The 67344-nt window shown below is 53.2% G+C and overlaps 1 protein-coding gene across 2 annotated transcripts; it reads right to left on the reverse strand.

Moving 5' to 3' along the window:
- Positions 1-2918: 2918 nt before the first annotated feature.
- ITGA11 (integrin subunit alpha 11) lies at positions 2919-46554 on the reverse strand. Of its 2 annotated transcripts, XM_057430530.1 has the most exons (30): positions 46378-46554; positions 39319-39430; positions 28790-28899; positions 26424-26515; positions 26084-26198; positions 24474-24601; positions 23687-23835; positions 22717-22861; positions 22190-22355; positions 21616-21686; positions 20653-20797; positions 18810-18958; positions 18416-18556; positions 17301-17504; positions 16285-16415; positions 15484-15650; positions 13357-13499; positions 12415-12525; positions 12120-12205; positions 10584-10791; positions 8967-9065; positions 7671-7747; positions 6597-6686; positions 5409-5499; positions 5191-5304; positions 4402-4488; positions 4106-4216; positions 3623-3718; positions 3349-3462; positions 2919-3142 (listed from the first exon to the last, which is right to left on the reverse strand). In XM_057430530.1, the coding sequence occupies exons 1-30, from the start codon at positions 46427-46429 to the stop codon at positions 3071-3073; spliced, it is 3576 nt and encodes a 1191-aa protein (XP_057286513.1). In that variant the 5' UTR covers positions 46430-46554; the 3' UTR covers positions 2919-3070. The 2 variants fall into 2 exon arrangements, with proteins under 2 accessions (XP_057286513.1, XP_057286514.1); XM_057430531.1 differs by lacking the exons at positions 26084-26198; positions 26424-26515.
- Positions 46555-67344: the final 20790 nt, after the last annotated feature.

Below are 67344 nucleotides of genomic sequence, written 5' to 3' on the forward strand. Positions count from 1 at the left end.
TCTGGGTAAAATGCCCTACAAACCCCACAGGTGCTCCTTTCACTGGGAAAAGGGGTCAGAGCATCCCCTCTGCCAGGGATGATGTGTGTATGTGCCTATAGGGGCCGGTCTGTTACTTATAGAGCTGGCTTGGTGCAGGGAGATGATGTTGGAGAGCAAACAGGCTTTATAAATACCCCTTGCCGAGGTCAGCCTGTGCTTGAGGGAATGCTGAGCAAATCCTCATCCCTGCTTGCCAGTATCTCGGTCCCTCTGTCCAGAGGGATGCAAAAAGGGCAGCGCCACCGCACACAGAGGGAGCTGCAGCTGACATTAAAAATGCTCATATCATTGGGTCAGCTCTGCTTAAACTGTGGTCCTTCAGTAGTGGAGAGAGCCCTCGGATGTCCTGGCATCGTGCAGCTGCATGAAGAGCTGAGTTTTTCACTTATTCCATAGACTTCTGCCTCTCCGTGGAGGGAAATGCTGCTTGGCCCTACCATAGAGCCTCAGGGTCAGCAAGCAGGGTTAGCAAAGAAAACCACTGGTTGAAAACAGATCACTTGTTGAGTCTGTGAACTGAAATAAAGCTCAGCTGCTTTGCCTGTGCTGATTGGAGTTAAATTGGTGCAAGCTGCTGGTGTGAGTGGCTTTAACCAAGTTCTCAGTAATTACAAACCCTCTTTATGTTTTTGGAGCAGCACTGATGCTTTGACACCCGTCAGCCCACAGCAGGGGACAGGCACTGGGCAAAACCACTGCTGCAGGCCCTGGATGCTGCTGGGCAGGAGGTATGTGGATATGGACAGTATAGACCTATATGTGTGTGTGTATATATATGTATATATAGAGACACAAACACACATATACCTGTCTTATATACAGCTATGCTTTATATACACACAAATATGTAAGAATATGCACACACATATATTTTTTTATACATATATATGTGTGCATATATATATATATACACACACACACATATATTTTTATATATATGTGTGTGTGTGCACACATATGCAGAGAGATCTTGGCTGGTGCAGGGTCCTCTCTGACCACAGCTTCCTATATTTAGAGGCTGGAGATGCTCTCTTATATACACACACACTTACTGATACACATTTGCCACAGACCTATATACACGTACACATATACGTAGCTACATGTTCACACACAAACACATATATGTGAACACACACACGCTGTTGCACTGTCTTGCCTGTAAGCCTGGTTTCCCCAAACTGAAGCGTGTATATATATATATATATATATATATATATATATATGTGTGTGTGTGTGTATATATATGTGTGTGTGTATATATATATATATATATATATACATACACACATAGGCATCTATGTCTATATATATAGAGAGAGAATACATAATAAATACATACACACAGGCATGTATTTAAGCCCTCACATGTGGCTTTGGTTCTGGAAGGCAGCAGGAGGCCACCCAGCACCCCCATGTCCTTGGAGGCTGACGGATCCTGCCCAGACCTTGCTGATCATCAGCTCTTTTCCTTGCTGAAGGTCAGCCCCAAGGGCTGAGATGCTTCTGGCCAAAGCCTTGAAGCAAACACACACACACACACACACGCAGTTGTTTGTTTCCTGGCAATAGAAGGTTGGAAGGACGCCACTGTTATCCTTGTGCATCCTTCTCTGTGCTTCCAACAGTGGTCAGGGAATTGGGTGAGCGTGAAGAGAGGGAAGAAATACACTGGGGAAATGTGGTCTCTTTAGGGCCATGGGAGCCCTGGCAGTGTCAGCACTGCCCTGGATTCATGGAGCACCAAGCACCCACCCTGGTACCCAGCCTGGGATTTCAGCTCTCCGGCATAGCCCTGCACCCCGGCCGGGCCCCCTGGGCAGCCGAGATCCAAATCAGCTGGAAACTCCAACATGAACAATTCCCATTGAAGGTGAGGATCCAGCAAGGAAAAATCAGAGGGTTTTTAGTTCCCCCCTGTGTATACACTGCCTGGGGCTGATGCGGGAGCACACCTTCCTCCTCGCTTATCCCACCTGACAGCATCCCTTTATAGGCTGGAAAAACCTTGCATCCCACAGAGGACAAGTGAAGGAGCAAGCCTGAGCTCCATCCTGATCCACTGCATCCCAGAGGGGTGTAAGCATCCTAATTCCCAGCCATAGAACTGGACAAGCACAGAAGGGAAGCAGAGACTCTCCACTCATTAAAATACTGTATTTGAATCCTTACAAAAGACTGGGTCAGGATTTAACACAGTTCATTACCCTCCGCTGGCCCATACGCTGCTTTCTGGGCACCCATAAAATTAACGTTAGCATAAATAATCCTGTTTGTTAGGCAAAAAGACAGATTTTTGTCAATCCATCAGCACCGATCCTCCCGTGACCCCCCGCTATGTACAGCTATAATACACGAGTGGGCCCGTGCTGGCCACGAGCTCTCCCAAACTGCTCCCTTGGAGGGGTTTGCTACAAACTGCTCTTTGGGTTTAGTTACAAAAGAACTGGATTTGGGTTTTCTCCTTTGTTTAAGCAGGTAAATGGGTCTGGAATGAGTATGTACAGCTGGGCACGGGAGATCTGCGTTAAGGTGCTTTAATTTGCTATCATTTGTATTCAGTGCATTAAGAAGGCAAATTAAAATCTCCGCCTAATCGCTCTGGTTAAGGAACGCAGCGCAGTTTGGGAGCTGTGGCCAGCAAAGCCCAGGGCTCTTACTACAGCCCAGCCATGAGGATGAGCAATCCCCATTATTTAAGGCTATTAAAGGTATTTGCAGCCCCGAGGTTTGCCCCAAGTGATGGGCACGGTCGTTTCAGTGGCCCCTCGGTCCCCACGCCGCTGCCACCTCGTTGCAAACCCAGCTTGAAGCTCCTCTCGCGTCGGGGTTTTGGTCTGTGTCAGGCTTTGGTTTGGCTTCGATTCGGGGCTGTTTGGGTGGTTTCACACCAAGGGCTGTGCTCGCAGCTCGATGCAAACCCAAGTTCAGCACCCGAATCCCTCGGCATCGAGGTGAACCTCTGCTCCAGAACCAGCGAGGGGCTGGGAAGGGGCATGGAGGGGATGAGCTGGTGGCCCTGGCAGCATCATTCCAGCCCCTGGGTGCTGCGCTCCCGCTCTGCCGCCCGCCTGCGGCTCCCGCTTTTAAAGAATCCAAGCTGCAGGAATCAAAGAGAAACAGAGGGAAACCCCCCCATTACTTCAGCTCTTCTCTTTCAGTGGGATATTGACGGGAGGTTTAGACCCTGACTATAAATACTATGGAGGCAGGAAGAGGGTCGGTTTTGGCTCATGGACACAGAGCTGTGGGGCCAGGGGGTCCCTCCGCACATGGGGGTCTCCGCTGAGCTTAAGGGCTGCTCACCTTCCAGAGCGCGAGGACAAGCAGGGCCAGGAGCAGGAGCCCTCCGAAGGTGCTCCCCAGGATGATCCAGATGGGGATCTGTGATTCCTCAGGCTTGGAGATCTCAAACGTTATCTGCAGGGAGGAGAACATCACACTACACTGCTGCTGGGTGCAAGAGCAGGAATGGAGAGGGTCGGGGATGGTACAGAATGATGATGGGGATGCTGAACATCAGAACAGGGCGTTGCAGCATTCCCAGTGCTCCCAATGGATCCCTATGTGACCGTCCTACCTGGCGGCTGGGATCCTCCTCCCGGAAGATGAAGGGGCTCCCGAAGCGTCGCTGGAGAGCAGCATTCATGGTGAGCTTCAGTGACTTGAACTTCAGCTGTGCAAAGAGATGCTGGATGTGAGCATGAGACACGGGAGAGGACCCAGCGCCCCACCTGGGTGTCACATCCGTGCTGGGATGCTGCGTGCTGCATCAGTGCGAAGGATGACGTGGGTCAAGGAGCGTGGTTAAATTACAGCAAAGAGGACTGATTGGGATTAAACACCACACATGGAGGTGCTGTGCGGGGTGATGGATGCACATCCCCATAGAATAAGTGGTCGTGGAGGACACAAAACACCCCACACATGGCTGGGCTCCTGGAGAGGGGGGGAAGGCAATCACAGGAGGGGAAAAAGCCCAACCAAAACATGGGGTTTTGTGGTGCAAGGGCTCCTTTGGGGGTTTCTCCTCAAAAGCCACATCTGCCTGGGGAGGGCTTACTGCTTTCAGAGACTTCATCCACAGGTTGCCACGCAAGTGCAAGCTCAGCTCCTCGTTGGGGGCTAATTTCACATTGCAGTCGATGGAGACGATGTCGGAGTTGCTGTGGTTCTGCAAGGGGAGAAGGTTGGGATGTGGGAGAAGGGGATGAAAACCCTTTGGGCTACCCCCCGGCACTCACTGAGGGGAGCGGGAGCTGAATCCCATGGGATGTCCCTGTCCTGGGCGATTTCTCTGTGGTTTGGGGGCATCAGGGCTCAGCCCAGGGCTGGGATCAGGGCCATTGAGGTACGCACCAAGTGAGGGGTGCGGGACAGGTCCTCCATGCCCGGTGTCCTCTGGTAGTCAGTGGTGTTTCCCCACGTGTTGCAGGTCGTGTTTTCCTGTAGGAAAAGCCAATGGGTTCCAAGCATGGGGATGGGGACCACAGCAGCCACCTCCCTGCATCCTGCTCCATGCACCCATCCTGGGCTTTGCTGGTGGTGGGCTCACTGCACCATGCAGTCCCAGCACAAAAGGAGCCCATCCAGCATCCTACTGCAAGTAATTCCCATGCTTTGTGCCTGGTACTGATCCCCATTCTGGATGCCAGCCTGTGAGCTGGGCTGACATTGGGGGCTCTGGCAGTGCTGCAATACAAAACATCCCCACTGAGGCCAAATCCATCCATAAACACAGCATCTCTATTCCAGGCTCTTTGCATCACCAGCAGGTGAATCCCACATGGTGGCAGGAGGCTTGGGATGCCCCAGGGTCTGCTCCTAGCCCTCTGTTAGGTTGCTCAAGCCTGCAGTCCATCCCAGGCACGGCTGATGCTTTCAAGACCCTCAAGAATTCATTGCACTGGATGCAGATCTAGCTCAGGGAAATACTTGGATTCAATCCTTTGGCTGCTACCATTTTCCATGTTTCCAGCCAAACGCATGCAAACGGAGAAGCCCAAGCAGGAGCCAAGGCTGCCTGTGCGAGGTGTGAGCATGGGGAGGAGGGTTGCAGAAGGATGAGGTGACCCATGGGGTGTCCCCATTGCCACCTGGAGCAGAAGGGACCTACATGGGCTTAAATGGGGTGAAGCCCCCTCCTACCTGGTCCACCAGGAATTCAGTCAGGAGCAGGAGGCGGTTGCCCGCCCGGGTGGCCACGGGGATGGTGAGCTTGATGGTCACCCCCTCCACAGGGAAGAAGCCCAGGTTCTGCAGCTGCGAGGACAGGGATGTGATGGGGTGCCAGCATCCCATGGGATTGGGATGAGCAGGGGGACCAGGGCACGTCCAGCGCTTGGGGCTGAAACCCTCCGCCTTACCTTGAAGGTGCAATGGAAGGGGGGACCGATGCTGTCGTACCTCTCCAGGGAGCTGTTGGACCTGATTTCGTAGTAGTCCAGGCTCGATGCTCTGTCGTGACAAAGGACCACGAGTCGTGAGGTGAGCTCGGAACAAAGCAGCCCTGCCCCAGCTGCCCCCAGCCCCTCTGCAGGGAGATTCCCTAAGGAAGGGGTCTTGTGGCCCCTTTTTGGATGGAAACCATGGTCTGGCTCCACTGTGAGCAGAAAACATGCGTTTTCCTGCTGGTTCTGCAGGATTTCCCCTCTCTTGGTAGATCTTTTCTCTCCTTTTTAATAGAACAGAGATGCCCAAGGGCCTGGTCGGAGGTGTGAATGTTGTGTAAATCAGAGGAGGTAAAACACCTCTCTGTTTAGCAGCTGGAAAGCAGGGAAAGGAGCCAGGAGCATCGTCGGATGGGTGCCCATCTGGAGCCCGTGTGATGAGATGCTGCTCACCAGTGTCCTGACAAGGTGCACAAATCCCCCCAGACTGTTTTCTCCCCAAATTTGATTTGATTTTATCCTCCCATGAGGGTGATGCTGATATTTATTAAATTGACCCCCCCCACTCCCCATAAATCTTAACTATTAAAGTGGTTTTATTCTCAGTGCCCCATTGCCTCTAGTGTAAAAAATAACTAACAGCAGGTCTCCCAAATCTGCTCAGATTTACAGAAAGCAGTGCCAGGAATGTGCTTCTGGGATCCGTGAGTCTTACTTATAATCAGGCTAATAAATCTGTGCCTTAGCTCCTGCTCTCCTTGGACCGAGGATGCTCTGCTTTAGTTACTGATGCCCAAACCCTTCCCCACATATCCCTAAAGCGGGATGGCTCCTGGCCCAGACACTGGTTCCTAACACATGTTATGAACATTATTACCTACAATAAGTACTTTTTCCCCCTTAAATTAATTGCCCTCACACCTATTTAATAACGCTTGTGCATTTAAAAGTTATGGCAGCACAGCACCGCATTGCTCACGGATGGTGAGCCACTGAGCAGGATGCCCCTGGTTTTCTGGTTCCTTCAGCCCCTTTTCTAAACAAATCCCCCCAAATTAAAGCTCTGCTTGCACTGGGCTCTGGTTGAACACAGCTCCCACGGGCCCCACACTGGTTTTCCCAAAGGATGCCCCCATGAGCTCCGTTCCCATTCCAAACACGCACCTGGTGAAGAGCAGGTCGGCTTCGTACTTCAGGTGGAAATTCAGGTGGGCAAAGTTGTCCTCCTTGGTGCTCTCCTTCTCCTCACTGTCACTGAAACAGCAGCAGAGCAAAGGGGGGTGAGGCAGGAGCTGGCTCCACTCTGATGGATTTTGGGGGGATCATAGGAAGCAGGTGGGGAAGGGCTGAACTTTGCTTTGTGGCTGAAGCGTATCCTAGAACCATGGCATGGTTTGGGTTAGAAGGGACCTTAAAGCTCATCCAGTTCCAACCCCTTCCACTGGAGCAGCTTGCTCCAAGCCCCTGTGTCCAGCCTGGCCTTGAACACTGCCAGGGATGGGGCAGCCACAGCTTCTCTGGGAAGAAATAATATATAGCATGCAACTATAGACATATAATAGAATATAGAATACATAATATATAATAGATAATAGTATATGATATTTTGTATATATACACACACATATATATGTATATATACATACATATATATACACACATGCACATCCATGTATATATATGTATCATGGCTTAGATATATAATATATAATATATAATATATAGTAGATGATATAATAGATCATTATATATGATATTTTATATATATACCCATATATATGTATATATAAATACATACATATACACACACATGCACATCCATGTATATATATGTATCATGGCTTAGATATATAATATATATGATAGATGATAATATATAGTAGATTATAGATAATAGATGATAATTATAAATGATATTTTATATATATACCCATATATATGTATATATACATACATATACACACACATGCACATCCATGTATATATATGTATCATGGCTTAGATATATAATAGATGATAGATGATAGATCATATATAGTAGATGATAGATAATTATATATGGTATTTTTAATATATATATATATATATATGTGTGTGTGTGTGTGTGTGTATCATGGCTATTTCCTGAATAAAGCCCCCAGCATCACCTCTGGCTATGGAAGAAGGAAACCCAGTGCCGGCATGCAACATCCTGCGATGACCTTGCAAGCACATGCAAGAGAGAAAGCAACCATGAACCTGTTGGCCACCAAGTAGATCTCCAAGCTTTGAAGGAAAACGGACTTGCTGAACTCAAAATCCAGGCGAAAAGCGACCTGTGGAGATTGGGGAAAACATGAGGGAAGGGAAGAAACACCCAAGGACCAGCTAGGAGCGGTGTGGGAGCTCTGTGGATGGGAGCATCCCCCCGATCCCGCCGGGAGGAAAGAAGAGGGCTTGCAGGCTTTGCTCTCAGCTGCACACACTGCAGTGTGTCCCCCTGAGACTGGAGGAGCGAGCATCCCCCTCTTTGGATGCGAAACACTGCGGCGAGAGGCCGCTCGCTCCCACCCGCATGGGGAAAGGCCAAGCACAATAAAACGTGATGGATGTCCCATCTGCGAGGGCTGCGGCGCTGACCTCACGCTGTCTGGGGCTGTGCAGCTGAGCGCAGTATTAAAGCTCCCGCTGCTCTTTAGGCCAGGTTTCCATTTCCAGCTTGTCTTTGTTTTGGCAGGACCTGGGCCACCTGGTGCCACGCAGATGCATTCTCAGCCCCCGTAGGTCACGGGGAGTCGGGGCTGCTGGGCTCTTTGGACAGCCACAGGCATCTGAGAGGGATTTTTGGGGAGCTTGAGGTGCCTGGAACTCATCCGGGTTATCAGGCTTCTGACAAGGAAAGGCTTCACACAGACATGGGGCGGGGGGGGGAGATTTTCCCTTCATATTCCACTTGCATTGGCTGCTTTTCCCAAGGGGGTGCAGGACCAGATGGGATTTCACACAAAGCCCCTGTGACTGACTGGCATCTTCCCCTTTCCCTTGCCCACCTTAACGCTGCGTGTAATGCTTGCAAAGGGGTTTATGGCACATAAAAGTGATGCTCACTGGACCTGGGCTTACTCTAAGTGTTAGCAATTACTGTAAGGAGGATGCTACCAACCCGAGGGGCCTTGGAGAAGGGTCCAGAAGGACCCTGAGGAAAACCTCTCATGCAGGGAATAGTGCCTCATCCTGTGAGGAAGGAGCTCTGGGAAGTCACCATCAGTGGTCTGAAACCAGCATTACATTGCTCCAAAGGACTGAGTCAAATCATTTGACTTGGAGGAACTGGGTTGGATTTTGGAGCTCTCCTACCATCAAGGCAGCATCCTACCCATCCTGGCTTCCCTAATGTGCCTTTCCCACACCCACAATGGACAGAGAAAGGGCAGAAACCAACCGTTTATCCTTAAAAATCCTATTCAAAGTCCCCCACCAGCCCAAAGGTGGATGGATACAGCCCTGCAGCCATGCCAGGGCTCTTGTTCCATGGGCAGGAGGGAAGAGCTTTACCTTGGCCTTGGCTCGGAAGAAGGGGTAGCTCACGTTGCACATTTTCTTGTTGGGGTTCTTGTCCTCAGTCATGCAGTCGATGTTGATGTCTGTGTCATCCTAAATGGGACATGAAGTGTCAACGATACCGGCCCATGACCGTAAAGAAGCAGCGAACACGCACCCATGGGGCCCAAAACAGGCTTTAGTATTTGGAAAAAGCAACAAAACCAACCAACCCCATGGGATCCTCCCCCCCAGCTGCATTTCTAGGGCCATTCCTGGAGAGGGGCACTTCTAGCAGGCAACTTCCATCTTTCCCATTTAAAGCCTCTTTAGACATTTAACAACAGCAGCGAATGAATGAACCTGATTCTTCTGGGCACTGTCATTGGGAAGAAGAGTATTTTCTGTGAGAGAGACGAGTCCCAGGGAAGCATCAAGGACAACAAGAGCCATTGTTCTGCATGGCCACCAGCTGAGCACTAATACTGACAGCTATGTTCCTGCTGCTTGAACACCTCCCAGCCAGGCTGGGGGAGCTCCTGCCCCTCACAAAGCCCAAGCACAGGCTGGGGTGGGATGGGAAAACAACCGGGCTCTGTCTCAAGCTGTCACAACCCTACAAGAGGCTGGAACCTGGTTGTATGCAGAGTCCCATCCCCATTGAGAGATGAGCAGACCCTCCAAGGGTCTTAGTGTAAGCTGCTGCCACCAGACAACTCAACCCAGGAGCTGAAGCACCAGCCTCAGGGAAATGCCTTGGCGATCACCAGTGACAGCCCGGAACTTTCTGCCTCATCTGCTGACATTATGGGCTGCTTCACTGGGTCTCTGTAGAGCCTCTGACACAAACACCCATCCCTTCCAGCTGGCAACTCCCTTATTTATAAGGGGCCGCAGCCAGGACCCCGTGAGCAGCGATGCTTCCATTGGCAGCTACAGCGATTTCCTGCAACCACTTCTGCACGGAGCTTTCTGTTCCGGAGCATCACCGGAACGTTCCCCCCTCCCGTCACTTGGAATCATCTTCCCAAAAATGCATTCTGTGGCAACGTGCCCCACAGTTTTCCCTTGGCACTGCTCGCAATAACAACAAAGGCAGGCGATGGGATGTGCGGGCGGGAGTGAAGTCATTGGGGGATGAGGGAAGGCTCAGCAGCATCAGCATATTTCCCAAACCTAGCTGGGAAAAGGGAGGGGGAATCTTGGTTAGGGTGAGAACGGGACGTGATGGGCTTATGCAGGTGACACCCATAGAGAAGCGGCATCACCCACTCGATGCTGAGCTGTGGCCGTACTGCCGTTATCATCCCATCCTTCCAGCAGTTCTATCGCAGCTGCAGAACTTCCCCCCGACAGGAACTTGGCCACGTGCAGGGAGCATTTTTAATGTATTGGAGTAGAAAAACGAAGAGGGAATCATCCCATGGGGGTCTGACCTTCTCACAGAAAACCCAAGCGCTTTTGAAGGTCCAAACCAAAGGGCTGCAGCGTGCTCAGGACCGAAGCCCATAAACAGGTCTGATTTACGAGGGATGGAGGCAGTTCTGGGCTCTGGTTTGGGACACAGCTTTCTCATCCGGCCGGGATGAGGAGCGCCTCTGGAAAGCCCTGGCTCTGCCCCCGCAGCCTCACCTTGGGGATCAAGCTGGCGAACTGGAGGTTCCTGGAGAAGGAGATGTTGAGGACCGTGCTGTAGGCGTTCTCCCCTCGGTTCTCCAGCGCCGCCTCCACCGCCACCCTCCTCCTGCTGCTCTCGATGACGAAGACGGAGGTGTCGAAGGAGAGGGTGAAGGCCGAGCAGTCCGGCGGTGCCCTCCGCAGGGCGCGCCTGCAGTATTCCCTGCGGGAGGAGGGAGGCAAATCCCAGCCCCAGGGTGCTGATGGGCACGGCTGGGTAGGATGCTGCAAGGAAATCCCTGCTCTCCCTCCGTTATTCCATGGAAAGAGGAATCCACAAGCTCCTCCCTTGGACCATCGCTTTGGCTTATCTCAGAGCCGGTGAGGAGCTCTGAATGCAGCTGGGGTGTCAGGAAAAGAGATCCCGTGCCATCAGCAAAAGGTTTCAGAGATCGCTCTCCCACCGAGGTTGCCATCACAGACTCTGCAATGGCAGCAGCAGCTGCTTTTGCAGGCCGGAGGGGTGTTTGGGTATTGGTTTTTTATATATATATATTTATGGGTTTTATATATATCTATTTTTATATATATATACACACATATATGTGTATATATGTTCATATATATTTTTATGATATATGTATTTATTATATACATATATTTATCTATAAAAATTAAGAGGGAAAGCATAGGTTGGTGTCATTGTCAGAGACACTTTCTGCCTCTCATCGCAGAGCAACCAGGATGCCCGTTTGAAGGAAGAGCTCTGTTGCTACAAGTCACCCCCAAAGTGGTTTTCTTGGCAGAAATCACCCCTGTGCTGGCTGCTCTTGAAGGACATGATCCAGTTCCTATTGATGCTGTGGGGAAAATTCCATGGGCTTCAGGAGGAGCCAAATTAAAGGTCTGGCACTCTGGTAAGCTACAGAATCTGCCCATGGTCGTCTGTAGGATTCCAGCCACTAAGATACATGCATAATCCCTACCTGCAACTCCTGCAGAGCAGCCCAACAAGGGCTGGACACCCTCCTGGTTGAGCCCTGTGGGTCATAGCCTCAGGACCTCCTATAAAGCTCAGCCAAGGCTTTACAGGAGACACAGAGCAACAAATGCTGAATTATGGGGTACAAGTAACCCCCAGGCAGCAGCACTGGTCATGAGCTTGGTGCAGAGCCCAGTGCTGTCAATAGGAGGTGGATGTTCAGGCTCCTGTGCTGCTCGATAACCTTTAAGAGCTCTTTAAGCAATGAGATGTAGTGTGTAATTATTTCTGCTGTGTGAGTCAAGCCTGTAATTGCCAAGTGGGCAATGGCAGCCTTGCGTTTATCCCCCTGTTATTTACTGACTTGTCTCCATGGGGCTCATCACCGTGGCATCAAATATCAGTTTTGTGGATTCCTTGGAAAACCACCAATTCCTTCCAGGCAGCGAGCAGGCAGAGGAATACCTCGTGGTGGTGTTGGAAGAAGGACCAGTTGTGGTGCCCAAGTCTATGGAGCATGGGTTGTGTGTGATAACGCGTTGGGAGGATGCTATGAGCGACCTACTCACATGGCACTGGGCACATCGCTTTTGGCATCCAGGACCAGGTCAGGGACACAGTGCTCATCCTCATTGCACCCGTTCCAGAAAGGGACCTGAATGGGACAACAAGGGCCGGTCAGTGATGATTTGAGCTCCAGTTTGTACTCCAAGGGCCATGGGTTGTGATCCCAGGCTGGAGTGAACGTCCAACACTTGTTATCACAAGGGGGATAAATCTGAGATATTAAAGATGAATCAGAGATAAAACTTCTGACCAACTGCCTGATAAAAGGCACCCTGGGAGCTCAGTGCTGCTACCCACCAAGACCCTGAGCGAGGTGGGCCAGCCATCATCCAGCATGGGGCCATTTTCAAGCTGCTCAAGCTCATAATCAATGGAGAAGGTCACCGGCTTCACGTAGTCAGCTGTGTCCTGCAACAGACAGAAAGCATCACTGAGAAGGACAGGGCTCCTGCAGCTCTCTGAGCCCTCCCCATGCATTGCCGCAGCTGCACGGGGTGCAGTTGGATGCTCTGAAGTGAGACGTTTCTTGGGATAAATCACAAGCTCCATCCCGAGCTCCAGACTTGAATTCCCCAGGAGTTCACGGCAGTTCAGGCCGGGGCTTGGGGCTGGGCCAGTCTGGCAGCTCAGCCTTCCCTGGCCAAGGAATATTCTCATCATTCACTGGGAATGTCAGATTTTGGCCAGGTTTGTGCATCAGCTGCTCCTTGCGAGTGATGCAGAGGTTTTGCCGGCTCCGGCACCCAGGGAAAGGGACCCTGGTGGTTAGAGGACTGCAGGGAGCGAGAACACTGAGGACTTGCATGCAGGCATTTGTTTCCCAATGGAATAAGAACAAGTTTTCATTGATTCTGGGGCTGGAGAACCAGCCTGCCTCGGGAGTCAGGAGTTCATGGCCTCCCCGAGGGCACGGCTAGTTGCTTACGGCAAGGAGCACAGCACAAGCTGGGTCTGCAATGAAATCAGCGCTTGGGGACCCGGCGGCTCCATCCCTGACCACATCAAATGGTTGGACTTGATGATATTGTAGGTCTTTTCCAACCTTGTTAATTCTATGATTCTATGAAACCCAGTGTGAAGGAATCCAGGCTGGGAGATGATGCTCATTTCCAGCCCCATGAAGCCAAAGGCTCCTCTAACCATCTCCCAGTGCATCGCTGCTTTGCACAAGCTGAAGAGCATCCTTGCTCGGTCGGTTGCAGAGGAGGAGACCCTGTCCTTGTCCTCCATCGCACTCACCAGGACGTGGAACCGGAGCCTGTCACAGTGCTCCTGCCCCGCGAGCAGCACCAGCTCCTTCTGCGTGTGCCGCTCCCCGCTCTCGTCCAGGTGAGCCCGCGGTGTGTACCTGCGCTCGTCGATGGTGGTGTTGTACTGCAGTGCTGCGAGGAAGGAGAGCAGCGCCATCAGCACCTCTCGGTGCCACCAGCACCTCACAGTGCCACCAGCACCTCACAGTGCCATCAGTACCTCGCAGTGCCATCAGCACCTCGCAGTGCCACCAGCACCACACGGTGCCACCAGCACCACACGGTGCCACCAGCACCTCACAGTGCCACCAGCACCACATGGTGCCATCAGCACCTCACAGTGCCACCAGCACCACATGGTGCCATCAGCACCTCGCAGTGCCATCAGCACCTCGCAGTGCCACCAGCACCACACGGTGCCACCAGCACCTCACGGTGCCACCAGCACCACACGGTGCCATCAGCACCTCTCGGTGCCACCAGCGCCACACGGTGCCATCAGCGCCTCGCGGTGCCATCAGCACCACACGGTGCCATCAGCGCCACACGGTGCCATCAGCGCCTCACGGTGCCATCAGCGCCGCACGGTGCCACCAGCGCCACACCGTGCCATCAGCACCTCACAGTGCCATCAGCACCACAGGGTGCCATCAGCACCTCACAGTGCCATCAGCGCCACAGGGTGCCATCAGCACCACACAGTGCCATCACAGTGCCATCAGCACAACACGGTGCCATCAGCAGTGCCATCAGCACCACACAGTGCCATCAGCACAACACGGTGCCATCAGCACCACACAGTGCCATCACAGTGCCATCAGCACAACACGGTGCCATCAGCAGTGCCATCAGCACCACACAGTGCCACCAGCACCACATGGTGCCATCAGCACCACACCGTGCCATCACTACATAGCAACACCGGGTCAGAGAAACAGGCTTTTGCTCACTCAAACCCCTATTGCTGGGAGCAGTGTGGCAGGGAGCAACTATAGGAAAATGAGGGAAGTCGGGTTAGTATTGATTGTTTCTAACATGCATTTCTTTTAGGCAAAGAAAATAGCCCAAGAGAAATACCTGTTTCACTCCAAGTCAAATGAGGAGCTTTAAAAATACATTATTACAAGAGACTGTGCAAAATCTGTGCGGGATATCATACATTCACATGCTGGAGGGATCGCACCCTGGAGCTTTCCCCTGGAGGTATCGTACCCTGAGGCACTTCCCTTGATGCTTTACTGGAGATCATTTGCCACCTGCAGTGCTTTGGAAAAGAAACCAAAGGTTCCCAACCCAGTGCCAAGCAGGGTGGGATTCGCACCCGCTACCCCAGTGTGATGCAGAACGTGCATCAGCAAAGAGCACATTGTCCATGGGGTGGCTCTTCTGGGCAGGAGTAAGCGTGGAATTAAACAGATAAAAAGCTGAGTGGGGTTTCCTTTATCCTGCAAGCTCGGCAAAGGCAGCAGCTGGGAGGAAAACTCTGGATTTCCTAGGGCAAACCAGGATTCTTGCCCTAGGGATCTGATTTTCCTATGGCAGTGTTTGCTATCTGCCAGGCACTATCGCTTTCCCCCGCTCCAGCTGAGTCACGGGCACCCACTGGGTACGCTTGGGGTCACAGCAACATGCAAGGGTTTAACAGCAGAGCTGGCCAATGGCTTTAATGAGATTCCCTGGGTTATTAGGAAAGCAGGCACATATGGTGGGCAGATGTGTCCTGCTGGCGCAGCGGGGAGGATGGATGAGCTCTGCAGGACGTGGTCCAGGCACATCCCCTCCTGTGCCGCTGGCTGGCAAGGTGATGGTGACATCCCTGTCACACGTACCATGGCGAGGCAAGCCGCAGCAGAGCTTGGGCCAAGGGAATAGCGGAGGGAAGAGGTCACACACGGGTAAGTTTGCATCCTTGGGGTGTTCCCCAACAATGCTTAATGGCAGAGCCATTGCCCCTGCTACATGAGCCAGGATAGGGACGCATTTGTGGGTAAAAAGGGATGTGGCAGGTGGGAACGTGCACTCCTGCAGGCATGGCGAGCTATGGGATGCACACGGCAGAAGCCAAGTGCTCCCCCAGGGCTTGGGGTTTTTGTTGTGTGAGCAGCCGTGCACTCACCCACACTGGACGTCTGGAAGTGAGCTGAGAGGAAGACAGCAGTGAAGCAGATGAAGGCCGACATGCAGGTGGCATCCTTCCCGTTCCGCTTGCAGTCCTTGGTGAAGATGTTGATTTTGGGGGGCTCGAAGCGGATGCTGGCGTTGATCTGGACCACGCTGCGGGACCTGCGGGGCAAGCAAGGGTCAGGAGAAGGGCTGTGGCATGGCAGGCACAACACAGCTAAAGCATCCTCCAAAGGTGTCCCAGAAGCCTCCAGATTCACCCTTTTCCCAACATCAGGAAGGTGCTGAGGAAGACCAAAGGCTACCACAGCATCCCGCTCTACTCTCAGATCATCTATATAGCAGTGAAGAATATCTTGCACGTATTTGCCTCCTGTTTATGCCAGTGAAGCAGCACCAAGAGCAGGATTTGTGGCCCCTTCCATGCATGTAGCAGACCCCAGGGTGGCCCATCTCTGCTGGCCGCAGCTACCCTCCATCCTAACAGCTTCAAGGCTCTTTCCAAACCATTATTCAACGTTTGAAAATACTAAATCAATAAAGAGCAGGGGGAGCCTGGGCCGATCACCACAAATCAATGAGCTGGACTCAGACTCCTGGGGAGCTAATGATGAAGTTCAATGCAAAACCAACTCTGACATCCTTCTAGGGCCCAATGGCATGGAAATCCCACTGCCCAGCCGAACAGGGGGTTGTTACTGCGGAAAGGTGGGAGATCAGTTTTCCCTCTAAAGATTGCAGCGTATTGCAGTGAGCATTGGAAGAGGAAGGTGCCAAGCGAGAGGGTCCAGCTAACCACAGCAGCACGGCATTCCCCAGGGAGCCCACGGCCAAGTCCACGAGCCTGTCCTCGTTCAGGTCCAGCTGTCCATGGATGCTGCATCCGAAATACATCAGCCCCGGTGCGAGGTCCGCAGCTGCTATCCGCTGGAAGGAAAAGGGAGAATCCAGCCTGGTTTCCAGCGGGAGCATCCCCGCCTGTGCAGGAGGGGATTCACCTCCTGGCCTCTGAAGATGCCCCTTCCCAAGTGATTTTCCCGGGAATGAGAGCAGTTTTACTTTGGAGGCACCATCCAGAGATTCCTGCTGAATTTACCCTGTGTATTTACTATTCCTTACATGTGGCAGGGGGTTGGAACCGGATGAGCTTTAAGTTCCTTCCAACCCAAACCAGTCTGGGATTCATCTCTAGCAATTCATTGCATTAAGTGCTGAGCATTGCCCCTGATTTCCAACATGTTTTCATAGGATCATAGAATAGTTAGGGTTGGAAAGGACCTTAAGATCATCCAGTTCCAACCCCCCTGCCATGGGCAGGGACACCTCACACTAAACCAGGTCACCCAAGGCCTTGTCCAACCCAGCCTTGAACACTGCCAGGGATGGAGCATTCACAACCTCCCTGGGCAACCCATTCCAGTGCCTCACCACCCTAACAGGAAAGAATTTCCTCCTTAGATCCAATCTAAACTTCCCCTGTTTCAGTTTTAACCCGTTACCCCTTGTCCCATCACTACAGTCCCTAATGAAGAGTCCCTCCCCAGCATCCCTGTAGGCCCCCTTCACATACTGGGAGCTGCTCTGAGGTCTCCACGCAGCCTTCTCTTCTCCAGGCTGAACAGCCCCAACTTTCTCAGCCTTCCATACCTCACGTCTGCTTTCTCTTGCATCCCTCACAAGAGGAGACGTCCGGCAATAACAACTAACAGTGCAATACTGAATGTGAATTTATCGTGCTCTGTCAGCCCTTAAATGACACTTACTGTGAGGGAGGATGAGGACAACTGAAGCACACCCAGGAACCACCCGTACCTGCTTGTACTTCTTCAGGATGGTCTCTTCGAAGCCAAGGAAGATGTAGATCGCTCCTTGGTGCTCGTCCTCCAGAGGAGCCCCGACAACCAGGTCGTTGTAGGAGTCCTGGTTGAGGTCAGGCACGGCAGCGATGCAGGAGCCGAAGCGGGAATTCTGGTAGCTCTGCAGGTCCAGGAGGGCTCCGCTGGGAATGAAGCGGTTCTGCAGGGCCAGCCGAAGGGAAAAGGTGAGACCCCAACCCCAAACCATCAGCAGCGAGCCTGGCAAGAGGAGAAACCCCCCAAAGGCAAGCGAATGGTGTGGTGTGCGTGAGCAGCTTCCATAGGGAAGGAGGCGACTCTCCTGGGGCTGCAGGACTTCCTGCTGAGCCTGCTCAACCCTGCATCAGCTTTGCCTTCCCTCTGTAACAACCTATGTGAATAACGGCATGGAAAGCTGTGCTTTGCTTATGGGGACTCCTGCTGCCGCAGGCGGGATCTGCAGCCTTCGATACAGAGCGCGGATGCTCATTGCCGGCGTGATTTGGTTCAGAAACGCCAGTTTGAGCCAGGTCTGGGGGCTGCAGCGAAGCTGGTCCTGCCCCAGAGCACTGGAAGGGGATGGGGATGGTGCATGTCCTGTCTATGCCCTGCGGTGAGGGTGGAGGGACCAACCTGGCTGCTCTCCACAGCCCCGTGCCCAGCTCAGCCTCTGGGCAGGAGGGTGCCCGTGGAGGAAACCCTTTTGGGGAGGCAAAATGAATGGAGACTTTCCCCATAGAGACATCCCCGCGTTGCAAAGCCCCCCCTTGCACCCCGGGTATCACCTCCTTGGTACCGGGGAGCTCATCCAACCGGGAGCAGCAAAGCCTTGAGATGATGCAGCTCTGCTCCAGCGCGGGCTGGATTCCCTTTGGCAGCGAGCAAACCCCCCTGGGATTGCTTATAAACAAGGAAACCAGACAGATCCTACTCCAAACCAAGCTCAGCTGCCTTTGGGCAGCGCTGCCATGCCCCGCGGTGTCTGATGGAAGCTGGTCGGTGAACGCAGCCTGGAGCCACCCCGGGGAGGTGACACAAGGGGAGAGATGCAGTTTCTGTGCTAGCACCCAGCCCCGTGGTGCTGCCGCGTACCTCCTGCAGGGTGTAGACATAGACCTTGCCCCTCTCCCTGCCCTCGCTGAAGTACATGGGCGCTCCCACCAGCAAAACATCCGTGATGCCATCGCCGTTGACGTCCAGGGAGTTGATCTCGCTGCCGTAGTAGGAGCCGATCTGGAGGAGACAGAGGAAGGGATGGGAGCAATGCTCCTGGCACGCAGGGGTACTGCCCCAGTGGGGACATTTCAACCCCTGCTGCAGCCACGGGGTTCGGAGCTGTGGATGCAGCAGCAGCCAGGGCATCGCATGGATGTGCTGCAGTGCTGAGCTATTTGAACAAGACAGTTTGTGAGCAAAGGGTGAGGACTGATGGAGAAGCGTGTGTGCCACATGGGTTAACCCATGCAGCATCCTCAGCAGGCATTACCTGCTCTCCCTTTAGCGCCTGGTGGATGGTGAGGTTCCTGTTGTTGTGCATGCTGAAAAGGATGACCTTCCCGGTGTGGTTGAACCTGGGAGCTCCTGCGACGTAGATCCGCTCGTGCTTGGTGGAGATGACGGAGGAGACGGTGTAACCTGGAAGGGGGCAGGCGTGGGGTGAGCATGGCTGAGCATTCCCTGCTCCCAGCGCTGCCCGGGGTCTGCTTTCCATTCACCCCCAGCTGCTGACACAGCTCTGGCCATTTCCCAGGTCAGGAAGCAAGAAACCCGGCTTTCCTCACAGATAAAGCCATTCACATCAAGCCCAGAGCCCCGAGCTTGGGCTCTGAGCCGCCTGCTCAGGTCCTACCCACACCCTGAGCCCAGAGTTCTGGCGCTGCCTAACGCAGCCGTGCAAAACCCTTCTTTCACCGAGGTGAGCCCAGTCCCTGGCTGGATGAGTGCTTTAGTGCATGGCTCACATCAAGTCAAACCAGCAAGGTCGAGCACACCGGGAGGCTGCGGTACCTGCCCCTTCGAGACCCCTCCAACCCCACATCCCAAACCAGGCATGAAAGACTTTGCTGATGCTTGATGTTAACACTCACAGTCTGATAAGAGCCGTGAATCCATCAGGACTATTCCTTATGAGTCCTTATGGAAATAACCCCATGTAAGTGAACGATTCTGAGCAATCCCCGGGATCACCAGCACACGTTGCACGCTGGGCTGCAGCGCTTGCCCGTGGTTGCAGATGGGATTACGGAGGAATATAACACTGGAGCTGCAAAATCCTGGTTTTCAAACGCAGCTCCAGGCTCCTCCACGTTCACAGTCAGTGAAAATTATTAGAAATTATTACAAATAAATAATAAGGAATTATTAGAAATTATTTGGATAATTAAGTATTAGAAATGAATTAGGAAATCATGGCCAATCATGAAGCTGGATCAGATCCCTTGGGATCACATCCAGTTGAATTTTGAGCATCTCTAGGGATTATCAGGGTTTATGGACCTCTTTCCCTGGGCATTGCCTCTATATGGGATCTCTGTTTCCCTAAACATTCCCTTCGTCAAGGGATATTCCTAAAGCAAGCATCGGCCTTGAAAACCCCATTTCCCAGCACTGGGAGAGCTGGGATTCTCCACTTTTATATATTAAATAGTAAGGAAATCAAGCATTCCCTTAATATCTCTGGATTTCTTACTCCAGACAATGGGAACGAGAGTCCAGCTGAGCTCCCACACACCCTCATGGATTTCCCTTGCACAGCCACAGCCATCCCCACTCCAGGCTGTCACCCTAAGGGATGACCCCCGTGTCCGGGGGCTGTTCATATTCCCAGCACAGGGAGCAGCCCTGACACGCTGGCAGTCAATCCCACAGCATCCCAACCCCGGGGCAGCTCATCCTGGCACGCACATCTCCGGAGGTTTTAGAACCAGGCTGTTATTTCTGCTCCGGAGCCTCAGCAGCCGCACATGGAACGGATTAACCCAGCAGGTATTTCCTCCCTAGGCATGGAATTTCATCACTGCTTTTTAAACCATTCCAGTAAGTGCTGCAGATGACCTGGGCTGAGCGGTGTCTGAGCTACTTCTGCATTGAAAGCACTTCTGTGCTGCTCACCATGGTCGACACCGGGCTCTTCCCAGGTGAGGATGCTCACAACCGCTGCATCCCTGAGCAACACGGGTCCAGTGGGAGCTCGCAAAGAGCCAGGCACGGTCTCCAACACTGGGAGCACTCCTGCTAGGAGTCACTTGAGAAATAGGTTGTGTTTCCTACTATTGAGCATAGAATCCTGAGCTGAGCCCTGGCAGCAGAGCCTCCTTCAGCTTTCTTACCTAAATACGCTCCATGGTTTTTCAGCTCCTCCGGGAACTCCTGGAGATAAGATTCCCGCAGGGGAATGACCTTCCCACTGCTGGTTTCCTTCAGGACGGCCCCGTTCCAGTCATAGGCACCCACTGCTCCCAGCAAGATCCCATCCTATGGGAGAGCAGGAGGAGTTTGAAGGGATTTCTGGCCAAGGGGAGGCAATTCTCCCCCATGCCTCCCCTATGGGTAAGGTCGATTCATGCTGAGATGGATGAGAGGACCCATCCAGAGTGGGATGCTTTTGTGTGTGAACACACATCGGGGTCCCTAACAGCTCAACTTCTAGACTATATGGAATCAAGGGATGGTTTGGGCTGGAAGGGACCTTAAAGCTCCTCCAGCTCCAGCCCCTGCCACGGGCAGGGACCCCTTCCACTGGAGCAGCTTGCTCCAAGCCCCTGTGTCCAGCCTGGCCTTGAACACTGCCAGGGATGGGGCAGGCACAGCTTCTCTGAGAAGACATATATAACGATAACATATAACGCTATATATAATATTTATATATAATAATAATGATATCTATAGAAAGCAACCTCCAAAGCACACCTGAAAAGATGGAGATTTTTAACTATGCTGGAGTGACATTTCCATCCCATTCATATATTTCCAGCATGCTTTTCCTCCCCTGGAAAACCCCAAGCAGAAATCCCTGCTGGCTTTTCCCTTGGACCTGCCAGCCTCCAGAGCCCATGGGTGAAAGGGACCGACCTAATGCATCCCACCATCAACAAGCGTTTTCCTCCATGGCACATCCCAGCATGTCCTTTCCAAGATGCATCAGGTGGAGCTGCTGGAGGCTGGTCCCAAGGAAGGCACTGGTCTCCCTTCCTCATGGGATAAGCCAGCGGCATTATGGTGATGATAAAAGGAACGGGGGTGCCCTCTTGCATGGGATGGGTTAAAAAACCCCACCACATTTACTCTCTTACTTCCACAACATGCGATGAAAATCCAGTCTGGGACATTTCCAGTCCAAAGGAGATTTCATTCTTGTTGGTTCCTTAAAAACAAAGAAAAAGCAGGAATTTGTATGTAACGGAGAGCTTTGCTTTCCTGGAGGGGCTGAGCATCCACCTCTAGGGCACCTGGAGCGCAAAGGACCCCAGCTGCCACAAATGAGCCTGTGTCTCCCCAGATCACCACAATTCCACAAAATCCTACTGCTAACAGGTACTGGCAGCTCTGCCCTGGTGCTGTTCTCAGCCAGATGGCACAAAAATGTGGATTCAGAGCATTCTGCTTCCCAATTGCAACCAGGTGAAGCCACCACAGCTCTGCCAAGAGCAGTGGCCAGGGTGAGGGGTGTTCTTTGCATAGAGGGGATCGGTGCTCCTGGTGCTTGGGGGATGCACTCAAACTAAAGACGTTTCCTTCTATATGAAGTTATTTGAAGCATGATTTTAGGTTCTGTATCAAGCAGGTATTGGGGAAAGCCTTGGTGTGAACCATGCAAATTCTGACTGACAGCCCACCCGAAGCCAGGACATGTCAGGCATCACTCACCTTCCAAGCTAAATATCCTTTCCCCCAGAGCATCCACAATGTCCTTAAGTGCTGCTTCGTCTGTGACATTAAAGAAATGCTTGTCATCCGGGTCGCTCGCTATGAACTTTATCTCATTCAAAAAGGCTTCGGGATTGATTCCTCTTCGGTTATAATAACCCAACACCTAGGTTTGAAGGAGAAACGCAAGACTCAGGGGTGTTTGTGTGATGGAGAAAGCCGTCCCAAAGCACCTGAGGGGTGTCCATGTGGAATGAACCTGACAGCCTTGGCATCTGACATCTCACTGTGGGAGCAATCAGAGGAGCACATCTCATTCAATTCAGCTGCCTGATGTAATGCAGGGTCCTGCCTGTCCCTGCCCATGGCGCCTGCTGCAGAGCCAAGCATCCCACTAAAAGCAGGACCAGCAGCAAGGACCCCTGTTGATGCGCTGGGAGAGGTGGAGATGGGCTGCGTTGCCAGCCCCATTGCATCGGGGCGCACGGGACATCAGTGAGCTCTGTCTGGCTTTTGCTATCACTTACGGCCACGGCGTATCTGGTGACGTTGTCCTTCTCGCTGTCCTCGATCACCTTCTCCAGGTCTGGGCTGTCGTGCGACTCTCCATCTGTGATTACAATCATTACTCTCTTTGCCCCTTTCCGGCCACCTTTCTGAAACGCTTCCGAGCTGCAATTGAAGAGATGCCCTGGGCTGCTCAGGCCTCGCCAGGCCACGGCTCCCACCGCCACACGCGCCCACAGCTGCCCAGATGTGCGCCCCGTCACCCGCATCAGAGCACCTCGAGGGGTGCTGGGGCTAGTAGCCCTCAGGGAGGTGCAATTGGGGCCCTCAGGAAACTGCAGGGCTTTAAAACAGGATTTTTATCCACCTGGAGATAAGGATAGGAAGGAGAGGAGCCTTTAATGAGGAAAATGCCCTAAATCTGCATCAGGAATACCGGGGTTGTTTGGGGGCTGAGGGCTCAGCTCTGGGTGCTTTCAGAGAGAGGAAGCATTTTCAGTCTGCTCTTCAACTTCCAAGGGGAATGGCTTTAACCTGCTCGAGGGGAGACTGAGCTGAGCTCTTAGGCAGAAGCTCTTCCCTGTGAGGGTGCTGAGGCGCTGGCACAGGGTGCCCAGAGAAGCTGTGGCTGCCCCATCCCTGGCAGTGCTCAAGGCCAGGTTGGACACAGGGGCTTGGAGCAAGCTGCTCCAGTGGAAGGGGTCCCTGCCCGTGGCAGGGGTTGGAGCTGGATGGGCTTTAAGGTCCCTTCCAACACAAAGCATTCTAGGATTGCTATGATTCCTTCTGGTCCAGCTGCAACTGAGGATGGAGCAGTTTTGCAAGGCATCATTGGTAAAGCACTCATTGAGGACAGAGCCTTTTCGCAGAAACGTTTTTAGCCTGGTGCTTTCTAAGCAGCGAGAAACAGCAAAGGGGAGAGAGGGAAGAAGAATAAACGGTGATTTAAAACTTGCTCTCAGAACGAACAGGAAGGTGAGTGGTTTTTACCGAGCAAACTCTATCCCGTAGGCAGTCCTGGTCTCTGTACCTCCTCTTTGCTCTATGTGACTGGCAGCTGCAACCACATCCTTTACAGACCTGTAGTCATTTAAATGAAACTCATGGACGACGTCCTCCCCGTACTGAACAACTCCGACCTGGGGATTAAAGGAATGGCACAAAGGATGCAACCACCTGCTGCATAGCCGGGGGCTGCACACTTGGTCAACCCCATGGAATAGCAGCCACTGGCACAGTCAGTCTCTCTGTCCCCGTTTGCTCCAGTTTTCCCTCCAGGGATCATAGGTAATGCTCAAATGTATTTCTATTCTCTGCCAGCTCTCAGCCATGCACAGCCCCCTCCTCCCCTGCTATAAAGGTTTGGGGTGATGCAGATGTGCTGTGCCCCATTGCAGCCCCCAGCATCTCAAGGGGGGACTGAAGATGGGGTTATTTGTGTTGACCTATGCACAGATCCCTGCCCACACCAGCCCATGATCACTTATAGGAAGAGGAGGGAAATCAATTCCCAGCTGCCTTGCTACAGGGACATACTTCTATATTTCCATGGGATTTCACCCTCCTGTGGGGGGCTGCTCCCTCCATAGCTCATTAACGTGAGCGGTGTTTCCTTGGGCTCAGCTTTAAAGCCCATACATTGAGAGGTCATTTTGAGAAGCAACAGCACCAATAGCATCACATTGGCAGAAAACAGACATTGGAAAGGGCCCCATGAGTGTGGCCAAGGGACTCTGAGTGACACGGGGGGGCACACAGGAGTTGTGCAGGGTCTTACTTGTATCTGGCCGGGGCCAATGTAGAACTTTTTCAAGATGTTGATGAGGAAGTGCTGAACCTCAACCCAAGGATAGATGCTGTTCGACCCATCCAGGACTATGATTATGTCCATGTACGTCTGGCATCCTGCGGAAAACACATGGTGTGTGATTGAGAGCTTTTGGCAAGGCTCGCCAAGGGGAGGTTTAGGGCTTCATGCCTCGCTGTCAGGTGCTTGCTCTTATGATTTGTTGGGGGAAAAGTCTTATTTCAGTCCTTATAATGACTTTTGGGCTTCAGCAAGGTAGAGAGAAGCCACAAGCATCCTCCCTGCTGAGAAAGGACTAGGGAACTTGCTAAGAATAACACTCAGCTGCATCTTTTCTGATTCAGATTTAAGCTTTTATCCGGTCTAATATCATTGCAGACTTCAAAGGGTGGCCCCTGCAGGCAGGATCCGGCCTCCGCTCCTCCCGCAGAGCAATGCTTTCCCCCTGAGTCACTCCTCAGCCCTGCCTGAACTCGCCATAGAACACCAGTCGGGCATTTCCTCCCCTTCCCATTAAATCCTCTGCGAAAGGCAGCCAAAAACCCCAGTGAGGACCCCAGGGCTCGCCTCTGGATTGAGGCAGTCAATTGGTTTTCAGTGGGGAAAACTGCTCAGCATCATCTGCCTTCTTTATACTTTATAGTATTAGTGAGGAAAGTTGCAGAAAACCTGGAGATGCTGGATTTTCCAGGGCCAGATTTATCGGCCCTTCCCATCTCCTGCAGGCATCCATGGGTTAGCGCATCCGTGGACTGGAATCACACGGGGACCACTCCATCCTTGTGGTCCTCAGCTGGGTGCTACCACCTTGATCCCCTGCTCACCCCAGGAGCCTCTGCATCCCACTTACTGAATGATAACGCCATGCTCGCCCACAAGCTTCCCTCTAAAACACCGCTTGCCCTTTAGAGCAAGGGCTAAAAGCATGTCCTGGCCATAAAGAGGGCAGGGACACTGAGAACTTCACGGTGGGCTTTGCCTTTACTGCCTCTGCCACCCAAAAGTCCCCTTTTCCCATGCCCTGCTTTATGCCACGAGAATGAATCAACACCAAAAGGGTGATGGAGCTGGGATATCGCACGCTGTGCCCAACTGAACAAGGAGCTTCCAGGAGCCCTGATGCTGCAGGACAGGCTTCTGCAATCTATTACCTGTTACAGGAAAGCCAGGAAGCTTATTTAATACCTCAGAATGAAATCACGTACCCACATCACAGATTTGGGCCAAGCTATTCAGCTTTCAGTCAATGAGCACTTTGTTTTGTGTGGCCCAGGTCCGAATTCTTTCCCTATTTTGCCTTCCTAACTGCGCTGATAAAATATTCGGGATTCTTTCATTTCCAGCTTTGGAAGAAGAAGGTGGGTTTTGTCTTCCCCCGGTGTGAGTCAAAAGGAAAATGTTTACCAGATGTCTGTGTCCAGTAACCCCCTTTGAATCACTTCCCTGCAATCACTTCCTCCGATCTCCCCAGCACTGACATCTCTTTGTTTTCTCAATGGGGCTGAAGGGATTAGGGAACAGGAATCCCCTCGGGCTTCAAAGGCAGGGTTAGAGCTGCAGGGCACCACTGATTGCCGTACTCTGCAGAGCCGGAGCTACTGTCTTGGAGAACCTGAAGTTGGAGTTGACCCGGGAGCACATCCCTGTGGTGTAGTAGGAGCTCCCGCACTCGTGGGACCAGAGAGGGCTGCAGGCCTGCGGAGGGAAACAAAGCATCAGGGGTGGGTTGAAGACAGCCGCGTTTTAATCGCTGCTGTCCTCTCCTTTGGCATCCTTTTCCCCATGGAAAGTGAGGTTTCTGAGCCCTGCAGTGCATGCAGCACGTGTATAAACGCACGGAGAGGTGTAGTTGCATGCATTCACATGCCGTTGTACATGCATCTGGTTTTACAGACTGTTGTGAAAGCCCCCTTTCCTCACCAGGAAGCTGTTGTCCTTGGGGTTGGTGGCCAGGCTGAGGCCAAGGCGCATGTTGTCCTTCCGCTCGGAGACATTGGAGAGCGTTACCCGTCCTTCGGAGAGAGGATGAGGTTAGGGACCACTGCTGAGCAGGGATGCTGAGCAGGGATGCTGAGCAGGGATGCTGAGCAGGGATGCTGAGCAGGGATGCTGAGCAGGGATGCTGAGCAGGGATGCTGAGCAGGGATGCTGAGCAGGGATGCTGAGCAGGGATGCTGAGCAGGGATGCTGAGCAGGGATGCTGAGCAGGGATGCTGAGCAGGGATGCTGAGCAGGGATGCTGAGCACCCATCCCACATCCCCGTGGTGCTCCCCATCACCTCTGGAGCAAGGGGGATCCAGGTGAATGCTGCAGGAGTGGTCTCTGCCTGCTTACACTGCAGACTTTGTGCTTCCAATTTATTTTGGGAGCATCAAGATGAGAATTGGTTTTTCCCTCTCAGATGCCACAACCAAGAAAGAGAAAAGTCTTCTAGGCAATGAAGCTGTGAGTCGGAGATGGCATCTCTTGTACTGTCAGTCTAGGAATAAACCCCTCTCTGAGCAGCCCCAGCATCTCAAGGTTTATTGCCCGACCAGTAGGCATTTAGTAGCTGATTTATCATTGTGCTTTGCTTTGTTTTCCCGTGTTTCACAAGCCAGAAACTGGGAACAGCCCCCAGGGCAGCCCTGTTAACGCCAACATCGCTGAGCTGTGGCACAAACACTGCCCTTCCTCTACTGATGGGCTCGGGGCGATGCAGCTCCCTGTGAGCTCTTTGCTGTTTTGCCTGAGAAGCAAACTGAGAGGGAGGAAACTGGACAGTTAATGGTAAACCTGGGGGGTGGTTTCATTTCCTGGGGCCTTTGGAAGCTTCTTGCTGAGGGTTAAATGGAGGGGAGGCTCAAAACCCGAGATCTATAACCCAGAGCTCAAAGGAGCTTCCAACAACCCTCACTTCTCCCCTGCAGACCAGCCCTGAGGTTGCTCCACCCCACCATGGGCATACACCACAGCAAAGCCAGAGGAAAAGGGGTTTTATCCCATGTCATAAATGTTCCAGCATCCCAGCTGCGGATGCTGCCACCCGCTGTCCTGCTCTGGTACCCAAGTACCTCAGCCCCTGCGACCACAGGGTCAGGAATCAGCTCCTGCTTCTCCACACTATGGACATCTCTGCTGCCTGCTCACTGTCAGCCTGGCTTCCCCCCAGGGCATCTCCGTGCCTGGTTTTACTCAATGGCCTCAGTGCTAACCAGGCAAGTGAGTGGATTGGGAATACATCAAATAGGATGGGCTCATGGAGCCAATCTTCTCATTTAAATCCCATTTCCAACAGAGAAAAGATTGGGTTTTAGCAAGACTCAAATTTACACACGAGAAAGATTTATCTCCCTGAAGAATCTCGCTGTTCTCACAGAAAATAATAAATAAAAAGAAAAAAAAAAACAAAAAACAAAACTCTGCTTAAAAAAAAACCTTTAAAAATCTGGAGCCCATCAATCAAATATTGCAGAGGACCCAGATTTCCTCCTCCCTTCATCAGCTCTGCTAGAAAGCGGGATAGTTCAGATTCACTATGAGGAAAAATGAAGTGAGAACAACTGCTCCAGCTGCTCCAATGATAAAACCTTGCCCCAAACCCCAGCGGTGCCCCTCAGGACCATGAGAAAGCTCTCACGTTCCCTGCTGAGATGGGGATGTGCCCATCAGGTACCCCACTCTGAAGGGCATGTCCTGATGCTGTGATACTGGCACGGTTGGTGCTAGACCAGCCCAAGAAACCCTGAGAAAGAGCCTGCTTCCTCCATCCAGGGAGATGGGACTGGGATGCCTGTGGGATTGGAGCACCCCTGGGGTCTCTGCTCCTGTGACAACACTGATGGGGCCCAGAGGTGGTGGGGCTGGGTGGTAATTCCCAAATACCAAAGCCATGGGAGCAGGCTGGACCCTGGGAGCAAAATGCCTTTGCAGAGGGAATTGCTGCAGTGGCCACGTTGTCTGAGCATCCCCTGAAGAGGGAATACAGACGCTGCCATGTGGAGCCAGGTATTTGCTAGAGGGACCATTATCCATTGATAGGCCCATTCTGATCGTTTAATAAGCCAGTTTAAGCTATATTAAATAAATTCTTTACTTCATTCTGATCTGCTTGATTTTACCCCAATATTGGTTAAAGCTCAGCACCAGGACACCAATAATTCCTCATTTAAAAATCCTCCTAAAACATGCAGTCCTCCTGCTTTTGGGGACAATCTTGCCCTTTGGGGTGCATCTTTACAGACCAAAGCAGTGAGAAGAAGCACCACGTTAAAACACCCATCTCTCCCCGCTCCATGTGCGGTACCTAGGTTGAGTTTGGTGCAGTTGCTGTGGCTGTCACTGGTCACTGGGCACTTGTAGACATCTCCGGTCTTCTGCTGGCCGTTGGTTTCGTAGGGAGCTCCCACTACCAGCCTGCGGGAAAGAGGGGTCCATCAGTGCACGAAGGCTGGGTGGGAGGTGTGGGAATGAACCCACAGGCAAGGAAATCCCAGCCCAAGCCCCTGGCTTGGTTCAGGAGGTGTCAGGAGAGGGGACACCATCATCCCCCTGACCTGACTCACCGCACTAATTCAACTTCCCCTTCCCGTGACGGCAGCAGCAATAAGCTGGGGATGATGACTCAGTGCTGCTTGGAAGCAATGCCCATCAGATACCAAGGGAAGGGTTTCTCTCCTAATAATAAATACATAATAATGTGCTGCCCCATCCCTGGCAGTGTCCAAGACCAGGTTGGATGGGGCTTGGAGCAAGCTGCTCCAGTGGAAGGGGTCCCTGCCTGTGGTAGGGGTTGGAACTGGATGGGCTTTAAGGTCCCTTCCAACACAAACCAGTCTATGATGCTCCAAATAGCAAGGAGGTGACGCAGCAGTAACAGCAGCTCCCACAGGGATCCACAAGGAACTTTTGCATCTGGGACATCAGAGGTGTTTTTCTCACTTGGACTTGTAAGACTTGACCAAACCGGCACAGAACAGCAAACCAAAGGAGGAGGAGAGCAGGACCCGAGGAATTTGACCATTCCTTCCTGCCTAGTTCAAAAATACCCTCAACCACGAGTTATTGGCATCTTCTGCTCCCAATGTGTTTGCCCAAAATACATCTGCTCCATTGCTTTTTTTTTGCTGTCAAAATCCTACCGGTGGATCCCCAGATCAACAGGACCTCTTTTGTTCTGCATCACCCTCCCCAGCAGCTGGCAAAGCAGCTGTCCCCAGCACAGATGTTCCCTGTTAGACCAGAAATGGTCATTTTTGAAGCTGCTGCTTCTTACAAAGACCCTGAACTCTCATTCTTTTATTCCATCACTGTAAAATGGGATTGCCACCGAATTAAAAGCTCCAAATCCTAAGCAGCGTTCAAGGAGTCTCATGGAAATACTTCCTGTCTTACAGCTTCTTTGCTAATGAGGATATTAATTAGGGGAAAACAGCAACCACCTGGAGGTGCCCTCAACAGCAGCCAGAAGCTCAGGGAAGTCTGGTACCTTCCCCCTAACCTCTACAAGGAGTTTGCTCATGCCCCTCTGCCACACTGTCAGTGCCCATTTGCTCGTGGTCAGACATGGGGGGAAGATGGAAGAGGTGAAATGTGGGAGGGCAAGAGAAAAAGACCTTCAAGATGAAAAGAAATAAAGGTTGAGACACTCGAGAAGGTAAAGTTCTCCTTTCCTAATTCTTCATCCCCACAGGTTTAACATAAATGGGATTTAAGGCGAACTCAGAGCAGCTCCACCTTGATAGGCCTCCCCCTCTGGAATCCTGTCCAGGATTTTCCCATTGATTAACATTCACATCTTAATACTGTCACACTTCCTATAAATAAACATTCCTGAACACCAGCTGTTGTTAGGTCGAAGCATCTCATCCAGATGTGAGACGCTGACGAGGGCAAACCGCGTTCCCCCAGTTCCCAGCCCCACGTCAAGGCAGGGAGCTCAAAGACAGCCCAACTATTTGCAGGCGCTGCCAGCAATGTGGAGCTCATGAAACCAGAATTCTTGTCTCCCAAAGACAATGGAATTGTTTTCCCTTTCCAGTTACATTTAAGTGATTAATTAGCTGAAGCTGTCAAACTCTCATGGAAACTTGGCAGCTCAGGAAGAGGCTTTTCCAGCTGTTTGAAAGGTGCCGGTCACAAGGATGCTGTGAGTGGTCCCCAAAGGGGGCTGTCAGAGATGCTGCTCTGCTCACCAGCTCACAGCCCTGCTTGCAAACCATTTCCTTCACTTTGTGGTTTGCAAAGCTGTGCTTTAAATGTTGTTTTTGTGTTCAAAGGAAAAATTCCATCCCAAAGCACCCAAATCCAATCACAGCATCTCACTGCAGCAGGGAGCCCTGCTCCATCCCCGCTCTCCTCCTCCCCACGCACCCTTGGGTCACCCCACATCTCCCCAGAGGGTGACAATCCCCCCCCATCAGCCACAGCCCGATGCTAAACAAGCAAAGCCTCTGCAGCAGCCGGCCCTTGCGTCATGGCTTGGCTAATAAATGAAGCCTTAAAAGCAAATAAGAACCAAACAAGCCCGCCCTCGCCTTCCTTTTCATGCGCTCCGTATGGGGACAACAAAAGCAGAATAGAAGAGGGGATTAAATGCAATAGGCGCAGACTGCTCAGAGCAACATGTCTGAGGATGTATTTTTAACCTTCATCTGGGAAAAAACAAGAGAAATAAGGAAAACCAGGCTGTCGGTGGAAATACTCGAGGAGCCTCAGCACAGCCAGCAGAGCGGAAACCCAGCTTCTGCTTTGCAAGCAAAGCCCCCATGCTGGGGCCTGCTGCTGGTGCCCTGCCCGGGCTGCAAACATCAAAATGATGTGTTAAACTCAATTTGCATCTCTTTTTAGCACTGGTTGAAGGGGGTCCGATACACATGAGCAGCGTGTGCAGCACACAACCCGAGCCGCTGCCGTGCTTCAGTGTCTGAGACAATTAAAATCACAGCAGCTCCCAGCTGATTGAGTTATTGGGGGGGTTTCCCCTCAGTCAAAACACAATGTGGTGAAATTCCCTGGGTCACAGACACTAATTCATGCAGTTATCTCGGTAACGAACCTGGTAAATGGTGTTCAGCACGTCTCCTAGGAAAACATCCATCCCTGATTTGAAGGCATCGGTAAGGGAGAAGCCAGAGCTTCCCTGGGAAATCTGTCACAGGGTTCATCCCTTCAGCATCCACAGATGTACTCCTAGGCTCCTGCGCCGAGCCAAAAGGATGCGCCCATCCCCAGCATCCCATCGTCAGACCGACAGGCCTGGCTCTGCTTCTGCTTCAGTTATTCCACCCCTATTTATCTTCATTTAGTATTCTCTCCTGCATTAATTGCTAGTTTCTACCCATTGCCCTTTAAGTGCTGTTGGCTTTTCCCAGCCCTTTCTCCTGCCAGGGCTGTATTAACCAGCATCTTTGCCCAGACATAGCCCAGCCCCTTACCCCGTACACATGATGATCCCATGCCCCAAGCCGAGCACCCCGCAGAGACCCCTCAACCTTTCTGCATCCAGCAAATTCCTGACTTTTTAATGGAATAACCCTCCCCTGGCACATCAGGCTCCCCGGGTGCACTGAGGAGACGTTGAAAAGCTCATTTTGAGCCTGAAGTTATTTTGATTAAATGGAAAGAAATCAGGAAAGGAAGGTATGTCTCGCTGGTGAGCCGGGAACACAGGGATTAGGGAAGGAATGGAGACGCTGCTATACTTCTCACAGGATTTTTCAATCAATGGGACACTTAATCTCCTGTAAGGCAAATTCACTTGCAGTTAATTTAGTCAAGATGGAACTGGATGAAGAAGTGATTCAGGAGGTTCAGGAAAGGGAGGGCTCAGCTATGGAAAACTTCAACCGGGATCGGAGCTCCTTGGAGGGGGTGTGACAGAGGAATGGACCTCGGAGTGTTTTTTCTCCACACTGATGGAAAAAAACCCTTAGTGGGATTCCAAGGAGAGGCCGAGACAGCGGCAGAGGCAACGAGAGGGGGCACAGGAGGATGTGGGACCTGAAAACGAGCCCTTGGGCTGACAGCATCTTTCTGGGCAGCCTCTGGCCAATCATTGGACCGACCTGTGGGCGATTTTTCATCTTTCAATAGGAGACAGCTCTGCTGAGGAGCAGGGGCCATGCAGGACAGAGCCTCCGATGGGCGTTAGAGCCCATCGTTCACTCCCAGCCTGCCTCTGTTAGCCCAGTTAATAGAAACACGGAATGCTTTGGGTTGGAAAGGACCTTAAAGCTCATCCGGTTCCAGCCCCTGCCACGGGCAGGGACCCCTTCCACTGGAGCAGCTTGCTCCAAGCCCCTGTGTCCAACCTGGCCTTGAACGCTTAGACAACCTTAACAGACCCTCTAGTAAGGACTTAATGGACAACCTCATAGACACTACAGTGCTCCATCCCCACCTGGGGCGGTTTAGGGGGTTTCTGTGCCTGCAGAAGGTGTCCATCTGCCACTGATGCTCCCAGACACCCTTGGCTGTTATTCTTTCAGAGGCTGACCAGCGTTCCTCCTGCTTTAGGACAAACCCTCTCATTGCCAAGCGAAACACAAACACGACTGTAATTTCCCCTGCGGCTGTGCACGCCGGGCCGAGCCGGGAATGATGCTCCTAATTACACATCCCATTCCCACAGCACGTCTGCAAACCCCTCCCGTGGCCGGGCAGCACCGGGGGAACCATCTCCCTCCACGTCAAACAGCCACGTCATGGGAAGAGCCCCAGCACCAGGACATGGGCACAAGCAGGGTGTGAGCCCTGCTTGATGCTGCAGCAATCCCACAGCATCCCAGGAAGGAAAATCACTGGTGCTCGCCTTAAAATAGGCTCTGATGGTGCTGCAGAACCCGCCTGAGGAGCTCGCAGCATACTGCGGTCGGCAGTAATGATGCTCGCTTGTTTTTCCTGCTGTAAGTTTTTCCCTTGTACTGAGGGCTATTGCAATGAAGAGGTATTTACAGGCAAGGCCTCTCGGTGAGGTTTCCAGTGCGGCGCAGGGATTTGCTGCTCCGTGTTAGCTGTCGGCTGCACGTGTTCCTCAGGACCCCTGTGATCTTTGGCTTCCTCCTGCAGGTTTCCAAAGCAGATGCTGATCCGTGGCTCTGGTTCTTGCCTGGGGCCTCTTGCTTTCTTCCCCAGTCACCCATTAGCCCCAGTTAACAGTGTCTGGGGGGTCCCCCACCCGTGGATTTCTGCATGGGAGGCACCGGTGGGTCACTAGCTCCAATATCACAGCTCAATCCAGCTGCCCTGGACCAGGCACCAAGGCCCCCCCAAGCTCTAAATAATGAAGATGTGGTTGCAATGGGTAAATAATGTAGACTGGGAAGGACCAAGACCCTCTTCCTCCGTAGAGATCTTAAGTGAGCAGCACATGTATATTGTGGTGGCACAGCAGGAGCCAGTGTCCATCCACCTCCAGCCTCACTACAGTAGGGGCACTGGTGAATAGAAGCTAAAGCTATGGTGCAATGAGGATGCCTTACAAAACACCAAGGAGGGAGTTTTCCTCTATGATCCAAGGACTTGGCCTTAGTGGGTCTCCTCCAGCTCTTCCTCAGAACCCTGGTGCATCTCAAAGGGGAAAGCCCAACCGTGCATCACAGCAAGCAAAGGCAGTTTAGGGAATCAGGGGTTTGGGAAAGCCTCTGGCAAACCCACAGGGCTGGGACAGAGGAAACTTCCCCCCCTTTGCAGGGGGCAGGCAGGGTAGAGGTGCTGCTGGGATGTCTGGGAGCCCAGGAATCATAGAACCAACCTGGCCTTGAGCACTGCCAGGGATGGGGCAGCCACAGCTTCTCTGGGCACCCTGTGCCAGCGCCTCAGCACCCTCACAGGGAAGAGCTTCTGCCTAAGAGCTCATCTCAGTCTCCCCTCGGGCAGGTTAAAGCCATTCCCCTTGGCCTGTCCCTACATCCCTTGTCCCAAGCCCCTCTCCAGGTTTCCTGCAGCCCCTTTAGGCACTGGAGCTGTTCTAAAGTCCCCCTGAGCAGCTGCTCTCCACCGCTGGATTTGCTGTGCAGCCCAAATCCTCATTTCTGCACGTGGCACCCATCAGATCCCTTGGGAACAAGGACACCAAGTGCAGTTTTGCTTTCCTGCTGGATGGGGCATCAAACACTTTCCTTCCTCTTCTTGGCTGAGCGTTGGCTTGTCTGCAAGGGGATGTCCCCCTGCAAGCCCCGCAGTGAGTAACACGGGGCCACATCTATATTCTGAGTAGATCAAATGCTCTCTAAAAGCACATGAAAGAAAGAAAGGAAAGGGCCCAACCTTGCAGCTGAGGCAAACCAGCCCCGGAGCCTCTGATAACCACAGGGCTTTATGGCCAGGAGGATGTGCTGCAGGGATGCCAGATGTCCCATGTCCTCGAAGACACCCTGGGAAAGTGCCAGGCAAAGCAGTCCCAAAGAGCCCAGTGATGCTATAACAAAGCCTGGGGGGTTTTCTGGGATAAAAAGGCCGTGTTGTCCCAAAGAAGGGACAATCCTGAGCGCAGGAGATGGGGTGGGCTGCCGGAGCATCCCACACCCTGCGGGCAACCCGTGCCTGCAGCCCCAGCCCGGTGGGAGGGAGAGCTGGGAGCAGACATGATCCCTGTGCCGGAGGAATGCTCTGCAGTTATGTACCCTTTCACCAAAATAATCCAGGCGCTCGGGTACCGGCCAAACCACAGGAGAACGGGAGCCAAGAAAGCCGCTCGCAGGAGTAGGGAAATAGCAGACCTTTAACTGGTTTTCCAGATCAGCACAATTATAGCCTTCAATCCACCGAGCAGATTTGTCTCTGTTCTCCCTCCTCCTTTTTCCCTTTGCCCAGGCTCAGACTGGAAATGTCCTGTCTGTGCCTGGAGGAGCCGTGGGGATGGGGCTCTGAAGGATGCCCCATTCCAGGCACCTGTGGAATGGGGTTAGCCTTGGGAGGATGAGCTCTTGCTGAGGGCAGTGGGGAGCTGTGCATGGAGGGGTTCAAGGGGACCTCCCTTTTGCAGCCCTTTGCCGCAAAGCAGGGTGAGGACAGCACTAGACATGAGCTCAGGAGGCTGAGAGTACCTAGAGAGCATCCAGCATCCCAAACACCAGGCCTGCATCCCTTGAAGCCCATCGGCTCCCCAGCCCTGCCACCTTGCCAGCAGCATCAGCGAAGGCCCAGCCACAGCCAGCTTGGGAATGCTGTGTTTATTAGTTTTACAGCTTCTGAAGGCTAATGGATGTTTATTCCCAGGGTTTTCCTTCCACAGCCAGTTCATTTTTCACATAGCTGGAAGCTTTCGATCCTCCCATCCACAAGCCAGCCCAGGGCAGAAGTCCCAGCACTCCCTGCATGGAGCATCACAGATGCTGCTCTCTGCTCCGTGGAGGCACAACCTGCACCCCAGGCTCCTTTCCCTCTCCTGCTTCTGTACTGGGGTGTCTGGTGGCAATGAAGAGCTGAGGGCAGTGGTTGGTGTGTCCTCCTGTGCACATGTGGGAGCAGGGAATGGCTTCTTTTGTCCTTCCTTAGGGAGAGACCCAGTTCCTGCTTATGGGATGACGGGAAGCAATCAAGAAAAGCAACTGGGAGAGGAGGTGAAAGATGGAGCAGACTTTTTTTACCTTTTTTCCCCTGATTCTGGACCTCTAAGAACATTTTCTCCCCAGATCCATGTGATTACAGTTTGTTGGCCACAAACACCCATGAGCAGCATGAGAAGAGGACACATGGAGATGGGAGCTTCCACGTTTGAGGGACATGCATCCCATTTGTGGAAACTCTTTGCATGTTTGAACACACTTGTTTTGCTCAGATACATCCAACGACAGCAATAAGCCTTCCTGGACTTACATGATTCACACCTTAAATACCCTCACAACGACATGAAGGAAGGCATGACCTGGGGCAGAGCCTGCTCACCACTTCAGCTCAACACCAGCATCATCTCTGCCCTTATAGCAACTCACTTGCCTTCAACCACAGCTCCTGCCAGGCCACTTTGCCAAGCACAGAGAGCTCCCATTTCCCCCAGGTTTCACCCATGATGCTCATCAAGGATGCTCAGACCCCATAACGTGGGTACCACTTGCACTGCCGACACCAGGAGCGCACTGCCTGACTGCTGCTGTATGGACCTACTCACTAGGGTCAATGTTAGCAGCCTGTTGTCATCCTTTCCATTCCCATACTTGCAGAAGGCACTTGGGTTGCCCCTCCAGCTTAATGAAAGAGGGAGAGAACACGTTGAGAGAGAAGTCTGAAAGCCTCTTGCTGCTCTGGAAGATGGGGAGCAGAGGAAAGCCGCCCCTTGAACTGATGAGCTTTCTGAGCAGTGTATTCCAAACTTCTTCCCCCCCTGGAGTTTAATAATCCGCATTCTTTCCTCCCAGATTTTCCACTATTGGGGTTGCACTTACAGCCCCCACCTGCAAAGGACCTGGCTCCTTCATCAACAGGTTAGAACAAGGGACATGGTCACAACTAAAAATATACCTGGAGGATATGATATATGAGCTTGTACACACTCAAATATGTCTTTATGCACACACATACATATGTGTGTATATATATATAGGCTGCTTTGAAACCCTTCTAAAGCCATCCACACTAGCCAAAAGCAGCTTTAAAAGACTCAGACTGAAGGATAGGTGCCAAAGTCCTCAGATTGCACATTTGGTATTTGGCAGCCGGCTCTGTGCACGTTGTTATAGCCATCACTCCTCTAGGAACCCCTTCTGAGATAACCATTTAGCTCCTCTGCATTTCAAAAGGCTTCGTTGGGCTCCTCTGGGATGATACTGAACGATGCTCGTCTGGCTTCGACCAGCAGCTGGGCTTTCAGCTTTGCATCTCCCTTTCTCCTGCCAGCTCCTGGGGTTGGCCGAGGCTCAGCTGTACTCCCTTGGTTTATGCTATAGATGCTTTCTTTGCTCCGTCATTTATCCTTTAACCACAGTGAGTCACCGTGGCTTCATTTTTAACTGTGTCCACGTATTTAATAGACATTTTGTATGGCATAATTGCACATCCAAAAAGATGCTGTACTTACACACGGACACACTTGCTCTGTGCGGAGAACATCCCCTTCCTCATGCAGAGGAACCAACAGAAGAGAAAACCACAGCTGGGTCCTGCCTGATGCTGGCAGGAGAGATGTGAAAGGACCAAAATGAACCAGAGAGGTCTTTGCTCCAGTGTCCTGCTGGGAAAGGAGGAAAACCCCTCCCTTTCCTGGTCCCCAGTGCTTGACCAGCCCATCAGTGATGGTGGCAAGAGGGGGGGGGGAAAGGCATAAGAACCCAGAGATAGCACAGGAATTGCAGTCCCTCTGCCAGGATCATGTTTAAAAGAGCACCTACAGCTAAAATTGGACTGAAAATAGTAGGAAGTGGGTGTTTTCCACCAATCTCCATAGGGCCTTCCCCTCAGAGAGCTCACTTTGGGCAGAAATCTCTGCAAAGCAGCAAAACCAGCCTGGACAGGCACTGATCCCAATGGCTTAGCAAGGATGCTCTGGGACACGGCATGGTCATGCTTTTGGGGAGACTCAGCTTGGCCATGAGCAGCCCTGGGCTTGGTCTTGAGCCAAAGCAGGGTCTTGAGCATCACCATCACACAGATGCGAGTCTGAACCTCAGAGGGGATGCTGGGTGTTAAAATACCTCCTCAGGACCCATACCTGCAACGGGACAGGGGCAGCTTCAGGGGCTGCACCCCAGGCAACCTCCTCCCTTCCCAGGCTATCCCGGAGCATGCGTTCCCAGCGGGAAGCTGAGCCTTATCCCATTATGAATATCAACTCAGGTCTCTGCTGGAAGGAACCAGTGACCCAGAGAGTGGAAACATCAGCACAGGTTTAACTGCAAACAGCTCCCTGGGGTGCAGTGGGGACACTGGAGCTCAGACAGCGCCCACAGCATCAGCATCACCCCATTAACAGCACGCACGGGACCATGTGGGGAAAGCACACAATCCTTGTGGGAAGTGGGGCTCGGAGCCAGTGGAAAGGCTCACCACAGCGTGCCTGGGCTCCTGGCCCCAACCCTCCCTTAGGGAAGCAGCGAGCAGGCCATGCTGATGGAAGCTTGGGAGACCAAGGTTAAAGCAAACCTCCCTGCTCCTCTTTGCAGTGAAACAGCTCAGCTTGAGGACACAGCCCTGGGCCCCCACCAGCAAAGATCAACGCAGCTCTGAGGTCTGAGTTTCAGGGGTATCCATCTGCACTAATCCCATGTTTGCTGTCACCCACCCATAGGGCAGATCCTTGGGCTCCACCGTCATTGAGCTGCAGGGAATCTGATGGGGTTTTGAGCTGCCCTCATCCCTGCAGCATCCAGATGTGCTCCTGCAGAGCACCGAGGGTCCCTGCCAACATCTGTGCAGGATCCCCCAGCCCTGGCGAGGAGCAAAACCTGCCCTGAAACCCAAAACCTGAGCAAAGCCCATCCAAGTCCCATCCCGTGCTCCTGATGGATGCGGGCAGGGCTGAGCGCTTCTGCAGACCACGGCACCTCGGTGGAAACTGTATTAAAGGGGATGGCCTCGACCCAAAACCCAGCAAGCATTGGAGGCCAAGGGGCCCTGGGAGCCGTGGACCTGCCTGGAGCAAAGCCCCGTGCACAGCACCTGCCACAGCACAGCACCTTCCATCCACACACACATCAGGTACAGACCACGCTGTTATCCCCCATAGAAACCTCCTGTTTTGGCACCAGCATCACCAAGAGCAAACCTCAGCTTCCCTCCAAGCAGCAGCACTGCCTACCCCAAACTGGTGGTTAGATGGAGCAGAAGGAGAATTCCAACCTTCTGGATAGGTTGCTTTAGCTCCCCCCCTCTCCAGAGCCAGGCGCAGAGCTCACTTACCATTTCTTCCCTCCAATGTCGTGCTGCTGCACCGTGTAGCCAAAATACGCTTCCTTGGAGCCAGCTATGATTCTGGGTCTCTTGGTGTCGATGTTGAAGGTGTCAGTGAACCCTGGCGAGAGGAAAGGAGGATCCTGTCAGTCAAAGTGCTGCGATGGGAAGAGAAAACCCCTTGTCACTGCGGTCAGAGACTGACCCAAGAGGCTGGCAGCGTCCATCCATGGGGATATCCAAACCCCCACCAGACACAGCCCTGGCCAGCCCGCTTGAGCAGGGCTTGGGATGGGTGACCTCCAGAGGTGCCTCCAACTCCAGCCATCCCCCAGATCGTACAATGAGCCCCAGGAGCACCCTATGTGGAGCAGGGGTGGGTTTACCCCAGCACAGCAGCTCTATGCCATAGCCGTGATGGAGGGGAAGCTGCAAGAGCCTCACCTGCAGGCACCCAGCACTCCTCCCTCCAGCACTGAGCACCCAAGGAGCAGCCATCCCAAAGCTGCAGCTTTAAGCAGGTTCAATTATAGGCTTTAGGGACGTCAGCTGTGCAAGCCCTGGAGGTAACCCCTTCAAGCCTGCACACTACCAGGGCAAAAGGGTGTCTCTGGTTTCACCCCATCTTGATGAAGGGTGATAAACCATGATAAAGGAAGATGGGGTTTTCCTTCCAGGCTGCTGTGAAAGTGAATCAGGTGAAGCTAGGGATTCCAGGACAGGCATGGGGAGGGGAGGGGAGGGGAGGAGAGCACCCTCCTCCCCTCTGACAGCAACTTGCTTGCCAGGGAGCAAATCCTGGGGGATTGCTCTGGAACCTCCTCCAGCCAGGAGCTGGACTCAGGGCCAGAGTGCTTTGGGGCTGCTGGAGATGCCCCTTTGCCTACCCATGGGTGCAGGAGCTGCCCGAATCATGGCCACAGCTCCCATGGAGAAACTGGTGGGGGCAGAGGGCACCCCTGGGCAGGGGGAAAAGCAGTATCTGTGCCAGGGAGCTCCAGCTCTGCATTGCCTCTATTCCTGGTGGATGCAAAATGCTGCAGCCCAGAGAAGCTGTGGCTGCCCCATCCCTGGCAGTGCTCAAGGCCAGGTTGGACACAGGGGCTTGGAGCAAGCTGCTCCAGTGGAAGGGGTCCCTGCCCGTGGCAGGGGTTGGAGCTGAATGAGCTTTAAGGTCCCTTCCAACCCAAACCAGGCTGGCATTCTATGATATCCCATGGTCAGCATCCCACAGGTATCAGCCCATGATACCCAGTGCACACCTTTATCCAGAGACACACACGCTTTGCTCAGGCCAGCAGCATACCCGAACCCTCCATGGGTGCAAAGACTTCACAGCCTCTATAAGGAGATGTTGGGGTTTTATCTTCACAGTGTTATTTCCTCCCTGGCTTTGATGAAGCACAGAGGGACATGGCCCAGGAGGACCATGTGGGAGATGGAGCTGCGGGGATGGATGCTGATAGCCAGGGTATCCTGGATGTTCATACACCTTTGGGCAGAGAGTAGCTGCTGGGTGGTTCATGCCAATGAAGCAGCTTAGCATCCTCCTGAAGGACAGCTTTAAAAGCAGCAGAAGGATCACGTTTGGTGTTTAAAGGGGCTGTCAACAGGAGAGGCTGGGAATGGCGCTTCCCAGGCAGAGGAATTCGCGATGGGAATTGTTTTGATAGGCAGGAATGCTCAGGATAAACCCGACTTTTGCAGTCCGGATCTGCAGCCCTGGCTCCGTGAGCAGAGAAGTGCGGAGTGTGGCCAAGGATCGCTGAGGTAAGGATCCTACAAAGAGAAACTCTAGAAAGCAGGGAGGGGAAGGAGGCGGGGATGGGAGCCAGCACATTCTGTGGTACATTGACCTGATTTAACATCACAAACCAAACCCAAACCTCCTGGAGTTAACCGTTTCCCACTGGAGATGCAGAGGCCAGGACCGGCCATTGAGAGGAGTGATGGGTAAAGGGAGGGGTGGGAAGGTCATAGGGATGCTGGGAGCATGGGGTGGCATCCTAGACCTGCCTGGAAGAGGGGGTCTTTGGGGTTTATGTATCCCATATCTTTATATATCAATATCTTTGCATATCAATATCAATATCTTTATATATCAATATCTTTATATACCAATATCTTTATATATCAATATCAATATCTTTATATATCAGTATCTTTATATACCAATATCTTTATCTTTAAATATTAATATCTTTAAATATTAATATCTTTAAATACCAATATCTTTATCTTTAAATATTAATATCTTTATATATTAAAAGCTTTATATACCAATATCTTTATCTTTAAATATTAATATCTTTATATATCAATATCTTTATATATCAATATCTTTATCTTTAAATATCAATATCTTTATATATCAATATCTTTATATATCAGTATCTTTATATATCAAGCAAGGTCCAATTCCAGGTAATGCAGAGGCATCACCACTTGGGTTGCAGAGCAAGTGTCAAAGAGGATGTGATGGGTTTGGGTCTGATTCTTGTTGCATTCAGCAGAGGTTTTTGCACTGCAGAGCCCCAAGCAGAGGTTTTGGGGGAGTGGGAGCACTGGGACAAGCTGGGGACCCCCATCCTTGCATTGTGCAGCCAGTCTGGTCATGAAGAGCAACACAACTCCCCAGATAAATAGCAGGAATGCTTCCTAAAGTGCAAATGTGTCTGAGGCAGGGGGAGCAGGGAGAAGGGCTGCAAGCAGCTTGTGCCACTCGTCGTGCTGCAGCATCCTGCGTAGGGATGCAGCAGGTAGCAGGGACCAGGAGAGGTGGTGGGGCTGGAAAAGCAAAATGGACTGGGAGAAAGCTTCCAGGCATTGGATACAGAAGGGAGGGTTCCGGAAGCTGCCAGATGCGGGTGCATTGGAGGCAGAAAGGGAAAGGAAATAAATAATCAGAGGGTATTTAAATGGGTTTCAGCTAATGGGAGCTTTTTGAGAGGTTGAGCAGCCCAAAGAGCCGAGCCTCATCTTCTTGTCAGGAGTGACATCACTGTCAGAAAGAAGTGACCAGAAGCCACATGTTTTGCTTGCGAGGCTGCCAAAGGCAGGAAGCCTCCAAGACCTCCCTTCCAAACCAGAGCTTCTGTGGAGTCCAAGCTTTTGATTCTTGTCGGGTCAAATACTAAGGAGAAAAGAGCAAAACACATTGAGGGAACAATACTGGAATAAACGGCACCTTTCCTGCCAGGAAGGGTAAAAATAAGTCCTCACCGTAAGGGAAACCACCAGGATGGGGATGCTCTCAGAGCCCCAGCATCATTCTCCTGCCCATACCTCTGCCTGTACCCTTTGGGCAGGCAATGGGATTCACCTCTGCAAAGGGACTCTAGGAGGGTGCTGTAAAACATCCTGGTGGTGCTTGCTGTGATGCCCCAAGCCTGTATTCTGCTGCCATGAGACGGTTGGGGCTTTAGCTGCAAAGCTTTATGATTTAAGAAGATGTGAGCCAGGCAATGGGGCTGCTGCAAAGCGTTTCCTTTGCTGTGTTTTGAGTGCAAGGAAAGCTGTCAATGTGTTTGACTGCATTGTGCAAACCCAGCCTGTTCACTGGCCTCCACCACGTTCATAGGGTTTCTGGAGAGAGGCAGTGGCATGGTGGGGAGAAGCATCTCAAAGGCTGCTGCTGCATCCGGCCTGTAGGAACCTCTATGTGGATCTGCATGGGCTCCTCTGCTGAATTAGCTTCCAGTATCTGAAGGGGCCTACAAGGATGCTGGAGAGGGAATTTTCATCAGGGACTGGAATGACAGCACAAGGGGTGATGGATTCAAAATCAGGGGAAGTTCAGACTGGAGATAAGGCAGAAGCTCTTCCCTGTGAGGGTGCTGAGGCGCTGGCACAGGGTGCCCAGAGAAGCTGTGGCTGCCCCATCCCTGGCAGTGCTCAAGGCCAGGTTGGACACAGGGGCTTGGAGCAAGCTGCTCCAGTGGAAGGGGTCCCTGCCTGTGACAGGGGTTGGAGCTGGAGGAGCTTTAAGGTCCCTACAAGCCAAACCGGTCTGGGATTGTGTGATTTGCCAAGACCTGGAGCATCTCAGGGTCAAGCACCTCAGTCTGGCACTTGGAAACTCTCTTCGCTGTTCTTGCTCCTGATTCCACCCTCTTTGCTCAAGCACGTAGAGAAGAGGTGACCTCTGCAATGGTGCAGCAGGTCCCTGGACCCCAGCATCGCCACTGTGATCCCTGCATCCTCAGCATCACTGGGGATGCTGCTGGCCACCCAATGCTGGGCTGACCCCATCCCTACCGCCACATGGGCTCTGGTGGTATCAGATCCTCCTCTACAACCATGCACATGACCTTTTCTTTTCTGAAGATGGAAATATTTCGCTTATCTAGGAAATCTTTAAGCTTTATATAGGGTATTTGGGCAAACGCCATCAAGCCCCGAGAAGGAGCAAGGAGGGCAATGCGTCCGTGTTTCCCTCTAGCTTTAATCCCTCTGAAGCTGAACGAGATGCTGAAAGCACCAGATTCCCCTCCAGGTCCCTATCTCAAAGCCAGCGTTTGTCATCAGCTATTAGGAAACAACCCAGGGTTTGGTGGCTGCTGCAGCTGTGGATGGAGAGCCAGGGAATACTGAGGATGAACAGAGGATCAGTCATGGCCGGCTCCTGGGTTGTAACATTCCTGGTTACCCACAGGATCTCTGACAAACAGCCCCAGGGCATCAGCTACACCAGTACCTTGTGCTGCCATAACTCCAGCTTTCTGGCCCCCAGAAGCTGGGGAGGAGCTGGTTGATGGCCACGTTTTGCAGCCCTAAGGAACGGGTTGCTTATTCACTTGCAGCACATTCCTTAGTGATAACACCAATGGCATCAGGAATAAATAGGGGCAGGTCTCTGACTGCCCCTTTTCCCAGGGAGACCCCAGGAAAGTGATAGGTTGTGGAAGGAATGGGGGGGGTGGCTTCTCAGGGCCCCATGTACCTCAGGGGCTTGGTTATGAGACCTTCCCTGGCCAGCGGATGGACAGCAGATAGGTGGGGTTCCACTCAGCCCCACTGTTGTGGTTGTGCAGCCACCCAAATGAAAGCCACCATCAAAGCCTGGATCCCTTGGGAACCCACCTGGACAATCCCAAATGTGCCCTATGGAGCCAGCACGATGGTTTTATCAATTGGAGACCCTTTAGAGAGAGATGGAGCCAACTTCCTCCCCTGGAAAACTGGACCAGTGAGGGAAAACACACGCATGGTTTGACACAAGGGAAGTTACCACAAGTCCAGAGGAGGCCATGGGGATGCTGCGAGGGCTGGAGCAGCTCTGCTCTGGAGCCAGGCTGAGAGAGCTGGGCTGGGTCAGCCTGGAGAAGAGAAGGCTCCTGAAGGGGAGACCTGAGAGCAGCTTCCAGGCCAGGCTGGATGGGGCTTGGAGCAACCTGGTCTAGTGGAAGGTGTCCCTTCCTCTCAGGAATTCAATGAGCTTCCAACCCAAACCATTCTGTGATTCCATCTCAGCTCATCCTCCCTGGATCCTTCTGGAAGCTGCAGTGTCAGGGATCAACGGGGCCAGTCACTGCCACTGAAGGTGTTTCATTCAACAACCCATGGCCCAGCATCCCTCGGCTGGGCTCCCCTACTTTCAGCCTAGAACTGCATCCTGCCTGCACCCAAGCCTTGAGGAAGAGGAACTGACCTGACCCAAAGTTTAGGGACACCTTGAGTGAAGCACCCGAAGGTCTGCAACAGCACAGGCAAACAGACCATCCCCAAGGATGCACATCCCAACCTGGTACCCTCAGCTCAGCCCGTGGCAGGCTATCACACACTGCACAAGCTTCCTTTTACTCCAGGTAACAAAACACCAGCGTTAGTCCTCATCAAAACACATCAACCCATAGCCACAATATAGCCTAGTCCGGAGACCACCACGGAGCAGTGGAAGCATGAACCCTTTTTGCCAGCACTGCCATTGCTGGCTGCTCTACAAATGAGCAGGAACACCACGGGCTGAAACATCCATGGATAGAAACCCCCATGGAGAGAAATCCCAGTGGATAGAACCAGATACAGCAAAACCCATGGGCAGAAACGCTCATGTGGAGCATTTCTGCCCAGCCCAAGACGGAGCTGCCAATTTGCCGCATCCCCCAACTCCCCCCAGTACCCATCACACATCTCGGAGCAGCATCTCCCTAATGGGGTCCCCCCTTTGGGCCCTCCACGCAGGCAGCCCCGCGCCCGATGCCTGCATGCAGGGCGCACACATGGTCCCTATTAAGCAAAGGAAGTCGGCTCGGCTGCGGCTTGCTTTAAAGGATGCAGCAGCAGCGCAATTAGAAAGGGGGGGAGAAAAGGGAAAGAAACCGCCCCGGCGCGCTTTTCCATGGGGATGCTCGGAGCCGGTGGCAGCGCTCCTGGCAATGGGGAAAAGCTCCTTTCTTTCCCCTGCTTTCCAGCACTGAGCAGCCCCAGCCTGGCTGCTCGGAGCCCCGGCTGCGTGCAGGAGGGTGCCAGATGGAATTACAGCGGCAATGACCGCTGCTGGGCAGGCTCTTTCTGCAGGGACAGAGCCCAAAAGCGCCGGCGAGGGGCCAAGAAGCAGCATTAAACCCCGCTCCGTTCCCATCCCAGCCCCTGGCAGGGCTCGTCCCGCACGTATGGGGGGAAGCTGCAGCCTCCTGAAACCAAACGCTTGCCTGAAAGCTCCTCTTTAACTTATTTAACCCCAAACAATCGTCTTTTGCGCAGCCCCTCTCTTGTGCCACCGGACAAACAACTTGTGGGGCACGAAAGTTAAGTCTAGGTAAAAGGGTCTGGATTTAGGGGGGCATTTTATTCACCCACCATCTGATGCTTAAGAAAAACAGGGACTAATCCTGCTGTAAGTGCAGCCCAGCCGAGGAGGGGGCTGGGAGGATGCGGAGCAGCCTGCTCATTCCCGGAGAGTCCAAAGGTCTCCATCCCTTTCCATCCCCCTGCAAGAGTTTTCCAACAGCGTTATTAACCCTGGGCTTCCTCCAGCAGCTTTCCCAAACAAGCAGAAGTTATTCCCGGTTCTTTCCCCTTGCCCTGGCAATCGGGGTGGGCGCAGGAAGGGGAGCAGGCACTTACCAGGCAGGAGGCAGAGGGAGCAGGCGAGGAGCATCCCGCTGGGGAGGTCCATGGGAACGCCGGCTGCCCTGCTCCCCGGCCCCGAGCATCCGCGGGAGGCAGCCAGCCAGACTGGTAGCCTCACTCACAGAGCCCTTTCCTTATCCCAGCCTTTCCCGGCTCCCTGACAGAAGGCGAGCATTGGGAGGGAGTGGGAGGGACGAGCGAAACTTGTAGGAGGTACAGCAGGAGAGGACGGGAGAGGGGACAGGCTTTGCATGGACACAGCACCCTTTAGGGATCGGCTCCCCAGCAGGGCTGGGCCAGCTGGGAACTTCAGGCCCATGGCATCACCCCAGTCTTCTTCCTGCAGCACCCCTCTGGGGTGCCCTGGAACCCTGCACCCCAATGAGGACTTGGTCATGGAAGGTCTGCAGGGGATCACTGATGGCTGTGGGGTGCTACATCTGCTTGATGCCACCTCTGCTTGGGTACCACTTCTGCTTTGGTGCCACCCCCATACAGGTGCCGCGGGTGGGGTGGAGAAGAGAGGGTGCCAGTACCCACGGCACCAAGGAGGCTGCTGTGATGCCGCAAGGCACTGCAGTGCTGGGGGAACTGGTCACAGCATCTCCTTTCCTCAGCACCTACCCAGACACGAGAATGTCTTTGCTTGCACAAGCACCCAGGAGAGCCCCTCTGGGAGGCAAACAGCAAAGGAGCAGGAATTAGGCAGAAGCTCTTCCCTGTGAGGGTGCTGAGGCGCTGGCACAGGGTGCCCAGAGAAGCTGTGGCTGCCCCATCCCTGGCAGTGCTCAAGGCCAGGTTGGACACAGGGGCTTGGAGCAAGCTGCTCCAGTGGAAGGGGTCCCTGCCCGTGGCAGGGGTTGGAGCTGGAGGAGCTTTAAGGTCCCTTCTAACCCAAACCTATCTATGAAAACACACAAAGTACATCAGCATTCCCAGGGTGGGACATTCTCCCTCCATCCTCTTCGTCCTCAGGCTGGGGATACCCTTTGGAAGAGATGCCTGGGAGGCAGCTCTAGCAGGAGCCCAGCTCCCAGCATGGCTTTGGGGTTGGGACACAGCCCTGAGCACCCACAGACCATCCACACATCCCAGCCAGGCTGGCTCCAGCAGGGACCATCCAGCCCCTTGCTGCTGCTGCTTTTTCCAGGCACAGAAGCTAAACCCAGTCTGTGGTTAATTTTCATGCAGTAGATGTGAGCCAGGAGGTCCTTCCCTACCCACCATCCAGCACAAAGTCCTGTTCGTGGATGGGAGCATCTCCACGTGCAGGTGAGACCAACCTCCCAGCCAACAGGAAGGCAAAACCAGCGTGCTCTGCCTGCCTCATTCACCACCATGGTGCCAGCTCTCCTCCCCTGGAAGCAAAAGAGCAAGCAAAGGTCACTGATGGGGACTGGCCCCCCCCCTTCCCACCCAGCCAAGAACAAAGACGTTTCGGGATGGATCCAAGCACCAATGTTTCTGTCCTCTGAGTGCCTGTCGGACAGTTTGGGGTCTGCAGGAGGGGGATCAGCTCCTCTTGAGATGCTCTTGGATGACACAGAGTGTCTGGAAGATCCAATTTCTTTTCATTCTCCCCTCTTCCCTCCTGGAAAAACACATTTGGGGTCTGCGGGTGGGAGGGGACGTGTCTGGAAGAGGGGATCAAAGCAGCGCAGGGATGCAAAGCGGCGCAGGGATGCGGATGCTCTGTAGCTTGTTTGCACAGTGGTCCACCAGCACAGCGCTGCTCGACAGATGCACTCGGTTCCTAACTACAATTCCCAGCTGGTTTTCCCCTATGGAGCTCTGGGGCAAGGAGCAGAACTTCAGGGGAGAGCGGCAGCTGGAAGGAACACCATGCGTTTCCGGGATGGTGCAAGTTGAAAAGGGTTTTTTTTTAGGGAATAAAAGGAAATATTAAGAAGCTGGGGCAGGAAGCTCGGATGAGATTTAAACCAGAGACCCCACAGGGAGGGATTCCTGAGATGTGGATTGAGCAGAAGTTGCTCCTCCTGCTCCCAGCCCGGGGCCGCAGACAGGGCATGCAAGGGGAAATCCCTTGCTGGGAATGAAACTCTCCCGTGCAGAGGGAAGGCAAGCTGGTCTTTGTGGGATAAAGACAATCACAGAAGGCCTACACAGTCCTGCACTTTGCATCTTGCTTCGGCTTTCAGAGGGGTTGTTCGGAAGTGGCTGCTGGAACCAGCTGATTTGAAGGGATTTGGAGGAAAGATGGGACCAGGGCAAGGCTCCTGCCCCTTGTGTCCTCTTTGCCTCCCCAGACAGAACAGGGCTGGTCTCAAGCACGACATTCCAGCAGTTAAAAAGCTCCATGGAAAACCAAGGCTCCCTCAAACTTCCCCATCTGGAAACCAGCGGAAAGTCAGATTTCCAGGGAAGAAAGGACTGGCCTGAAAAGGTTCCTGGGCACCAGCCCCAGTTCCTGTGCAGAAAGCAGAAGAAGAACCCCCCAAGAGCTGTGCTGGGTTCACGAGTGATGGCCATCAGACCCCTTCGGCTTCCTTGTTGCTGGGTGCCTGCAAGGAGCTTGCAAACCCCTGGGGGCTTAGCATTAGTCCGAACCGGATCCATTTGGGAGAGCAAGGAAATGGGGTCTGCAGAACTGGTTTAAACTCTGGTTAAGCCACTGATGCGGCTGCATCACCCTCTGCCAAGGTACCTGTGCTCGCCCTTGCACGTCTAAATGTGACCAAGCCTCTTTTCATGCACAAGAAATGCCAAAGAGCTCAAAGGAGCTGGGTTGTGCTGTGCCAATGCTGATGTAAGACTTCCAAAACGTAAACAGCTGTTGGTGGAAGCGATGGATGCAAAACCAAAACCCATGGAAATAATAGTGTTTCAACCCCTTGCAAAAGCTGGGATGGGGACATCCCATGGCAGCCAGCAGCAGTGCTCTTTGATGGCTGACAAGCCTATGCAAGCTCATGTTCCTGTATTCATCATATGATGTTAATGCTGAGAAGCTGGATGCGCACTAAGAGCTGCCTTCCCACTTCATTCTTGGATCCTGCTCCCATCGCAGCGCTGTTCCAGCCAACCCAGGCAGCGCTTCCCAAAGAACCTCCGCCTGCAGCAGCGAGATCCCCGTGTGCTGCCACGAGGTGAAACACCAGCTCAGGCAGCTGAAGAGGGGTTCCTGCTTCATCTGGGTTGTTCCCCCCTCTCTCCCAGCTGCTGAGAGCGACGGATGCAGCAGCAAGCGGCGCAGTTTCACCCCTGAGCATCCTGATGGATGAGGACCGGGCAGCAGTGCTGCCTCCTCACGGGGATGACACACACCAACCATCTCCAATAGAGACCGGAGTGGCTGCAAACAAACAGCCGGTCCCCATGCAGGGCCTTGGAAAGGCACTAGGAAAAGATTCGCTGCGAGCTCTGCCTGGCTCTCAGCAAGCCCTTGGGATGGTTTTCCTTGTGGTGGAAAACCTGGGGGAGGTCGGAATAGGGGATGCTCGGAGCCAGGATGCTGGGTGCTGCAGGTGCTTGCAGGATCCATCCCCACCAGCTACCTGCTCATCCCACCGTGTGAAACCAACCCCATGAGGACGGCACCGAGCCCTCAGGGCCCTTTGTGAGCCAGGAATAAATCGGTGGAGAAAGTGAGAAACAAGATGGTTTTATCCTGAAAATAAAGCAAAGCAGCAGCTTTCCGTGGGGAATGGCAGCTTCCGATCCCCCAAAAGCCTGAAAAGTCCCTGCTCATGGCTCCAATGTCAAGAGGTTGGGACCAAGAAACCCTCCTGTTTTCTCTGCAAACCTGACAGTTTCCAAGGAAAGCATCGAGGTGCAAACTAAGGCTTGTGCACGTTGGAGATTGCATCCACACTCCAACCAGGATTAAACCACCCCATCCCTTCAAGCAGGAGCAAACCCAGGAGCAAAACCCTTCACCTGAGCCCTGGGCAGGGTTTTTACCTCCCCAACCATCGGCATTTTCCTCAAATGCCAGCACAAAGCAAGGGGAAAGCAGGCAGGGAGGGCTTCAACCCAGGCAGCGAGCTCAGCTGGCTGCAGAACCGGTCATGGAATTACACAAGCCATTCCCAAAGGGAAGATCTCGTGTCTTCCCTGAATTAACAGCCTTGGATGGGCTTCTTATAAAATCTGGAGAAGGAGAACGCTGCACTGACCGTGCCCCTAACAGCTTGTGTGCGGATGACCCCGAGCTGCGCAGCTGGAGCGGACGAGCCTTTGTGCCCCACTGAGATAGAACTGACATTACTTGTACCCATGCATCCGAATCATAGAATCCCAGACTGGTTTGGGTTGAAGGGACCTTAAAGCTCATCCAGCCCCAATACCTTCAGGCCTTTGCCCAAAGCCCATCTCCATGTCTCTTGTAGCCCCTTTAGATACTAAGGTTATTATAAGGTCTCTCTCAAGACCCAGCTCAAACTCTCACCCCAGCACCTCCAAACCCTACACGAGCTTGTGCTACCCTCTCACCAGCTGCCTGACCTTCCTTCCCCTATATTTGAAGTCAGCCCAGCAGTTTACTGTAGGTTTTCCCACGTGTGGTCATTTTTTCCAGCCTCCTTGTGCCTGACCTTTCGGAGGGTGTCATGTATTGGATGCTATTGCTTGGGGAGCTTTGGAAGAGTTAGAGCTAGGATACAAGGAATGTAAACAGAGGCCAGGAATGAAAACAAAACCCCTAATCCACCAATATAAATGGAGGCAGGGCTGATGGGGCTTTAACTGGGAGCCCCGGGGTGATGCTGGTTCTGGGATGCTCCCGGCGTGCTTCTCCCCCCAGGTTCAGGGGATGGATGGGAGCAGGGTGGATGCTGAGGTTACCCATCCCTGCTGCTCAAGACCCGGCTCTGGGGTCAGGCTTAGACCCACAGGCAGCTCTGGCAAGGCCATCGTCACTCGTGGGTGATGGAGGCAGCTCCGAGCAGGGTCCAGCAGAGCACGTGGCGGGGTCGTGCCTGGCCATCAGCAGCCGCACTGAGCTCAGGGCTCTGGAGACTCGGTTGTCCAAAACAAAAGCTGATGTAAACAGCGAGCCCAGAGCCCGGCAGCTTCGTGTGGAGCCAGGAAGCATCACATCTCCACAGAGCATGAGACTGAGGCAGCGAGAGCCTCCCCAGCCCTGCCAGAGCAGGGCCGCAGGGAGCGACATGAGGATGCTCCAGGGTTATTCCTAAGCCCTGGGCTCTCCCCATCATTCACACTACCCCGGGGACAAGAGCAATGTCATAGAATGAGAGAATCCCAGACTGGCTTGGGTTGGAAGCGACCTTAAAGCTCACCCAGTTCCAACCCCTGCCATGGGCAGGGACCCCTTCCACTGGAGCAGCTTGCTCCAACCCCTGTGTCCAACCTGGCCTTGAGCACTGCCAGGGATGGGGCAGCCACAGCTTCTCTGGGCACCCTGTGCCAGCGCCTCAGCACCCTCCCAGGGAAGAGCTTCTGCCTGAGAGCTCAGCTCAGTCTCCCCCCAGGCAGGTTAAAGCTGTTCCCCCCTTACCCTGCTCCTGCAGGCCCTGGGTACAGCCTGGTCCAGAGGAGCAGAGGGAGACTGGAGGCTGGGTAAGGAAGAGAAGGTGCTGAGCCAGGGCTCTAGGCACCTACAGCAGTGTCACCGATGAGAGCAGGAGGATCTTGGGTTATGCCATAGGATTGACATTGGACATCTGCCTCCTTGCTGATGCAGTTTGTGGCTCCTGCTCTCAGCATCCCACGCTGGCTGCGGGGTTCCTTCACCTACACTCCCCATCCCAGACAGGTACAGACTCCATCCACATGGTTCTCCAAGCAAACTAAGGAGGAGGCATCCGTGAACACCTGCCAGCTCCAGGAACAACAACGGGGATGAAACACAGACTAAACCAAGAGAAACCCTTCTGGTGAAGTGGTGCTGCAGAGCCCCATTGGTTTCCCTTTCTTTCTTATGGAAGAGGAAGGCAATTTAAGCTCTGGAAAGCAGGGACTTGGCACCTCCGTTGTGTTTGGAAGAACTTTGGCCCTTAGCTCCCAGCACTCAATTAGAGTAAGCCGTATTCATTAGCCTTTGCCAAAGTGCTTCTCTCCTCTTCTTCCCTGCCACCAAGCTTGTGCTGAGGCCAAATGCTTCCAGAGCTGCACCAGGGCTCACGGGGGCTGAGGGAGGTGGAAAAGCCCCTGAAAAGCATCTTTTTGCAGCACAAAACCCAGTATCTGAGCCGGTCCCTGGGAGCTGTTTCTTGCCTCCACAATCAGTGCCCAGCTATAAACAGCCCCATCTCAACAGATGACTCGAGACTCCAAAAACTCAGGACCCTGGACCCAAAGCTCCCCAGGTGTCTGGGGGTGACTTCACGATCCAAGCAGCTTTCCCAACGTGGTATTTAAGGACCACTAACCATAAAAGCAGTGTTTGCAGCCGAGGAATTCCATTGTTTACTTAGCCAGCGTTATTTTTTCCCCCTATTTATTTAGTCTTTTCCCGTTTATTTCTCACTGTGAATGAGCAACCATCCACCCAGCCTGCATAATGAGCTCTTAGGATGAGTCCCTTTGGGTGAAGCTTGTGCTGAGTAACTGTGGTTCGGATTCCTTTCCTGACCCATGGGCATATGATTTGTAGGCAAATTCCCAGGTACCACAGCTTGGAACCTGCTCCTATCTCTTCTACATATACAGCAAACAAGAATCATACAGTAGGGGGGGTTCCCCCTATAAGGAAGGGGCCGAATGACTGTGCATCCCCCATGCATCACCCTGCAGAGGCCCTGGGAAAGCCCTTGCATCCCAAGCACTCAAACCAGGAACAAGGAAGTCAATACTTCCCCGATGAAAACAATCTTTCCCTTGGGAATTTTTCCACAGCGGAAAACCAACCCGTTTTGTGTAACTATCCTGAGTTATCCGTTATGATTATTATGGTATCTCCCACTCCAAGCTGCAGGTTTCTGCCTTCTCCACTTGCCTGCACATAGCAATCCCTCCCTGTCTGGAGCAACCCCGAGCAATATGAACTCAAGTATGGAGGGGGTGTCTTTCCCCGTTTAATTCTACTGGAGGGACACACAGAGCTAAGCCCTAAACACAAATGGTAAAGCCATTTAAACCTTGATTTGTCAGAGAAGATGCCAAACTGGCTGCGTGCAGTTGGCAGCCCATAAATCACTGCACCAGAGGAGAGTTAGATTCATACCCTGCTGAACCTCCTGGAGGGGAAAATATGTGGTGGTAAAAGTAACTCTGGGCACAGAATCTTCTGCAAAGGGGGGAGAAAAAGAGCTTTTCAGACCTGCTTTCTTGCCTGTGTGTGAAATGAGGAGGCACAGCTGGGAGAAGGGTGCTGCCTCCATCTCCTGCGCATCATCTACCTCCCATGCACCATACATCTTCCATGCAGCATCCTCTTGGGTCGCCTATGGTCCTGCATGGATTAAACAAGGGATATCATTTGCATCTGCACAGTTTCATCCTTTGCTGGCGATACCAAGGGGGGAACCCTGTTAATTCGGGCAGGATGGGAAGATGAAACTGATTTGATGGGCTCTGTGTGGGGACAGCATCACCCAGCCAGCTCTGTCAGAGCTCGGTGCTTGTGGGGGTGTGCTTTGGGGAATGTTAAGGAAAAGGAGGAGAGCTTCAACACTGACACCAAAGATGTGGGGTTTCCTTCTGAAAGGGAAGCAGCACTCCCACCTCTCCCAGCACAAGCTCTGGGGGGATTCAGAACCTTCAGAAAGGGAAATACAAACTCGATCTGAAATCTATTGAGGCTCATGATGATCCCACCAGCTTCTCCCCTCTCTCCTTCACCCCAGCTTCCAACCCCAAACCAAAACCACGGCACTGAAAGGGTGGCCCCAGCCCTCGCCTTGCTTTCATGGGGACTTGATGCTCCTTTGGATGCAGGTTAGGAATTGAAGGCTTTTGGTCATTTCTGCAGACAATAAGGACATTGTCCACTCCAGAGCACAGCTGGGTCACTGTAACAAACCTTCACGCTTCTGCGGAACGCTTCCTCGGAGCAGCCCAAGTGCCTTTCCAAACCAGACAGGCCATCGAGCAGCAAGACCAGATTCCAGCTCCCATTCACCTGCCTCCAAGAGCACTCGGCCCTGGCATTTTCTAGACGGTCTCCTCTAAAAAAAAAAGGGAGGATGAGCCATTTTTAGAAGCTGGAGATGGATTTAACGCATTCCAGGCTCTCACTGCCCATGCTCTGGGAAGGCCATTACTGGCTGAGGGCTCCCTGCCTGGCTGACACCAGTGCCTGGGAGCCAGCCACATCCCTGTGCCAAGGTGGCAGCCTGGGATATTGCCTCTACCAGACCCATGCAGATCCCTGCTGCCCTGTGATCCATCATCTGCATTAACTTCAGCATCCCCCCAATGAAGGGTGAGGGGTGGTTGGCAGCGACTGCCTTGCAATGGGGCAAATGGAGGGGGCTTTGCCTCTTGCTAGAGCATCCCAATGTGCTTCATGTCCCCAGCGTGTACTCTCCCAAAGGGTAAATCACTCTCCTCCCTCCCCACCACTAGTGTTACAGAGCAAACACCTTCACACATGGACCTTTAGGCTTTTAAAGCGTCTCCTCTTTGCTTTCCTTTTGTGAATCTGCTTGCATGGGGCTTTGTAACCCTTTGGTTTGCCAGAAGGTCAAAAGCTTTTCTATCACCCTGAGTTGCAAGCGCGAAGGCACAAGATCAGCTGCATTTAGTAACCATCACCTCTGAAGCTGGGAACGGCGTTGAATCTCCACTTCCCAAAACGCCCTCTTGTACAATGCAAACCCTGTCCATTCATCGGAAACACTGAGGTTTAACAGCGATCAGCTTAAACAAAAAGGAGAGCAGAGGAGATGCACACTGACCTTGGCCATGGAAAACCGACCTTGGCCACACCATGCGGAGCTGCACCCAGTTGGGTGATGAGGGCAGCAGAGCAAGGCAGAGGAAGCGCATCCTCCTCACGGCATCAGCTCTGTGTGCACTGGTTTAGGTTTGACACCAGAGGCAGTGCCAAGCTCCCCTCTTCTGCCAAAGAAGAGCTCGAAGGCTGGATCTGTAAGCGAAGCTCAGCCAGAAGAAGGTGCTTTCTTTGTTAATGAAACCAGAGGCTTTGCTCCAGAGCCAAATGCCAGCACGTTCTCACATGTAGCTCTTCCAGGAAAGAGAAAAAGGTTGGAGACATTGCAAAGACAGTTCTTTATAGACAACCCTGACCCTGCTTTCCACCCTCCCCTGGCTGCGGTGATGGCCATAGCCCGGCCGTGCAGCACTGTCTGCACAGCAGGAAACACCTTCCAAAGGATCCAACTGAAGGAACGGAGAGGGATGAAAATAGGGACATGGGAAAGCACTTAAAGTGGCAACCGACAGACTGGTCCTCATTGAGCCAGCCTCACCGCCGAAACCGGTGCCTCATGGATCCTGGACATCCACACACGCAGCATTCCAGGCCAAGGAATGCATTACCTCAATAAGCAGGTGGTTTCTTTGCTTCCCTCCAGTCCATAAAACCATCCCAGATATGTCCCAGGACAAGATTGCTTTGAAACCACAGGAGCGTCGGAGCTGCTCGCTCCTGCTTCTGTCTGGGAATTCACTGAAGGTTTAACTCCATCACTTGCTGGAAACCATAACCCAGCATTGCCAGGATTTCGGCTTCCTCCATGGCTTTTGCCATGAAATGGGAAGGAGGAAGAGTCACCCCTTTGCTGGAGCGGCTGCAGAGATTTCACCCAGCCATGCGGGTCTAAACTCAAACTCCCTCTGTTTTTTCCCCTCCCAAATCTCCCAAACTGGTTTCCTCCCTGGGAAAGCCAGGATTTGGCCTCCACTTTTACAAAATCTGTGCAAAAATCCCAGAAACATCAGGAACAGTTCAGCCTGGACAAGAGAAGGCTCCTGAAGGGGAGCCCTGAGAGCAGCTCCAGTGCCTGAAGGGGCTGCAGGAAACCTGGAGAGGGGCTTGGGACAAGGGATGTAGGGACAGGCCAAGGGGAATGGCTTTAACCTGCCAGAGGGGAGACTGAGATGAGCTCTTAGGCAGAAGCTCTTCCCTGTGAGGGTGCTGAGGCGCTGGCACAGGGTGCCCAGAGAAGCTGTGGCTGCCCCATCCCTGGCAGTGCTCAAGGCCAGGTTGGACACAGGGGCTTGGAGCAAGCTGCTCCAGTGGAAGGGGTCCCTGCCCGTGGCAGGGGTTGGAGCTGGAGGAGCTTTAAGGTCCCTTCAACCCAAACCATTCCATGATTCTATGATTTTGGGGATCACCCTCTGGGAACCATCCCCAGCTGGAGAACCTGGAACTGGCTAAGCCACTCTTTCAGCCATGGGATGAGTCAGTGTCACAGAAATGCTGGCTATGGGGAGCGATGCAGCATCAGCAAGAACCTGCCCTGGCTTGTAACAGGAAAAAGATGTTTCGCTGCCCAAACCAGCCTAGGGCCTGGGGCAGATTAGGAACAGAGAACTCCCTGCTAGCACGCACCAGGAGCGTGCCAGCGACTGCAGCAAGCTGGTACCCACCGAGAGCAGGGATTAACCCCAGGGCTGCCCACCTTCCTGGGAATTTATCATAGATGGCTTGGGTTGGAAGGGATGCAGCCAGGACCCTCCTGCTGCGGGCCCTCTGCAAGCCTGTCCCAAAGCAGGGACACCCCTGACCCAGCCCAGGGATGCTGCAGGGGAGCCTGGCCTCAGAGCAGGCACATGTAAAGCTCTTCAGCACTGATAAAACCCTAACCTAAAGCAATCCATGCATCAGAATGACATAAAAGTCAAGGAAACAGGCCGTCCGCTTTCTGTTTTCCTAGTGATGGGAACTGAAAAGCTATTTCATTCATGAAAGATACCAAAGGCAGTGCTGCAAGAAATGAACACCTTCATAAACCAAATCTGCCAGGAAGCGGGTTTGAAGACCTTTCTTTCAATGAACAAATAGATCTTGCCATGCCATATTTGTGATGGAGTCAAGTGTTATGCATAAAGGCATCTCCTTCGATGTCAGAAGGCCATTGGGGTGGGACAAAACCCAAGGGGAAGCACAGCCAAGCGCCACCCACCGCTCATCCCACCTGGGGTGACATTGGTGTCCGATAGGAAAAACACCTTGGGGCTTTAGATCAAAATGGGCTGTTCATGATTTAACAGCAAATCTCATCCTCCAGAGCCCTCAAACCCCAAGGAATCAGCGCCCACATCCACTTCTGCCAATGCAAATCCCCACTGGCTGCTTACGGCATGTCCCGACTTTCCCATTTCAGTTGTTTTTTTTTTTTGGTAAAAACACTGCATTCTTCAAGCTGTCGACATCTTTTGGTAGCTGCAAATTTAAAAAGCTCGAAATCACCTCATAAACGTGGCGCTTTAATTATTTCCATGCAGTTTGCTGTGAAAACCCAGCCTTTCCATTGGGATGGGCTGACGCACGCCGGGGGGGACCCTCAGCTCAGCCACCCAGCTTGCCTGAACGTGACAGCTCGCAAGTACCCCCTTTTCTTCCTTTTTAATTAAGCCTGTAAGAAGCAAAGGCAACTTCCATCGCCCCTCAAGCACTACCCATGTTAAAGGGGGGTTCTCCTTGCTCCTCGGCAGCACTGCAGCGCATCCCTGCTCCCTCCTACCCCCGCGCCAGCAAAAGCAGCCCCATTGTATTTAGCACTTTAGGGCAGAAAGTCCCAGCGAGTCTGCAGGCTGGAACGGGAAGGATGTGTCATTCCAGAGACGTTTTCCTCCAGGCCAGACTGCTGGGAAAACACATGTTCCAGCAGCAGCAGCCAGCCGGGCAGGTGGCCGGGGCGAGGGAAGCCAGCCCCATGGCAAATGGGCTTGTTTATTGGTTGAGGAAGGGGGGAAAGCTTTAAATGATGTCATGAAAGCTCCAGACGTCTCCTCTAGGAATGAGCAGGGACTTGGCAGGCCCTTTAAGGGTGCTTTTTCCCCCCCCTCATTCCATCCGAGTTGTATGGATACTGCTGGGAGACCACAGGGAATTAGGGAACCTGGGTGCAAGCTCAGACTGATTTTAGGGATTATTGCTTATGCGGGATACCCGGGGTCCTCCTGGGTTAGTGATGGATTAGAAAGACAGCAAGAGGTGGTTCCTGTGCCTTCACCCCAGTCCCATCCCCATGATGGAAGGAGTCAAGGCAACATCCAGCCCCAGCCTGACCCTGCAGCCCCTGCAGAGCAAGCCAGGGAGGGTTAAAGCCAGGGACCTTCCCCCAGCATCCCCCTTCCACTGGGACCAGTGGGGTCCTTGCTGGAGAAGGCACCCATCAGCTCCAAGCTCAGCAAGAGCTCAGGGACCAGCTGCCATGCAGGAGCTGCACTGACATCTCACCACAATAAACCCAGCAGCATCTGGACCCGACTGAAACAGCATGGCCTTCATCCATCACATACCTCCGATACCTGAGCATCCCAGATCCAGCCCCAGCCTGGATCTCCCCAGTCCCAAACCCTGCTATAACCATCATTACAGGACATCACAACTGTAAAACTACTACTTGAACCTTTCTTTCCATACTCCTATCATGTAAAATGTCTTGCTTTATGAAGCCAAGCCTCTATTACTCTTAAGTGTGATGCATTGTTAATACATCTATGGAAGCAGAGCCATTCCCTTCACTCAGTGCTATAGCCTGTGCTACGCTATGTACCTGCACCTGAAAACCATTTATGGGAGCTCTAAATCACTGTTGTGCTCACCCAGGTCTGTTGGAAACATCAACCCAGAGGCCGGGTTTCTCCTCTGCAGCCCTTGGCAGCCGGTCCCAGCCCCGGTTCAGCTGTAGGGATTTATAGGAGAGGGATCTTGACTAGCATTTTTCACTTCACACACATGCACACAGCCCCTTTTCATCACCTTTCCAAGTGCTAAGTGGGCCTGGACCAAATGGGAATGCCTTTGATCCAGCCCCATGCTTACCCAGGTTGTTTTTGCAGCCAGACCCCCCCATTCACTGTAAGGCTGAGCAGGGGAAATATAAAGCAAGGCTGAAACACCCCCCAAAAGAGATATTTCTGGCATTTTGGGGGTGCTCTGGACTCATCAGCATCAAAAGTGAACCTGCCAGAAGGGTCTTCTCATGCTCGAAGTGCTTTTATCTCCCTTGCAAAGCCCTCCTAGCTCAGGGCTGGGGGAACAACACTTGAAGGTGGCAGTGGTCAGTGCTTCGGGTCAGCCTTTTCCTGACCCCATTGCAAAGAATGGCATGGCACTGAGGTTAAAAGCCCATTTTCATTCCTAAGAGCCTGCTGTGCATGGCAGGCAGGCTGTGCACTACCCTTCATTCCAATTTAATGCATTACTTGGTGGGGGGGTGAAGCTGTTTCAGATTCAGGATTCACATCCCCATACCAGGACCCTTTCACCAGGACACAGCCTCCTCAAGGGCAACCTGGTTATCAGCACAAAGCACTCGGAGAGGCCCCAGATTCCCACAGTTTGGATGCAGGGAGGTCCACCAGGCTTTGCTGGGGATTCAGGTGAGCCTTGCTAACAGGCACAGACCAAGCAGGACAGCATCCTCCCTTCCCCATGCTTGAGCAGCCCCACTACTTACCCCAGGCAGAGGAGCACGGGGCTGTTCGCTCACTGTCACTCGGGTCAGCTCCCCCAGCACATGGTGTCACTGAGGGGCTGAGTCCCCTACAAGCACACAGGGGGTCACCATACACAGCTGGGCAAGGGGAAGCTCTTCCAGCACAGCACCCTTCATACAGACACATGGGCCCAGCCTGGGAAGACCCTTCCCCTGGGTGCAAAGCCAGGCAGAAAGGCTTTGGGGTCTCTCCAGGATGGAGACCTGCAGCAGAAGCAGCTCAGGACACCCCAGCTCCTCACAGCCCCACCGAAGCACCTACTGTGAGCCAGCCCCAGCCCTTTTAAGCAAAGGCTGCTTCCTAATTAGCACTTGCAGCCTAATGAGCTCATTGATCCTTCAGCTCACAGCTGGCAGCACACTCCTGCTGCAGCTGGGGTGCTCCTCAGCAGCGCTGGCAACGGGGACATGAGGGGCAGAGGAACTGAAGCACCCATGCTTGGGCAGAGGAACTGAAGCACCCATGCTTGGGCAGAGGAACTGAAGCACCCATGCTTTGGCCAAGCCGACTGAAGCCTCCCAGTCTGAGCAATCACAGGCTTTCCTACCAGAAACCTTGGCAGGAGGGGACAAAAATCAGCAGGGAAGGAGAACGAGAGGCAAACATGGCACCAAGTGACAGAGACCTTTCTGCAGTGAGAGGCGCTGTGTGAGCCCCCGTGCAAGCGGGCTCTTCCCCACCAGCCCCAACCCCACGTTTCCAACAGGATCCTGCTGATATTCCCTGGAAAATCAGCCTGGAGCCACACAAAACGTGTGCAGGACGTGTGGGTGGGCTGGGAGAGCTGCTGGCCCCACGAGAGGGTCAAAGAGCATCTTGAAACCACCAGGACAGGAGGGAGCGGATGCATCTGCTCCATGAACACACCAAGGGGCTGGAGGATGAAAACTCCTCCCTCCTGGGCGCAAAAGCAATATAAGCACTTAGAAAAGAAATGTAGTTGTTAGCAATGGTGATCAGAAATGTTTATTTTGGAGGGTAAAGCGTTGCCTGACCAATGTGCCCAGAGAACTGCAGGAGCCCTGTGCCTGCCTGCCTGGAATCAGTGCTTGGAAGGCAGCAGCTTCCATGTGCTGCCTGGGTAAACCGAGGCACAGAGGGGTGAGGATGGCCGAGCACCCCTGCAGATCCCATTGCACTGAGTCTTGGGGTCAGTGACTTCCATGTGTAAAACACAGCAGAGCTGATGGGGATGCTGGCTGCTGGAAACGCACCCATCAGCCCTATTCCATGGCTGCGTTTTGTGGCTTTGCCATGCAGGGACTGCAGTGACATCTCACCACACTCAACCCAGCAGCGTTTGGACCACATTGAAACAGCACAACCTTTATCCATCATCCTGGGTGATGCTTGGTTGGCTTTCCATAGCATCACAGAACCCCAGCCTGGTTTGTGTTGGAAGGGACCTTAAAGCTCCTCCAGTTCCAACCCTTGCCACGGGCAGGGACCCCTTCCACTGGAGCAGCTTGCTCCAAGCCCCTGTGTCCAACCTGGCCTTGAGCACTGCCAGGGATGGGGCAGCCACAGCTTCTCTGGGCACCCTGTGCCAGCGCCTCAGCACCCTCACAGCGGGTCAGGATCATCTTTGCTATTGCCCGGGCTACACCGCACGTCCCGGAGCCCGAGGACTAAATAGGTGATGAGGAGGGGAAAACCTGCGTCTTTATCAAACCCATCGCGTCCTGGAGCTGTTCGGGCAGGAAGGGACGATAACCGCAGCCTTAACGTGCCGCTGGCGCCGGGTCCGGTCCGCGCTAGAGGGCGGTGCTGGAGCTCCCGAGGCTGCGCGGCTGCCGGGGGTAGCGGGGATGCCCGTGGGGTGGGCTCAGCCCCTCCAAATGCTGGGGTGGACCCAGGTGTCAGCCCCCCCCAAAGGCTGCACTGAGCCACAGCTTCAAGCCTTGACACTGCAGTACATCGGAGGATCACCCGCCAGAGCGCTGCAGTAGCAACCCCCCAAAGGCTGTGGTACCCCAGCTTCAGCCCCGTAAGGATGCTGCCGTGCACCCTGGGCTTGGTCCCTGATGGGTGCTGCAGTGCTGCAGGCCGGCACCCCCAGAATGTGGTTGTGTGTCCAAAATGAAGCACCCCAAATGGATCAGCACCCAAAATGAAGTGTTTGAGTGCACAAAAGCCACTTGAAGAAGTGTTTGGCTCAGGGCTCATTCCTCATCTCAGCACTTTCCTTCTCCAGCTCAAACCGGGTGGGAACAGCAGATGGGGTGGGGGTTGCAGAGGTTTGGGGTACTGGGGTCTTCCAGTTGGGAAACAGATCCCATTTCTGGGAATGTGATCATTGTGGGGATCCTTGGCAGCTCACCCCTGTGGGTCAGTGGGAGTGATTGAGGGGACCTGGTCACTTTGCCCACCCTGATGGTGTCAACCTCCCCCCAGCAGCTTCCCCGGAGCACAGGGAGACTTGGGGGTGCTCGTGCTGCGAGGGGAAAAAGAGCAAGTGGGCCAGGTTTCAGGTTTGCCTTTAAAATGCACGTTGGAGGCAACTGCCAAGGACATTCACCAAACAACAGCTCGAGCTATGGAAAACCCTTCTTCCATTGCCCGGGCTGGCTTCCCACAGCCCAGGACGCTTGCCAGGATGCTCTGCTTAAACTGGAGTCTGGTTTCCATGCCCTCCGTGCTGCAAGGAGAGCTTCCAGACTGGCCACTTGCCGATCTGCCCCCGGATCCTCCGGGTTTCCAAGTCCAATGTGTGCTTTTCCCTAGCAGGAGATGGGACCTGGTGCTGCTTTAAGTCTGGACTCCAGTTAGATGGAACCCCATCTCAGCTGCCTGTCTGAGCAGCAGGGGTTCAGCCAGGAGGCCCCAGGGTGATGAGGGTTAGGCAATGAGCTCCCTGTAAGGTCTCAGGGTGTTTTCCACCCCAGAGCCCACAGACCACAGTGTCACTGGTGTGCGGGGCAAGGGAAGCCTGGAGCCACGTGCACTCAGCATGGGGCACGGTGACGAGTCACTGCCAGAGCCACCAGCTCGGTGCCAGTGCTGCGTGGTGAAGCTGAGCTCAGAGGGCTCCATGGGCTGCTCAGTAACCACGGATTTCTTTGGGTAGAGTGAAAGCACAGAAGAACAGCAACTCCTCTGTGGGTAACTCACACCTTGGCTACTGTGCAATGAGCTCAGGTGCTTTCGGACCCACCTCCAGACAGCAACCCCGAGGTAGGACACACACACACACACGTGGTTATCTTCACGCACATCAGGAGCTCAGACCCGCATCAAATCACTCTCTTTGAGACCTTGAGGTCTTTGCTTGCAGGACACGTCCATCCTGTCCTTGCTGTGCTGCCTGCAGGTAGCTCTCCTCTTGCGACAAGCTGTGCTTTGTGGCATGGCTGCATCCCAACCGCGATGCTCGAGTGCTGCAGCGACCACCAACCTGCGTGTATGGCAGGAGCATGCACGGGCAGGGTCAAGCTCTGAGCACCCCAAAGACAATATATATATACTTAGAGACAATGTGTTGTGTTTATATCCCCAAAACACGTTAACCCCAAACCTAAGCATCTCTTCACGCCAGCTTCGCTTTGCTTCACCTCTTGCTCCGCTCCAGCCTCTGACGTGATGTCTCTTTTCCTCTCTGTCATCTTCTGCAGAGCGTTTCCACCCCATCACATGCTATCAAATTAGCAGTTATGGCAGGAGCTGCCTCTAAAGAGGCGTTATGTAAACAACAAGCCACAAGAAGGGGCTGGGTTTAACACGCTGCTGTTGGGAGGCTCCCTCCGCCTTGGCTTTCCTTGGGAATAGCTTTTCCCACTCGTGAGAGGAGGGTTTCCTCCCAGCCAGCTTGTGCAGCCTTGCTAGGAACGGGAATGAGGAAGGCTCCCTTCTCCTTGAGGGAGAAAACGGCCATTTCCCACCGGGGTGAGGAGATGAAGGGTGCCAGGAAAGCAGTTTGGGAGCCCCAGACCCTGGGGCTGGCCTGACCAAACTGGGTTTCCCCCCAACCCACACTTCAACCACAGCGTCCCCCTTGCAGGGGTCACTGCCACCAGTTTGGTGGTGATCTGGGAAGTGGGGACCGAGGGCACTGATTTGAGGTGGGAAACCGAGCTCCCACCATCCATCTCCCGTGCCGTTCGGAGCGATATTCCACCCGGAGGAGCTTCCATGTCCCTTTGATTGCCTTCGCCTGCTGGAGCTCATCGCGTTTTCATTTGTGCACCGCATTCAGTTCATTCTTGAAATGAGTAGAAATAGCTCCAAGTTCCCCTCCCATTTCCCTGAGCAAAAATGGGACCTTATCCAGGACTAATCCGAACCAGATGACTCCAGAGGAGGGGAAGAGAAGGGAGTCAGTAATAGAGAGATGTTTGTTCCTGCTAACAGTGGTTTTAAATGGAAACATCTTGCTTTCAAGTAGAAGGGCTTCAGTTTTTAGTGAGGTCCAAGTGCCAGGTTCTACCACGTATTGTTATTCCAGACGAACTTCCATCAAAGCAGATGAAAGCCCGTCCCTGGCCTTCTCTATAAATTACCCACTATGGAATCCAAACATGAACCTCTGTATAATTCACAGCTGCAGTAACTCTGGCGATAATCCAGGACGATTTGCCATGCACAGACTGGAGGTAGTGTCTATGCTATATTTATTTCAACGTAACTTTAGCCAGCACAAACAGCGCGCTCAGCTTTGGCTGCCCTACTCCACCAGTTCAGCAATGGGAGCATCTCTGAGAGCTATAACTCATTTGTGATGGAGCAAGGAACCAGCTCGGTGGATCTTTCCTTAAGAATGAAGGATTTGCTAATGCACCCTTCATTTTGGAGGGAATGGCATTGCTGAGGAACAGCATGGTCCTGGGGGATATGAAGACTTGTGGCAGCATCAGGATCACCACATCTGATGGGAGCACTGGTCGTGATCCATCCCTACAGCTCCCCAGCCAGCCCTAAGCACCAAGCAGTTCCATCTCCTGACTGTCTTGTGCAGATCTGGGGCCTGACCTGCATCCCCAGAGCAAAGCCATCCTGCAGCAAGCCACTTGGCCAGCTCCATTCATGAATCATCTCTTAGGCAGGGCTCTCTGGTGACACAGGAATTACGTGATACAGCGTGGCTCCATTATCATCCTCACATGTCCACAGCCTGCCTGGTGTGATGGAGTTGTGTCTTTCCAAGAGTTTCATCAAGTGAAGGGCTAAAACTCATCCGTGGTATAACCAGCTCAGCCTGGCGGCTTGCCCCATAGCCGTGGGTCAGTAGTGAGGAATGGGCTGGGGAGGTCTCTCCAGACTCACAATTCAGGCTGGCCCCGGCAGTATTTCACTCAGGAGCCCGGTGGTGTATTGCTCTGAAGCGACATGCGCCTGTAGTTATGTATCCCAAAGCTCCCGATCAGAGGCATCGCGAACCGCGCTCTTCCCGCATCCCATGCGCACAGCCCAGCCCAGCCCAGCCCAGCCAGGCAGGCAGGCTCCAGTTTTTCCAGTGCATCCCATCCAGCGAGGAGGCAGCAGCATCTCCTTCCTCCCGCTCAGCAGCGCCGGTCACTTGAGCGCACAGACAGAGGCGTGAGACGAGCGCAGGGCACGAAGGGCGGAAGCGCAGCCCTGCTCCAGGCATGGGCTGCAGATGCTGCGAGCAGGGAGGGAGGTGGGCGCCCAGATTCCCCCCTCCAGCCTGCCTTTGGGGGGCGGGGATTTGTTAATCAGCCCAGCTCAGCCCCCTGCGCATCCCTCTGCCTGGGTCCGCTTTGCTGCCGCGACGGTGATGGGCTTGTAGCCGCCTAAAGCGACGTTCACTGTCGCTTCCCCCCAATCCAGGGTCCCTGGGGTCCCCCTGCATCCTCCACCCTGTCCCCGCAGGGTGCGCCCGAAGGCTTGCGAGCTTCCCCTCCTCGTGCATGCAGCAATTCTACCTTCAGAGAGCCAGGAGAGGGAGCCCAAGACACCCCGGAGCCCTGAACCCACCCAGGTCCCCTCCCACCGCGGCAGCTCCGCTCCCACCATCACCCAGGACCATGGTGCCGGTGGGAAATTCCATCTCCAGGTGGGAACTGCGGCTCCCTCCAGCAAGGGCTCTGCTCCACAGCTCTTTGCAGCGCGTCCTGATCCTGCCCTATAGGAGTATTCCTGTTGTCCACCCCATAGGCGTCCTCCTGGGGTACCAGAGACACATTCCCGAGAGGATGAGGACCGAGTGATCCTCCCCATGCAGTGTGTCTGATGATGATTTCCTCTGCTGGATCCAGTGCCAGAAGGAGATTTCAACTCTTTGCATGCTCTGAGCATCTCCCTTTCCCTGGGGCTGCAGCAGGGGAGCGGGTGCTGTCATTGCAGGGCTACAAAAGGACCTCTTTGGCCCCCCAAGTCCAGTCTGGAGCCTTAATGGGGTCCCAACAAACCTTCAAAGCAAAACCCCAATAGAAAAGCCCCCGAGCCTTATCACTGGCTTAATATTGATCCAAAATACAATAAAATCCTTTCCAGGTTGCCAAAGGCTGAATGATTTGGGGTTGGAATTGCTGCGCTGTACTGGTGAAACAAGGAGCCTGCGGTATTTTCCTGGCTATGGGGCACATCTATGGCCCCCTCCAGCTCTCCACCGTGCTTCATGCATCCATCAATGCCATTTTCTTCCAGGACTCATGCACTGGTGCTGCAAAATCCTCCTTTCCCACCCCAGCAATGGCTGAACTGCCCCAGCATCCCTCCTGCTCCCAGAAAGGGCTGAGAATCCTGTGTCCCCCTGCCCTTTCCACTCCATCTACTGCCTGAAAGGGGGTCCCAGCCCTTCCCAACATCCCCCAGCAGCAGCATTTGGGGCTTGGGGGATGCAAGATGTGGGGAGGCTGAGTGGCTGCATCCTCCATCCATCCATCCATCCATCCATCCATTCATCCATCCATCCATCCATCCATCCATCCATCCATCCATCCATCCATCCATCCATCCATCCATCCATCCATCCATCCATCCATCCATCCATCCATCCATGGGATCCCGTGCCTTCCCAGCAGCCTTCCCTTTCTCACCCTACCTTCCCCAGATGTCCTAGTTCACTGCTCCAAGCGGGTTGTTTAATTAGCTAATTGGTGTTAATTAATCCCAGTGGCCCCAGATGGATGCAGGAGGCACAGCAGGCTCCGGGTGTTGCTGCTTCCGTGGCACAAGCGGCGGCAGCCGGAACACGTCAGCTCCTCTGAGGCTTATTCGAGCCTCAGTATCCCATGTTGGTCACTTCCCAAGCTCTGCTTAGTTTTAAGCATCATCTCCATCCCCATGGAGCCTTCCTCTTCCATCCCCAGCTCCCAGGAAAATGGGCTTTTTGTTGGGAAGAGGTCATCGCTGGGTGGATCGGGAATTAGAGGTGGCTGATGTCATTAGCCTTACATTAATTGCATTAACCTTGCTCACAGTTTCCAGCCCAGCTCACCCAGA

The sequence above is a fragment of the Pezoporus wallicus genome, unplaced genomic scaffold, assembly GCF_028554395.1.
Source record: "Pezoporus wallicus isolate ANWC-B61680 ecotype Strahan unplaced genomic scaffold, APGP_CSIRO_Pwel_v1 contig_14831, whole genome shotgun sequence".
Lineage (NCBI taxonomy): Eukaryota > Metazoa > Chordata > Aves > Psittaciformes > Psittacidae > Pezoporus > Pezoporus wallicus.

Bases quoted from the DNA above. Each gene is read 5' to 3' on its own strand.
- ITGA11 (XM_057430530.1), bottom strand. From the start codon at position 46,429: ATGGACCTCCCCAGCGGGATGCTCCTCGCCTGCTCCCTCTGCCTCCTG. The intron at 18,959-20,652 runs GTAAGAAAGCTG...GCCCCCTTCCAG, and splicing joins AAACCATGGAGCGTATTTAG to GTTACACCGTCTCCTCCGTC. The intron at 13,500-15,483 runs GTGAGTGCACGG...CCTTCCTCGCAG, and splicing joins CTTCCAGACGTCCAGTGTGG to CACTGCAGTACAACACCACC.